Source organism: Drosophila suzukii, chromosome 3, assembly GCF_043229965.1.
Source record: "Drosophila suzukii chromosome 3, CBGP_Dsuzu_IsoJpt1.0, whole genome shotgun sequence".
Lineage (NCBI taxonomy): Eukaryota > Metazoa > Arthropoda > Insecta > Diptera > Drosophilidae > Drosophila > Drosophila suzukii.
The window spans coordinates 80669667-80730614 of record NC_092082.1 but is presented as its reverse complement, the minus strand read 5'-3'; the positions used below and the strand labels follow the sequence as shown (position 1 = coordinate 80730614).

At 40.6% G+C, this 60948-nt stretch overlaps 4 protein-coding genes across 8 annotated transcripts; 3 read left to right on the top strand and 1 right to left on the bottom strand.

Annotated features, from left to right (window-relative positions):
• Positions 1-347: 347 nt before the first annotated feature.
• On the bottom strand, positions 348-5958 carry Moca-cyp (nuclear cyclophilin protein Moca-cyp). The gene is made up of 8 exons (XM_065866271.2): positions 5553-5958; positions 4296-4383; positions 3552-3581; positions 3351-3490; positions 3147-3291; positions 2958-3084; positions 2602-2802; positions 348-2540 (listed from the first exon to the last, which is right to left on the bottom strand). Exons 1-8 carry the CDS (start codon positions 5854-5856, stop codon positions 507-509), a joined length of 3069 nt encoding a protein of 1022 aa, XP_065722343.2. The 5' UTR covers positions 5857-5958; the 3' UTR covers positions 348-506.
• A 1089-nt stretch (positions 5959-7047) lies between these two features.
• Gfat2 (Glutamine:fructose-6-phosphate aminotransferase 2) lies at positions 7048-9950 on the top strand. Its single transcript, XM_036817646.3, has 2 exons — positions 7048-8966; positions 9300-9950. Exons 1-2 carry the CDS (start codon positions 7287-7289, stop codon positions 9672-9674), a joined length of 2055 nt encoding a protein of 684 aa, XP_036673541.2. The 5' UTR covers positions 7048-7286; the 3' UTR covers positions 9675-9950.
• Positions 9951-10734: 784 nt separating this feature from the next.
• Positions 10735-30439, top strand: larp (La related protein). 5 transcript variants are annotated; one of them, XM_065866270.2, is made up of 7 exons: positions 10735-11196; positions 12736-13750; positions 23126-23471; positions 24188-24255; positions 24557-25557; positions 25831-26518; positions 26874-27147. In XM_065866270.2, exons 2-7 carry the CDS (start codon positions 12926-12928, stop codon positions 26916-26918), a joined length of 2973 nt encoding a protein of 990 aa, XP_065722342.2. In that variant the 5' UTR covers positions 10735-11196; positions 12736-12925; the 3' UTR covers positions 26919-27147. The 5 variants fall into 5 exon arrangements, with proteins under 5 accessions (XP_065722342.2, XP_065722339.2, XP_065722340.2 ...); XM_065866267.2 differs by adding an exon at positions 28044-30439 and having other exon boundaries at positions 10739-11196; positions 25831-27965; XM_065866268.2 differs by lacking the exon at positions 10735-11196 and adding exons at positions 11685-11979; positions 28044-30439 and having other exon boundaries at positions 25831-27965.
• Positions 30440-50321: 19882 nt separating this feature from the next.
• On the top strand, positions 50322-51332 carry LOC108014819 (uncharacterized). The gene has a single exon (XM_017081016.4). It carries the CDS (start codon positions 50407-50409, stop codon positions 51301-51303), a length of 897 nt encoding a protein of 298 aa, XP_016936505.4. The 5' UTR covers positions 50322-50406; the 3' UTR covers positions 51304-51332.
• The last annotated feature ends 9616 nt before the right edge of the window (positions 51333-60948 follow it).

Genomic DNA, 60948 nt, shown 5'->3' with positions numbered 1-60948 from the left:
AGTTCACTTGGCAATTAGAGAGTTCAAACAACTAAGAAAATTGCTATTACGATAAATCCTGTCGGAAATTAAAGATAGGTTTAGGCCAAGGCCTGCAAATAATAATTACACTATGTAAAATAAAAATATATACAAAATAGGATGGCAAAAAACATTGAAAAAGCCCAGCTAATAGGTCAGAAGAAACCCCTATATCATTAGAAATATATCGAAAAGTTGAAACTTCAAAAGAGGTTTTAGTTAGTTAATCCTCTTTAATATGTTATTTATTGTCACTAATATGGACAATATATTCCGAATATTAAAATTTATGGCCAACTGTGTTAAATAAATAAGAACTCCAAAAGTACAGTGACGTTTACCTTTATTAAACGGACTTCGTTACAAAAAAGTGGGGTCGCGATTTATACAATGGCCATTTTGTGTAAAAGTCTAAATTGGTGGAACAAAAATACGGTCAGCCGCTGTTTGGGATTCAACTACTGTCTAGGATTGGATTAGTTTGATTAATCGGAATCGGAGCGAGCCGAGGACTTCTTTGATTTTTTATGCTTGCGCTTCTTGTCGCGATGTCGATCCTCCGTGCTGGACTCGCGTTTGTTCCGGGTGGCGGTTGCCTCGGTTTTGGCCTCGCTTCCGGCTGCTGCATCGATTCCCGCTCCCGCCGAGCCCACTCGCTCCTCGTCCTGCAGCTTCTTGAGGGTTTCGGCCTTCAAGCGCTCCAGTTCGTTGAGCTCACGGGTGGTACGCTCCTTTTCCATGTCGTCCTGGCGCTGTTTCTCCAACCGCCGTTCCTCCTCTTTGGCAATCTCATTGCGCATGTGCTCCTTCATCAGCATGGCGGCCTCCGCACGCTTCTGCATCTTCTCACGGGCCGCCTTTTCGCGATCCTCGTCCATGGGCAGAGCGGAGGTGAGCTTAGGCAGCGGACTGCGTGAGCGGCGGCGGCGAGAGCGACTGGTTGAGGGACTGCGACTGCGCGACGAGCTATGCCGGCGTCCGCGGCTGCGGCTGCGTCTGTTTCCGGGCGAATCGCGGCGTCTTCTGCCATCCGACTCCTGTCGCCTTCTTCCAGAGGACTCCTGGCGCCTTCTAGCCGGCGAATCCTTGCGCCTTCTGTCTGGTGTTTCCTTGCGTTTTCTCTCAGGCGAGTCCTTACGGCGCCTGCCTGGTGAGTCTTGTCTTTTGGCCAGGGAATCCTGTTGCACTCTGTCGGCGGACTCCTGTCGCTTCCTGCCCGGTAAATCTAGTTTTTTGGCAGGAGAATCATGGCGGTTTTTGTCTTGTGAGTCCTGACGCTTTCTGCCTGGCGAATCTTGTCTTTTCACAGGAGAGTCCTGTCGCTTTTTGTCAGAGTCCTTACGCTTTCGGCTTGGGCTATCCTCTCGCTTTCGACTGGGAGAGTCATCGCGCTCTTTTCTGGTGGATTCCTGTGGCTTTTTGCCTTCGGAATCCTCTCTTTTTTTATTGCCAGAATCCTTGCGCTTCTTACCAGGGGAATCGTCGCGGCTCCTTTCGCGTGAGTCGTCACGCTTTTTGTTTGAAGAAGCCTCTCGCTTTCTGTCTTTTGAGTCTTCTCGCTTTCTTTCCACCGAATCTCGTCGCTTTCGTGGTGGCGAATCTTGACGCCTTCTTTCCGGCGAATCCTGACGCCTCCTGCTCTGCGAATCCTGACGTTTCCTGCCCGGCGACACCTGACGCTTGTGATTGGGCGAATCCTGCCTGCGTCCCTGACTGCGGGAACGCTGTTGACGGCGGCGATCTCCACCAGGAGAGCCCCTGCCCCTGATTGGTGACAAGGGAAAACGATTCCGGTATTCGTTATCCTGTGAGCGCGAACGGCGGCGTCGATCTCTGTCAGCAAACGGATTTCGGCGATTGCCGCGGTTGAACTGATTTTGATTCTGATTCTGGTTGGAATTTTGGCCTGGACGCCTAGCGGGCGAACGCTGTTGGCGACGAGGAGGAGAATGGCGACGCGGGCTTCGAGAACGACTGCGCTTTAGTTTGGCTTTCTCATCGGGCTTGCGATCGTCGCGTTTTGAATTTCGATCCCTGCTAGTCGATGGCTCTACTTTGCTCTCCTGCTTGGTGGGTGGTTTCACCTGTAGCTCCTCGTCCTCGGACTCGGTTTCTGTCTGCTGCTCATAGTCCAAAGCATTCATGTCCATCGATTTGCGGCGCTTAAGAGGAGTCACTTCCTTCTCGCTGGCCTTCTCCTTCTCTCTCTCCTTGGGTTTGCCGCGATCTGATGTTTCCTTCGACTTGTTTTTGTGTTCCGGAGAGAATTTCTCTGGCGTCATTTTGCCGCCGTAAGTGCTGGCATGGGTTAGCTCAAAAAAGGACTGCTTGGGGTTCTTGGTGGCCTCTTCGTGGCGACGTTTTCTCTCGTGCTCGCGACGCTTTACCTCCTCTTCGCGCATCTTGCTCTCCTCCTCAATGCGCTCCAAGTCAGACAACTTAATGGTGCGCTTCTGGGCATGCTTCCAGTGGGGTGGCGTAGTGCTGCGCGATCGGCTGCGCGACGGTGTGCGGAAACGCTGGAAAAAGTATTTTATTTTTTAGTTTTATGTTGGGACATTACGGGGGCTATACACTTACAAATACTCCGCGACCTTTGACAATACGTCCGCTGCGCGATGTGGGCGGTGCCTGCTTCTTTGACCAACCAAAGTTATTGCGATTGCGATCTCTATCCTGATCCTTGCCGCGATCGCGATCGCGATCTTGTCCCCGACCTCCACGATCTTCACGATCGCGGGATCGCGATCTCTCACCGCGCATTAGGAATTTGTTTGATACCTAGATAAGTATAAGATAATAGTATTTATCGTGGCAAATTAAGTAGTTATGTAAATGCAGATGCAGATAGCGGAATCGGCATAAGTTTGCAGATTAGAAAATTAGAATGTGCTTTATAAGACACTCTAAGCCTTTAGTTAAGGTTTATACCGAACCTCTGGTATCTCGTTAGGATCTATCTTGGTTATTGTGACCAGTGGATGGAGCTCCCCTTCCTCGCGCTCCCCGTCATCTTCCTGAGGATTCTGATCATGCTTTCCATTACCGCGTCTTTTATCATTGCTATGAGAAATGACAAACAATTATAATACATAATATTCATAAGGTTATCGATCAAGGCATACTCTTCGCTATCGCTGGCCTTTGACTCCTTCCGATTGCGCTTTTTCTTTTTATCCTTTCGCTCAGCCTTGACCTCAGCCTCACTTTCTTCACTGTTTGAGTCATCTGAGACCGTAGAGCGCCTCTTTCGCTTCTTTTCCTTTTTGGCTAAGAGATACAATACATGATAATTACAAAAAGTAAACCAAAGTAGACTCCTCTCGTACCCTTGGTCTGCCTAACCAGTTCACCGCAGTTGGCTATAGCGGCATCCTGTAGCGGCCGCGAGTTCCGATCGATGGGCAGATCCTCCAATTGACGCACCAACTCCTGACCGGATATAACTTGCCCGAATACAACATGGATACTGCAACAAGGAAACAAGAAATTAACACTCGGATCTATGGGTTTAATATTGGCCAACTTACTTGTCCAAATGTGGCGCAGGCTGTGTTGTACTACAATGAGAAACAGAAGAAGAGAAAAATATTCTTTACACTTTGGCTAACTGGTTGTTGGGCTGCAGTAGGCAGTTGTAGTTGTAATCGATGTTGTTGGCTGTTCAGTTGTTCTTGTTGTTGTTGTAGAATGGTGGTTGGTGGAGGCAATGTGATGTGCAACAAAGTTAAAAGGTTTCAAGGTGTAGCAGAGGTGGCACACTGGATTTGGGCAAGCCACCAACCACAAGAGCCGCTGCAGTTGGCCATGACCAACACGGAGCGATCATCGTCATCTGGCAGATCCAGCTAGAGACGCCGATCCCGGCAAAGATCCAGGATGAGAGCCGAGAGAGATAGAGACACACACAGAGACCGAGGACCAAGGACCAAGGACCAAAGACCAGGGAGGAGAAAGACCAGATCCTTCTTTCACTTGGTATTTGGACCCACGGGCCGAATGCATTTGGGCTGGTGGATGGCGATGCATCAGCCGGTGGTGGACAGATGGATCTGTCCGCTGGTCAGTGGGACGCAGGCACACTTTACTGCCCACGGGCTACGGCTAAATGGCAATAGATTAATGAACAACAACAGACGTTTAAATATAGATAAAATAGAAGACGAATAGAGTTTATCGGAATTGTCGGTGCCTGAAACAGAACTGGAACTAAATTTACGAAGGGGTTAGTCCGGACTCAGCCGGTTACGGCCCTCGATGGAGAGAGCACTTACATAAAGAACTGCGAGCCATTGGTGTTCTTGCCCCGGTTGGCCATCGACAGCAGAAAAGGACGATCGTGCTTCTTCTCAAAGCACTCATCTGAAATGAGAAGAAAGGACATTTTTATCATACAATAATAACAAAGTCTATTGCCTAAAAATTGCATATTACAAAGTTGAAGATCTAAAATTGAACTTTAAAATCATAAACATGTAAAATAAAGAAACAATTCCCATTTTTGTAACAATTTATTCCCATAAAGCCGTTTCTAATTGCATTTTGGACCTATTTTATTCTTAGCTTTAGCATATAAGTATATTTAGATAAACATAGACAAATCCTCACTTGTTCTAGATGGAATTTATAAATGGAACATATGCAAAAATGTAAATATAAATTGTGTCACTATAAAATATGAGAACTTATTTTTATCTTTTATATTCAACGTGTTTGTTCTTTAGCACATGTGCTTGTAAATAAATGATTGTACATAAATGCCAATCTAAACTTTTTCCCCAAATGTTACCTTTCTAGCCTCGTTAAATTTAAGTGGATGATGGATAGAATGAGTGAAATTGGATGGAAAGTTTTAAAATTTTCATAGAGGGGGATGAACTTCTGTATGGTTATGGACACTAACTTTGATAAGTGCCCTATCAAGCAGTGGGACCCTACATACAATTGGTTTATGGAATTTAATGGATAAAAACATGTTTGCTTTATTTACATATGTACATATATTTACACATTTCTTGGTTGATAAATGACAGTGTTGTTTTGTATGAATAACTGGTTTTAATAAGCAGGATATGCCAAGGAACTTTCTCAATCACCTTTCCTTATATGTATGTACGAAGATCAAATTCCACAAAGGATTTAGAACCAGTTTCCAAATTGGCTTGAAATTTTTAATATATTTTTTCGTACATGAAAATAGGGATATAATAGTTTTACAAGATTTGGGGAGGTATATGTAAGAACTACTAAATATGACATCTATTATCATAACGTCGTCGTATTACAACGGAACTTTTAAAGCTTTTTCCTATAGCTGTCAAATAAGTACAGTCGTACTTGCCAAAAAAAAGACATTTTCCCTTTACCTAGAAGGGTATATAAACTTCTGCTAGCCAGATTTTATTTTGATTTCGTCTTATCAGATACCCACTGTATTGATTTTTTCCCCCACCACAAATGTCGGCCAAAATGTATGTATGTACCGCTGTATTATATGTATGTACATGCAGTTTTGGGCACCCGGAACTCACCCTCGAATGTTCCGCCGTAGATGGACTCGCCGCCGGTGCCGTTGCCCGCGGAGAAGTCGCCCGCCTGGACCATGAAGTCCTTGACCACCCGGTGGAAGATGACCCCCTTGTAGTGGAGCTTCTTGCCGGTGACCAGGCCAAGTCCCTTTTCGCCCGTGCACAGGGCCCGGAAGTTCTCGGCCGTCTTCGGCGCCACATCGCCGAAGAGCTCGAAAACAATGCGGCCCACGCCCAGGCCGCCCAGCGAAATGTCGAAAAAGCATCGCGATCGCGTGGCACTCGCGTCGCGCTTGTTCACCGTCATTGTTTCCGCCGCTTTTTCCCACTAAATGCAATTTAAATACGTATTTATTCTCTTCCCGTTTTCGCGTTGCACAATGTTGGCGTTGCCAACTCGCTTCGAAATGCCAAGGGTGTGCAGTGGGGTCGTGCGTGGCGCGAAAAAAAAAAACCAAGCCTGGCAAAAAATACTGACAAGCTGTTCCTGGTGTTACCTCAACAGTTTGAATTTCAGAAAATCAGAGTTGTTACCATATTTCATTTCAAAGCCATGACACCGTTTACACAGAGGGGATTTCCGCTTCAGCGACTTTTTCTTCCATAAGAAATACACGTGCTAGAAAGGGAAGAGGAAAAAGTCGCTACAACTCGCTTAATCGATCCTGTATCCAGTGCTTTTATTCAGTATTTTTAAGAGCTTAGGTAACTTTTGTACTTGGCGTTTCGTAAATTTTTTATGAGGTCTTCATGAACCTCATACATGACGAGATACAAGTCAAAGGAGGAGATAGTTAACCGCCTACCACTTCCTTTGTGACTCGAGGGCTTTTAAATTCTATACGGATCTACGTTCTGTAGGTGTGAACACACGACAATTTTTTTTCCAATGTAATTTTGTTGGTATCTTTAAGACACGAGAGCATAGATAAATAAAGTAAAGTCCTTAAAAATAGACGGTATATTATTATCTTGTTTTTATAGAGTCGAACAACCGAACATAATAGTGCGTTAATGTTAAAAAAATTTTAAAATCGAAGAGCAACCGATTTAAATCAGTGGAGCTGCTGAATACTTGTGGAGAGAATGAAAAATAATGTCAAAAAATTTCCAAGAATTTCAGATTTTTACGTTGCTGACTGAACTGCTGCAGTTGCGGTGTCAACCGATTTAGTTTTTTCAACCGCCTATTTAACAAGAAAGCATTTTCTTATTAAGTGACTATCAAAGAACTTTTTTTTACTTTAACAACGACTTAATGTATTATGATCTCTAGATCAGTGATTGCTGCTCTATTGGCAACCAGATATCATGTTGTACTGCTGAAAGCTTTTTTTTTGTTTTGAATGTTTAAATTTTAAAAAACACATTCCTAGACAAATAAGAATGTGTGATGCATCCCTCGCTCGAACACGGTCACACCAAAGCCAATGTTTACATGGAGACTCGTGTGTGGATGTAACTGCGTGTGCGTGTGAGTGAGAGCGGGGGCGGCGCGTGTGTGAGTGCGAGCGGGAGAGCAAGACGAAGACGTGTTCTTTTCGGCCAAGCAGAAAGCAAATAATTTGTTTTATCAGAGAAAAACAAAAAAATTCCCAGTAAGTGTCGCGATAAAAACACGACAATCGCATTGCAGCCGTCGCAGAAGCGAAGAATCGGCCTCAACTGACCGAAAAGTTAACGTTGCGACGTGGAAAATCACGAAATCACTCAGCGAATCAACAGAATTTCAACAGAATGTGTGGCATATTCGCTTACCTAAACTACTTGACGCCGAAGTCGCGACAGGAAGTCTTGGATTTCCTGCTGCAGGGCTTGAAGAGATTGGAGTACCGCGGCTACGACTCCACGGGCATAGCCATCGATGCCCTGAATGCCGGGGAGGGGGAGTCCTCCATTCTGCTGGTCAAGCGGACCGGGAAGGTGAAGGTCCTGGAAGATGCGGTGGCGGAGGTGTGCCTGGGCCAGGACTATTCCATGCCCATAGACACTCACATTGGCATTGCCCACACGCGCTGGGCCACCCACGGTGTGCCCTCTGAGGTCAACTCACATCCCCAGCGATCCGACGAGGATAACAGCTTCGTTGTGGTCCACAATGGCATTATCACGAACTACAAGGATGTCAAGACGCTGCTGGAGAAGAGGGGCTATGTCTTTGAATCCGACACGGACACGGAGGTGATAGCCAAGCTCGTCCACCACCTGTGGCAGCAGCATCCTGGCTACACCTTCGGCGAGCTTGTGGAGCAGGCCATCCAACAGCTGGAGGGCGCCTTTGCCATTGCCTTCAAGTCCAAGCACTTCCCGGGGGAGTGTGTTGCCTCCAGAAGAGGTTCCCCACTCCTGGTGGGCATCAAGGCCAAGACCAAGTTGGCCACGGATCACATACCCATCCTGTATGCCAAGGCCCACCGGCCACATGGCCAGCCGCAGCAGCAGGCCTTCCAAGTACTGCCCGCCGGCGACTGCAAAGCGGAGTTTCAGCCTCTGGAGCGCAAGGAAGTGGAGTACTTCTTCGCCTCGGATGCCTCGGCCGTGATAGAGCACACAAATCGGGTGATTTACCTGGAGGACGACGATGTCGCGGCCGTGAAAAACGATGGCACGCTCAGTATTCATCGCCTTAACAAATCCTCTGACGATCCACATGCCAGGGAGATCCTCACCTTAAAGATGGAGATCCAGCAGATCATGAAGGGTAACTACGACTACTTCATGCTCAAGGAGATCTTCGAGCAGCCGGAATCGGTGGTCAATACCATGCGTGGCAGGATGAGGTTTGATACGCAGACCGTGGTCCTGGGTGGCATTAAGGAGTACATACTGGAGATCAAGCGTTGTCGCCGCTTGATGCTGATAGCCTGTGGCACTTCCTATCACAGTGCAGTGGCCACCAGACAGCTGCTGGAGGAGCTCACGGAACTCCCGGTAATGGTGGAGCTTGCTTCCGACTTTCTGGACAGGAATACGCCCATCTTCAGGGATGATGTGTGCTTCTTTATCTCCCAGTCGGGAGAGACTGCGGATACGCTGATGGCCCTGAGGTACTGCAAACAGCGAGGAGCCCTCATCGTGGGCGTGACCAACACGGTGGGCAGCAGCATCTGCCGGGAGTCGCACTGTGGCGTCCACATCAACGCTGGACCCGAGATCGGTGTGGCCTCCACGAAGGCCTACACTTCTCAGTTCATTTCGCTGGTTATGTTTGCTCTGGTCATGTCGGAGGATCGTCTGTCGCTGCAGCAGCGGCGTCTGGAGATCATCGATGGCCTGTCGCAGCTGGACAAGCACATCAGGACCGTCTTGGAGCTGAACTCGCAGGTGCAGGAGCTGGCCAAGGAGCTGTACCAGCACAAGTCGCTGCTCATCATGGGCAGGGGCTTTAATTTCGCCACCTGTTTGGAGGGAGCACTGGTAAGGATTTGGATTTAAGGAGCTGGCATGGGTTAAACATCTATAAACTTTTGTTTCCATTTTTAATTGCAAGAAAACAAATATTACTCACTTCTTAATAATTTGATAACATCTTAATGATAGCTAGGTGGAAAATACCCAGTGTCAACAATTTAATTAACTTGTTTACTTCAGCATAATAATTGAGGTTTCTCTGTATAATGCTGAATTTATTGAAGTGTGAGATTATATGGGCAGTCAGCAATTTATCTAAACTATCTATTTTTTTCCCATGCTAGCTGTGTAAAAAACTTAAATATACATTCAAACTAATAACTACATTTTGCCTTACAGAAAGTCAAAGAGCTGACCTATATGCACAGCGAGGGAATCCTGGCTGGAGAATTGAAGCATGGACCCCTGGCCCTCGTGGACGACGAGATGCCGGTGCTGATGATCGTCCTGCGCGATCCGGTGTACACCAAGTGCATGAATGCCCTGCAGCAAGTCACATCCCGCAAGGGCAGACCGATCCTGATCTGCGAGGAGGGCGACAACGAGACGATGTCCTTCTCCACACGATCACTGCAGATCCCCCGGACCGTGGACTGCCTTCAGGGCGTGCTCACGGTCATTCCGCTCCAGCTGCTGTCCTATCACATCGCCGTGCTACGCGGCTGCGACGTGGACTGCCCCAGGAATCTGGCCAAGTCGGTGACGGTGGAGTAGGCAACCACAAATGTCTGGCTGCGGCCGCATCAAGAATTCCATTTTAGTATCTGCCTGAAAATAACAAACCCTTAGGATTTAAGTTGAAATCATTTGGTATTTTCGCGGTTTGAAAACAGAAAACAATTACAATTAACCCGCTATGCCCCTTCCGGTGGAAGCCGGTTCTGTTAACCCCCCGCATTTTATAGTCTGTACTGACCCCTTGTGTTGTGAAACTATTACTTTTTGTGAATGTGCAATTGAAATATAAATATTTCCAGATTTTCTCTAAAAGTTTATTTTATACATTAACCATTGGGATATTTTGGGTGAATATTACGATTTACTTGTGTATTTGAAAATTTAAAAGGGGAAATATACTTAAAGATTAAAATGCAGATCTGTATATTTTTGCACACATTTTATTTAAGATTATACAAATTACACTTAATCTTCAATTAACGAAATCTCTTATCTTTAATTATGGATAATATATGTATGTATATATATTTTTGATATATTAAAATCTACAATCTATATATAAATATATTTTACAAAAAAACGAGTTAATTGAATAATTAAATATATATTTAAATAGTTAATAAATTTATATTTTTAAATTTAAAACATACGTGGTCTGGAAATCCACGTCACGTTACCGCTGTAATACGTAAGATCCCGGGTCTTACGTTAAGTTGAACACGTTGTAATAACTACCGAAATATCAAAATTAAAAACCGAAATTTATGATTTTCTCAATTATTTTAACTCTATAGAATAATTTTAAACTAAATTTACGTTAAAAACAAATAAAAGGCTTAAGACCCTAAACGACTGTAATCGATATATCACATAAAACATAGATTATATTATATATATATATTTAAGCGAGTAAATGAAATAATATAAATTATTTTTTAGCTAACCCTTTGCCATTAAAAAAATCTTAAAAACCTTAAGAATAAGAATATAATTGGCAAAATCAGTTGCGTTACGAATTCGCCAGCCCTGAGAATCGCAGCCATCGCCACAGGCGATATATATCGCAGCGCAACGCGAACGAAATGAACAACAACCCTGCTCTTTTTCTTTTGGACCCGTAGAACCACATGTCTGGTAACCGATTTTGATTTTCTTTTCGGCGGTATAATGCTCCAATTAATTGATTAATTACGGTTAATTGACAACACCAGTGAACGGCGAAAGATCGGTGCGACCAGAAACGAGTCGAGTGTGTGTGCGATTGGCAAAAAATCGAGATCAATAATATTCGTAACGTTCTGCCCACCAGCGCGTGAGTGAGTGCGAGCGAGAGGCAACGAGTTCAGTGCGAGTGCGAGCAGTGCGAAAGTGTGTGTGCGAGGAAACCCGCAAAAGCAAAAGGAAAGCAACAATAACAACACACGCACGCACACACACACCCACAGATATATTCACACGCGGAGCGGAAAGTGCGTAGTGAACATACATACGAAAAAAAGTGGGAGAGAGAGATCAGAATTAAATCAAATTCTGATTCTGGCGTTCAGTTCATTTTCTGGTGCGTATTTAAATCAAAACCTATGCTGGTGTGTGTGACCGCGTGCATCTTTTTGAAATTCGAGGCGAGTGCAGGCTAAATCAGCTGTTTTGTAGTCCAAAACCAGGGCGGCACTAACAATAATGCAGGCCGTTGGGAGAATGCATTTGTTATTGCATAATATTTGGCACAGGGAAACATCAAATTTGTTGTTGCACCGCAGAGTATAGCAACAACAAGTGTTGTTTATTCTACATTGTTTACTATATCTGGCCTTTTACACCCCTTAATTTCCTGTCACAGACGGCTAACGCTAAACGTAATGTGCTAAACGTAAGGCCTGGCCTGACAAGTGGCCAGCACCGTTTAGCCATCCCTGGTCGCTTAGCGTTGTGTGTAGCCTCTTCTTCTTCCTGTTCGTTCCTACTCTTCTTCCTCTTCCTCTTGTGGTGGGGCAAAAATCTAACCTCACTTCTTCTTCTTCTTTTGAACACTGCTGTGTGGCTGCTGCATAATAATATAATACCTCTCGATTCTCAACGATTGGTCGTGCCCTCGCTACGGATTTTCTCCGCTCCTCTATAGTATATAATCGTGCAAAATCGGTGGCAGTAAATTCAATTCGCCAAAGCAGCGTGACAGCCACACAAGAAATCAAGAAAATCAGGAAAAAAGGCCGCTGGGGAGAGGCTTTTTCCGATGGCCAGTTCTTAAAAAATCGCCGCACTCCTCGGGAGGCTTTTCTGCAGTCCCCAGAAAAATAGAATCCCCATTGAGAATATTATCACAAGTTCAAAGTGCAGTGTATGTGGGTGTGTTTGTGTGTTGTAATAGTTGCATTAAGATTGAGTATATAAATATTATTGCGAGATGGACGAACTTGAGATTAATCGCCGTAATTGAGCAACAAACACCTCGAGTTCGCTAAACTCGCAATCTTATAGAAAAACCACTAGTAAATACAGTAGAGTCAGGCTTGAAGGGAATTTCCGAAGTTTAAAGATAGTAGTTCACTTACTTAAAGTTCCATAACGTGAGATACATGTACACTATTTATGGATTTTTATTCAAGCTGTGCTTTCAACTATTAATACTACTAGTATTATCATATTTATTATCTCTCAAGAAAATTTAAAATATATGCACATGTTTTATAATATGAAATATTTCTCATTAACGATATAACTAAGTATTAAAACGTGTTATAATGAAGTTCTCGGAAATACAGTCAGTAAACTGAACTCTCCCCTGAAACACTGCCATTTCCAACAATTAGTTTAATATGTCTAAAGTCAAGCCATAAAGAAAATTTCTTAAAAAGTTTATTACCCTTTAATGGACTCATCTTTATATTATTATTATTATAAGACTTATTCATTAAGACAGAAGGTTTTATTGATTTATGTTTGTATTTTCCTCATAAAATTGTGAGGATTGTGTAAATAGATGACCTAATTTAATCGATTATGCCCACAGAATTATTCATTATGCTGATAGGACTAACAAAACTTTGTATCTAACGACAAGACTAACCGGATTTATCTTTCTTAACCCCTGCAGTTCGGAAGCCGATCTCTCGAGCAACCGCATCCCGTTGAGCAGGCAAGGAAGCAGCCAAGAGTTTCCCCTGACCCGACAACGAGGATCAGCCGCTGACGAAACCGGAGCAGGAGCAGCGGATTTGCTGCCCACTCTGGAGAGGAAACCGGAGTCGAAGACACCGCAGGAGTAGCAGCCACAAGTGAGGAGCATGTCCGGCAAGGAGGAGACGCCGTCCACGGGAGGAGCCGCTCCTGTGGCCACTGTCACCGCTTCGGGCAGCGCCGCCACCACCTCGTACGCCAATGTGGTGCAGAACCTGGACACCAAGAAGACCACCACCGGCAGCAGCACCACCACCACGGTGGACAACAAAGAGAACCAGCCCAATCTGAAGAGCTTCAAGTCGTGGAGCGAGGAGGCCGCCGCCGCCGAGGCAGCCGCCGTTGGGGAATCCCCGCTGGCCAGCAGTGTCAGTCTGGCCCAAACGGGGGAAAAACGCGCCGCCGCCTCGGGAGGCGATAACACCGCCGAGAACTCTTCGGAACTGGACGATAACAATGACTTTGTGCCGGTGCTATCGCACCATCGACGCGATCGCAAAAAGGCGCGCAAGGAGAAGCCGCGCGATCAACAGCCGACCGGAGGACGTGGCGATGGTCAGAAATCCCAGCAGGCTGGTGGTGGCAGACGCATCCCCGGCACCTCCGATCCCGATCGCAAGCAGACGGTGAGGTCGCGTGCCCCACGCGGCGGAAGTCCCCGCAAGGCTGCCACGGGAGCTGTTGCTGCTGCAGCATCCAATGCTGGAGGAGCTGCAGCCGCTGGTGCTGCCCCGGGGGGACCGAAGGTACACAAGGATCGCAAGGACACCTCGCCGAGTGCCAGCATCGAGGGAGCCGGGAGCAATGGCAGCGGCAACGAGGCCAAGTCCGGCGACGGGGACCAGCAGGTGGGCGAGAAGGGGGCAGCCGGAGCAGCTCCGCCGCCCAAGCGATTCATTGCCGCACCGCCGCCCAAGGTCAACGCCTGGAAGGTAAGTTATTAAATAATATTCTATTGATTTTACATTGAATCCTTAAGGGAGTGGGTTCTATTTGAGAATATTGATTGTATTTGTCGCTATCAGAAAGTTTTATTAGGTTGAAACTTACGACTTTTGTATTAATAGGCATTAAAAAGAATATGTAAATTCGATTGATGAGATCATAGTATCAGAAATTATTATAGGTTTACAGTGTACACTTCATTATGACTTGGGATTGACAGATTGTATTTCATATGGCATGTAACATGGTATAGTAACCAGTTTAAAAAGTGTCATCTAGAACAATGAACCAGATTAGAAGCGAAGACATTTGCATTTGCAAAAAAAGGGTAAGCCTAAACCAAATATTGCGAAATACAAATAGAAAGCTCTGTAAAAATGGATTGTTCTAGAAACTACAGCAAAAAAGGTTTCAACCCTTTATTGCATTCAGTGAAGTGGAAATGTTTATAAAAACTTGCTTTCTAAGAAAAATTGACAGAATACATTAGAAATCTGGGAAATGTAACAAATACATAAAGCTCAAGATAAGGCTAGTCTCATAATCTGAAAAACTATGATATGATATGGTAAATTCAGCTTATAATAAGCGAATATGCATATAGCTATAAGGTATTGTTTCTTAGGGAACCCAAAAATGAAGTGCACGCTTTTTGTTGTTACTCGTATTTCGGTCTCCCCTTCAATTTGTTTTTTGTCCAAATTGCGTCTTAAAAATGATGACCATGTATGTATGTATGCATGTCCACTATTTCAATGTACATACGTGTGTATGTGTGTTTGGTTGTTGGTAAACAAATATGCGTAGAATGGCGGAGACGAAGAGAGGCAGCAAAGCGGGGCGGCTGATAAACGAGAGTGCGAGGCGTAATGACAACAAACACGAGGCGCAATGGAAACACGTTTTCCGCTTTTTGTTGTGGTTTTTCCTGCCGTTATCAACGTTATGCTAATAATACCAACAACAGAAGCAGAGATTACAAAATTGTATCTCATAGATACACAATTGCAGGTTGCATAATATCTGGCAAGCAGTGTGTGTCATCGGAAGCAAAACAAAGCGAAACACGAGAATCGCAAAGCGAGGGGAAAAAACAAACATTTAATTGCATTTATTTTTATTTATTCCTGGCTGTTTAATATTACGCAATGTCAGCGAAAATTGCTGCCGGCGTTTTTGCGCTTTCTTAAAAAACGAAAAGGTTCTTTTTTGTTTTGCAAAAACAAACGTTATTTGGGCTTACAGTAAAACCTCTACAGAGTAAATGAATGCGAAATGAATAGTAATCTGATTTTCGTTTTTTGGTTTTCTTATAATATTTTGATTATTTATATAATTTAAGGTTTGGGAAAAATTTGTATGACATATCATACTTTAAATTAAATATTAAAAATATACTAACAGATATTTATTTATATCTAAATAATTATTTAATTCAATTTTATTCAGTCCACATAATATAGGGATGGGATTGCTTAGTTTGTTTGTTTGGTATTATAAAATGTTTGTTGCCAAGATAAAGCCAAAGCCAAAAAGTCTGTCTATTTCGTTGTTCTCATACCATTTGTTTTATTTATGCCCATGTTCTGTATTTCCAATTATTTTTTCTATATCTATAATGGCACATCTGTTTTGGGTGTCGCAACAAACGAGAGAAAAAGTTAAATATTTCACAACTAAAAATAAATGTCAAGGTCAGCCGCTTGTCGTCTATCTATCCAAACACCCCTTCTCCTAACCCCCACCACCCACTTCCCGCCCCCCGTGAATTTAACGAAAGTGGTTGCAAAAGGGAGACGGCAAAATCAACAGAGAATGAGTGTCAAAAGATAGAAAGAAGAAAAGCAGACACACAAACACACGCCAAAAAGGTGTGGCTAATTTTCTTTCTGTGGAAAAAGCTAAAAGCCAAAAGTTTACACGTTTTAACTTTTTTTTGTATTTTGTTGTCAAGCGGGAGTTTGAAATTCGCTTTGCTTTCGAAAGCGTTTTGTGCTACTTAAATGGATATGCAAAGACATATCTCTCACTTTTGACATTCTTTGCATATGCAAATCGAACTAATTAGGAAGTTTAGACCCGTGTTTGTGCAAAAATGTATAACTTCTATGGAACAAGCAGAGTATTTGGTTATAATGTTAGGGAATATTAACATCTACTGCTATATGGTGGAAAATTATAATTATTATAAAATGATAGCATTAGTTACAATTGTGTCATCAAACTGTTTAGTATGGTATTTAGCCATTTTCAGCGAGCAATTTTTGTTGCTCGCTGAAAATGGCTAAATACCATACTAAACAGTTTGATTTAAAAAAAAATTAAAAATATGTTGTTACTCTTTTCGATGATTATATGTGGGTATTATGCTCATTTCAACCGTTTCTAATTCGATTTTCCAGTTCTGATTGCATTTAAGGGTGGAGTCTAGGTAAACTCTAATAGGTACACATACATAGATATGAACATCAAAAATCCAATTAATTTAGTACTTTTTTTTAAAGTAATTTATTTACAATGGTACCTTAAATTTATTTAAATGCCTATTTAAATGGTTAAAATATAAAAGGGGATTCTCTTTAGAAATGCAATTTCATTGATCAGATGGAGATTTGGACAACAATTAAATTAATTTAATTAATAGCTGGGTTTCGTTCATGCAATGTATTTATGACTGGGTATTCCCATAAATTACTGATATTTACTTATCTAATATGGTTTACAATTAAATAACGGCTTAAAATTGGTTAAAACCAATTTGGAAAAGTTAAAGATTAATCTACTAAGTGGGTTAGCATATGGGTAGATATATTTTTAGTCAGTTATAGTTTTTTTAAATCAAACAAATAATTTCAAGAGAATTAGTGTTTACAATTTTAAGTTTGTTTATGGGTTAAAGGTTTTTTTTATGAACAAGTACAGGTTAAGAAAACAGTCCCATTACTTATGTATGCTTGGCTACCAAGGGGTTAACATGCATGCCAAGATTGATTGGAGGGTTAAAATGGTGTGTCTTGAAATTGGTTAGCTTCGATTCTTGTTTTTTAACTCAGAGCGGCGACGTCGGCAGAGTTGCAGCTGCGCAGCGGCAGCGTTGCAGGGCAGCAATTCAAATTTATTTGCCCATTTATTTTTCCACGCCAGTTGCCGTTGACGTGTGCCCTGGAAGAGTTCGCGGTTGGAATAAAGCACACTCCCATTATTTTTAACCAGTTTCCATTATTGAACCACACGATCGTGAAAAGATAAATTCATAAAGTTATAACGTAATCAGCTGGGACGGCACGTGTTTGCAAATTCACCACGTGGTGAAATTGGCAGGGTGGCTCTGTTGCGAGGCGTTTTAAAAGAACAAATAACGAAATTATAATAATATACACATACAGCTGGAAGGCTGGAAATCGCGTGTGCCGTCGACGTGGAAGTTAGAACTTGATATACTTGTTGATACTTCTACGTTTAACGTCGCGAGTGGAAAGCACCCAATCGCTCTCTTCCATTAACGTTACGCCGCGTTACGTAGCGTAAAGCCAATTCGCAAAGAGAGTGATAAGAGCCGCCCCTCTCTCGCGCTTGCTCCCCCCTCCCTTCTCTCACGTTTCGTCGGAACAAAACAATAACAAACATGAAAACGAAAGTAAATATGCAATCATCTTAACTACTTAATTAAAGTTTATGGTTTAAATAAAAGAAGAGACCTCCATGCTCAATTGAGGAATGAATGTGAAATGTGTGCCATTTTGAGTACAGTGAATATTCGCTATAAAGAAAAGAGATTTTTTAAGTTCAAGAAACAAACTAATTTGTTTAGATGAAATGCTGAAAACTTTTTAAACATATTCAATCAATCTTATTAGGAAATGCTATGCTTAATCATTTAATAAAGAAAAATATACAAAAAAAAGAACCATTTCAAATTATTTTTATACAATTTAAACAATAAGAGGAACCATTCTTTATAATCTACTTTTTTAATGTTGACATTTCAAGTACAAAAACAATTACCATACCTACTAAAAATAGATATTCCCAGTAATGATTTTATTATAACCCTTTGTAAATAAGGTGTCTAATGCATTGTGAATAATGTTGTTGACCCAAGGGACGAACAGCCATTGTAAATTAACGATCTATTTTTAGGCATTCACTTGCAACCGGAGATTAATAACATTAATTTGTCTCAATTACTTTGACGTTTCGTTGTGGGTTAGCATTTTTCCCCTCTAGTCAGATATTACGTTGCAGAAATATTCATATTTCAAACAGAAGCGACATGGGAAATTGAGGCTTCGTAAGTCTCTTATCAGAGTATTCGATTTCGTTTAACTTTGTAATTTTCCATTCACATTGTTTTCGGAAAATCCCAAGGTACAATTATAATTATTTTCCAATATTTCCCTTGTTGCTGTCATCTTTGTTGATGATATCAATGGGATCGGTCGGAATAAGCACGTATACAGGCATATGATATTTGCCTTTTATATCAGATATTTATACGTTCTTTCTTTGCCAGAAAAATACTTACGCTTCCCATTTCTTTGTGCATGGGATCAAGATTTTTCCCTTGTCGTCAAGAGGAAAATGACAAAATATTTACTTATACACTTATTTTATTTACAAAGAACGAGCCTCTTTATTCTGGTTCTCGTTTTAAAAGTGTCACAACAAACTCGATATAAAAAATTGTAACATATCTAGGGACCAATGTATCGCTAAAAGTCGAATATCTTCTTATATTATTAAACCAACATATATTCCATATATGTTATACCCAACAAATATCTTACAAGTCGATAGATAAAATGATGTACTTCCAAACTCATTGGATATCATCTTGCAATAACTTGCATCACTGATACCTTATGATTCAATAGTTGGATTTGGTTTTGGAATTGGTTATGCGTAATACCCGATTTGAGGTATATTACATTTGTTATTTATCTTGGCAGTAGAGAAGCGCCACCTTATTTCCTTATCGGCTGTTTACTTTTAGATCTTTCGAGTAATTATTTGCACTAAAAAAAGTGACCCCACTAATTATTTGCGCAACTATAGCAGATTATAAGAAAGTACAGTGAAGGTCACAGTGCAAACTTTTAGAACTATAAGTTCCATTCAGTCATTCAAACTGCTGATAGAAGCAATCTATGGGATTTGCTCAATATATTTTAGCGATAATGGGACGTGACCAATGCGATTGATTATAAAACCATGAGGTGATCGAGTCTACATCAAATATTTATTTGAGAATTATAGAAAACCCTCAACACGGCATCTGTTTCACTTTCACAAATAAATGTCAAATATAGAATTTATACGGCATTTTTGTGCAAATTTGTTCTTGGCTTGTTTACCTCTCTCTGGGGACTGGAACCTCGATAAGAGTTATGTTCCTAAGCGTGCTACGCATTTAGTAAAGTTGGTCGACTCTGTTGAGCGTAAACAACTTTTCGCACACACCCCCATATAAAGTCGGAGTATTATTATCGGTGTTTGTGCGATGGGTGCAGTTTTGAGTTCGTCGCCACGGATCCGAACAACCTGACTCTCCTCACCTCTCCTCATAAAGCCTCCTAGTCTAATCGCTCAATTTAATCACAAATAAAACTATAAATAGAAAAAAAGTAAAATGAATAATAGTCATTAAATTGTTTGTGCTTAAAGCTGGACGGCCTTTTCTGTACCCATTAGTCTTAGAGTGCAAAAGGGGTATGATATGTTCCTGAAAATGTATTATTCTCTGGGTTTTTTCAAGTTTTTTTTCTAATACTTAAAAGCATTCATTATATCCTATGATGTTATTAATGTTTAATTTTTAATTTAATATTTTTTCGGTCTTTACAAGTAATACTAAAGAATTCTTTGAATTGAATTGAATTGAACTCTTTTTTCTGATCTTAAAGTTAAATATAATTAACTGAGTACTATGTAGTCTATCATCTGGATTTTCGTATTGTACTAGTATATTTCTTATTATTCATGTAAGCTGAGCTGATTGTGGGTACTTGTTCTCCATATATATAAATTTTTTTTGTTGCCCACGTATAGCTATCTTTTTTTTTTAGCTCACTCGATTGGCTGAGCACGTTTTCTGGTTTTATTTTCGCATTTTTTTTTACAATATTTTACATAACGTCTTTTGCGGCCGGCATTATTGACTGGTTTTTGCATTCTGCTCGTATTTTCAATTTGCTGAGACGCAGAAAGACCCGGCGACCGTCTCGCAACCTCAAAAGGGGGTATGTATACTATATACCACCCGATCCCTCCTGCACTATAACCTCAAACTGATTACGAGCGATTCGATTGTTGACTTAGAGAACGCAGAGAATGCCAGAATCGCTGAATGTGGGTCTTTTTGCACGTTTACCCGGCTCTCGGTCATTGTTTGCCTTTATTTTTACTTCTCTTTGTCGTATTTTTATACGATTTCAGTTGTTGCTATCGTGCTAGACCGATTCTAATGCCATTTAAAATAGTCATATTGCATTGTAAGCGCCTCAGTTGTCTTTTAGCGATCGCTCGATGTAGTGCATTTACAGAGATCCCAGAGATATACTTAAAAAGTGTTGTTAAAAAACAAGACAAACTGAAAAAGTTGGGATACTTCAAACTTTATTTATAGGCAAGTTCAAGTTTGTTTTGTATACTTAACAATTGCAAGTACTTAATGAATCACTGAATAAAGTTAAAGCGAAATCAAGACACATGTTTATACTATCAATGACCTTGAATCATCCATCTTAATGAATGTACCTAATCTTTGTTTGAAAAACATTACCTAAAGGTATTATAGTATTCAAAATTTAATGACAAACACCCAAGTACGTCAGCAATTATGTGGGGGTTCAAAATGTCTGATAGTGATAAGAAACATGCTTGTATAAATATAGAAATCGAAACATGTGCTTGACAAGTGGCACACGTTAATCAAATGTTTATGGGAAAGCGTTTCCTATAAGTAAGCACAATGGAAAATTACAAAACCTAGTATTTACCTTGTGACTCATAGGAAAATGTCCTTCTCCGATGTAAAACTACTCGACTATGACTCACAAAGAACGAAAAATTCCCTGTCCTTGCAATTTAGTAGAGTCATGGTCATTCTCCATATACATTTCATAGAATTTTATTCGAAATGATAGCAATCGTTACTAGTTTATTGGCACACATCATGCCTTCATCCTTGGAAATTAAGATGAATACGTGATCAACTGCATGGAAAGTGTTTAAACATTTTTAGAATAAAGAATTTTAGTTAATTGGTGTAATTAATATCTATTTGTATGAAACTGGGTAGAAGTAGAGGGTTAATAATCATGGTGAAGGAATTACATTTGAAAACAGTATAATTTTTTCGTATCTTGTTTATCATAGGTAAGTCATTTCAGCTTTGTGATATGATATATGGGGTTGATAATGGTATAAGGTCAAAATAAAGCTTAAGGTCAATATCATTCAAGTTCCAAATGATATGGTAAACAAGCCTTATTATAAGGTAAATAAAATGTAGATCATACCAACATTTATAAGGGGGAAAATGCTTTTGTACAAAATATTTTTGCTTAAGAGTATTTTTTTCAAGGAGTACTTAAAAAAAGTTGTTTTATCTGTACATTTTCCATGTACAATATTTTTTTATTTTATATTTTAGACCACATCTCGATTTAATCTCTCTCCTTGCATTCTCTCTCTTTGTTTTGAAGTTTTCCCACCACGTTTCTCCACTTTTCGACTCTCCTTCGCATGGCCTACGTGCCGAAAATCACATGTTGTTTTGTTTTGCCTCTTTTTTATGCTTCGTAAAAGTTACATACCTCCTGTGCGAGCGAGATGGCCAATGTTTACGTTTATAACAGTTAGGTTTTTGCTTAATTTGGAGATATGCGTATCACCTGTTTTCGATGCATAACCTATGGGTAGTGGGTGTGTGAACTTTTGAAGCCGATCAAAACAACATTTAGAAAATGCGTACAAAAACAAAACTATAAAATAAACGCACGTACGCACACTGAGCGAAAACCTGTATCCATTGAATACATATAAAAATTGAGATACAGATACGAGTACAGGGTGCCCTGCGCTAACTCTCTCGCCGGCTACGTCTCTCCTTCTCTCTCTTACTCTCACGCATCCATGAACCGGCGCATCGGCTGTTTTTTCGTTTTGTTTTTGTTTTGGATCTGGGGAATACAGTGGTACTTCTTAAGATACAAAAAGAAACGTGAAGTCTTTTAGCTTATTAAAAGCTTTTAAGTGCTGAGTTAGGAATCTGGAATGAATTATATCTTTTCAGATAATATGTAGACTATAAAAATATATATACAATGGTACTTCTTCAGATACAAAACAATCTAATCAAAAGTGCTACTTAGGAATCTTGAATCACTTAGACTAAAAAATTCCAATTATATCTTTCCAAAAATATTTTCGAATGTTAGTGGTATTTATTTACCAAAATTAGAATTTTTCTAAACTAAATCTAGTTCCCTAGGTAAAAAGTCCAATTTCATATTTTATACGTCAAAATATAGCATGCATGATACAATAGTACATTTTTATATGACTAAAATCAAATGAAAAGGAAATGTAGGGTCTAATATCAATATATTGGGTTTCTTGGGTTTCTTAAAAAATTTTACAGATTTACAGAAGCTTCACTGTACGCTTTTTATGTTGCTCTGTAAAACCAGTTGTTGTTGCCGTGCTTTATGCCTCCGCCCTGCCTTTGTTGTTATGCTATCGTGGTCTTCGTTTTTGCTCACGTAGCCAACGCGTGGACAGCAAAAAGTAGAGGGGGAGAGAGAGAAAGAAAGAGACGAGGAGAGAGAGGCGAGGCGATAAAGAGGCGGAGGCATGTTCGAATCGAAAAACTGTCGCTATCGCACAGAACTCATCCAACGTTTCGAGAGAACGGACGCGTTTCAGAATTACCAGGCAATTGTTTAAATAAACCCAAGAGGCCCAATAAAAATTAAAAGCGGCAACAACAACTGTGCTAATTGCTCATTCTAGCAAAGGTGTTGTATGAAAAACAAAACAAACAAAGATAAGAGAAAAACCCACAGCGCCAAGTGATTAAAAGTGAACTTAAGCAAAGAAACTAAAAGTTCTTGTACGAAAAACGAGGTAATTTTCCAGTGCCAGAACGAGAAATAAACCGCTCTCTAAAATATATACATATATATTATGCGATATAGTAGATAGCCACCCTTGTCTTGAACTAAATCTGGGTTAGGGACACTGCGCATAGGGAGTTCAGTCGGAGTTGCATTGATTTTTAACCATTTTTCGGAGTTACCTACTCTGTATACAGCCTTTGCAACTTAACTCACATCCGTCAAATGTGTTTCTACTTACAGATATCGGCTAAACAATCCGGCAGCCCAAAGGCAGGAACTTCTCCATTGGACAAACGTGTTTTGCAGCCCAAGGCACAGCAGCAACAACAAGCCAAGCAGATTGCCAGCCAAAACAACAACGCACAGAACACCGCCAGCAACAAAAAGACACAACAGCAACAGCAACAACCGCAGCAGCAACAGCAACCTCAACAGGGCGCAACACCAGCAGCAACAACAACTGTACAGACAACAACTACAACAGCAGCAGCAAGCACAGCAGCAGCAGCAACACCAACATCCGCAACAGCAACAACATCAGCAGCAGCAGCAGCAACCACTGAACCAACAGCAACAACAACTACTGGTGAGTGCCGTGGTCGATGGAAAATTTTCCATACACAATTCAATTAATCTTAAGTGAACTAGGAAAAAAAAGAGCTACAAAAAACCATATCTTTTATTAGCTCTCAGTCAAAAAATATGGTGAATGTGTAGCTATAATTTTTAATATCAATCTATCTATTTATTGGTGGTATTATTTTTAGATGTTTTTGAATTTGCATAACTTTTTAGTAAAAGGACGGTTAAATATGTGGTATTTTGTGAATACCTCATGAGTTCAACGACCTCCAATTAGGGTTAGGAACCGAGAATTGCATAGGTTCAATTTAACACGTTCACACGTTTTTCTTCAATCTAGCTAATAAGCAACTATTATTATTTTTAAGAAACTATAGAATTTACGATTATTTATTGTACAATTTAAAAGGATTTCTAAGAGTTTGCGTTTGTAAATTCCAATATATTTTGCTACCCCCCATAGAGTTGTTTTGATGCAAGAGCTGAGAATGGGAGAACCTGACCACCATGTGACGGTCCCTCGCGCACTTGTTCTCATTCTCGTCTCACGTGTCGCCGACTCTCGGGCTTTTCACTCGGGTTCTCTGTTGACCTGATGCTCCGAGAGAGGGCCTCAATTTTTGGCGACGCATATGGCGTGGCATGGCCTGATTTCTTATTTTTAAAACACTGTTCTTGTACTTCAATATGCTTACCACAGAACTGCTTGTTTCATTACAGTTGATGCCAGTCAGGCAGATGTGCTTGCCAAAGTCGTGGTAAAGGACAAAAAGAAGGTCAATCAGAAGGTGAGAAATCAATTAATTAAGCTCTTAACTATAGCCGATGAAATGGTAAACACAACAATTATATCTTATGGAAAATAACTTGTTATAAAGCACATTTGTATCTATATTCTGATATTTTATATATATTGTAAAATGTAAACAACTTATAATGATAATGTTATTCTTAAATGAATTCTAATCAAAACAATGCAATTGTTCTCATAAGATAGAAATATCTGACTTTACGTTAATCACTTTATCATGGCTAATCGATCACATTACTAAGTCCCTAATACTAAATATTTAACGCGCTATTTTACAGGCCAGCGACTTTAGCAACGTTGGTGACTGGCCCACACTTATTGGCGGAACTTCTGGCAGTGGCAAAGCCACCAGCAACGAACCCAAGCGCAATCCAACGAAAAAACAACAGCCAGCCAAAACAGCAGCCGCAGTAGCAGCCAGCAATACCACTTCAAGTGAAGTTGCCACAGAGTCTAACGTCGCACCCTCGAGCAGCGGCAGCAGCAACAGCAATCCCAGCAGCAGCACCACCACTGCCAGCGCCACCACCAACAGCCAATCCACAACTGCATCTGTTGCAAGCACGAGTCATGATGCCAAAGCCCAGCGAGACGCTGAACCAGCGGCCAATGCTGCTGCAGGAGCTTCTGGCACCGCTGCCGGGCCTGCCCTCACCAAGAAGCTACCCAAGCACAAGTGGCGTCCGCTGCCCATCGATCTGGCTAAGTCCAGTCGCCCCAAGCCGATTGGCGGCCGGCCAAATCGGCGTCTCAGCGATGATGGCGCCGACCAGCGCCGCCCACCGCGCGTCTACCATGACCGCCAGCCGGGCGCTGGAGGAACGGGAGGCGAGTCGCGGCACCCACACGCTGGCCGGCATCCGTACGGGTCACGCCCAGCGGCTTCTACGTCCGAGCGCGTGGATTCCTGGCGTAGCAGCAGCAGCACCACCGCCGCAGCGCTCGATGAGCAGCGCTCTGGAGCAGCGGGTGGTGCCGGGTCAGCAGCAGCAGCTGGCTCAGCACCGCGCGGGCCGCGTCGCTACCGGACGCCGTACCGCGGCGGGCGGCAAGGCCGGGGCGGATTCTCCCGACAGGGACCAGGTCGCCCGACTCATCGCATACCACGCCATCTGCTAGCTTCGGGCGAGTATGCCAACTATCTGCCGGCGGACGCCGCCGGCGCCGACTCCTCGCAGTCGTCGTATGTGCTTATGGGCACCCACTATTTTGGCAACGTGCCCGCCGCCTACATCGAAATGGACGCCACTAGCGTCAAGGAGGCCATCAAGAAGCAAGTGTAAGTAGATCAGTACAATATATGCCTAATGCCTTTTGCTTGATGTATGCTGGTTTGGGAAATAATTAAAAATGTCAAGATTATACTAATTTAAAATAATTGTAAATTTTAAAGACCTAAGAAGTTTCATGTAAATTCCTCGAATTGTCAAACCCTAAGCTAAATGTTTTCCCAGAACCCATTACTGAACTCTCTGCAGCCAAAGGCATTATATCCGTTGTATCTAAGAACCTTCTTGTTGACCCCCACATTCTCTCCTTTCGATCCCCTTAGTGAATACTATTTCAGCGCCGACAATCTTACCGGCGACTTCTTTTTGCGCCGCAAAATGGACCCCGAGGGCTATATCCCAGTCACCCTGATCGCCTCGTTCCATCGCGTTCTCGCACTGACCACCGATGTGGCTTTGATAGTGAACGCCATCAAGGAATCGGATAAACTGGAGCTCTTCGAGGGCTACAAGGTGCGCACCAAGACGACACCGACCACTTGGCCCATCACAGATGTGCCGGAGGCTCAGGAAGGGGAACTTAAGGTTGGCGCCCAGCTAGTGGAGGAGAATAAGCCGGAGAAGCAGCAGGAGGATGAGGAGAAACTGGAGGAGCAGACTGAGGTCGGTTCGCCGCCGCCCGTTCTCACAGCGGCGATGGCCACGAAGCCGCTGAGCAGCATTCCGCCGCCGCCGGTGCCAAGGAACTCGCAGAATCTGGTGCCCAAGATGTTGCAGGAAAAGCAGCAGCAGAGATCAACTCTCAACTCTGTTAATGCGATCAGTGTGCTGACCCAACAGGTGGAGGGTGGTGCCGCCGAGCTGGCTGGTCATTTGAGTGGACTGGCGGAGAGTGTGAAGCCCAAGTCGACATCGACGCCGGACAAGAGGTCTGCGGCTGCTGCAGCGGGCAAGGGAGCTGGTGCGGCGGCAGCTGCTTTGGTAGCGGAGCCGGAGGGCATGTGGAAAGAGGTAAAGAGACGCTCCAAAACAAATGCTATCAAAGAAAACGCTACTACACCACCACAACAACAACAGCCACCGCTTTCACAAACGCTCAACAACAATAATAACGATAATGTCAAAACGAACAACACCTCGTCCACGTCCAAGTCCAAGTCCACGTCCAACAACGCCCCATCCAACGCCTCATCATCAGCCACTGTGTGTGTAACCACCAACAACGCTTCCTCAGCCACCAAAGCAACCACCAATAATGCCACCAAAACCACAACCACCTCCACCGCCACTACCACCACGAACAACAACATTAAATCTGGCAATGCTGCTTACTCCAAAACCCACTCCAAATCCTCATCCAAAACAGCTGCTCCGCCATCCGCTCAGTGCCATGCCGAAAAGGAAGAACTAGACTTCCAGTTTGACGAGGAGCTAATGGACCCCCTTCCCCCCGGCACCGGACGCATCAACAACTTCACCGAGAACTTCTCCGACGACGACGAGTCCGATTACGAGTTTGCCGATCGTGACATTAACAAGCTGCTGATTGTGGCCCAAGTGGGTCGGGCACCCAAACACGAAGGCTACGATCGCACCGCCGACTTTACATCGCGCACGAAAATCACCCAGGATCTGGAGAACATCATCAACGACGGCCTGGTCAACTATGAAGAGGATCTGTGGACCACCACCAATGTGGTAACCGATTACAAGACTGTCAATGTGATTTCCCAGGCGGACTTTGAAAAGCTGGCCGGAGGTCGAATCAAATCAGTGGTTCCGCAGCAGGTGGTGCCCCCACCGCCACCAATTGAAGAGGATTTGGATGAGACCCTTGTGGGTGATACTACCCTCAACTCCACGCTGAACAACACCCTCAAATCCCGACGTGCCCGCTTTTATGCTGCTCCTAACTCGCACTCGATTGATCCCCGGACGCCAAGGAAGAGGAAACTCCGCCACACCGCCAATCCGCCAGTGGAGGCCCACGTTGGTTGGCTGCTCGACACAGTGGAGCACCGACCACGCACCACCTCGATGGGATCCTCGGCGGGAACTTCGCCCACTGCCTCATCGTACGGATCGTTTGGATCGTCGGTGCCGCAGTCGCTGCCCATTTTCCAGCATCCGTCGCATGCACTGCTCAAGGAGAACAACTTCACCCAACAGGCCTACCACAAGTACCATTCGCGGTGCCTCAAGGAGCGCCGACGATTGGGCTACGGACAGTCGCAGGAGATGAACACCTTGTACCGCTTCTGGTCGTTCTTCTTGCGCGAGAACTTCAACAAGAGCATGTACAACGAGTTCCGCTCGCTGGCGCTGGAGGATGCCGGCAATGGCTTCCGCTACGGACTCGAATGCCTCTTCCGGTTCTTCTCGTACGGCTTGGAGAAGAAGTTCAGACCAAATGTCTATCAGGATTTCCAGGACGAGACGGTTGCCGATTATGAAACAGGTAAGAATTGTTTGGAATTGCATAAAATTAAGAACACTCAAATTTAGATCCGTTACTTATTATGTTTCCTTCTACCAGGTCAACTGTACGGACTCGAGAAGTTCTGGGCCTTCCTGAAGTACTACAAGAACGGCGAGAAGTTGGAGGTGCAGCCCAAATTGGCAGAGTACCTGAAGAGCTTCAAGAACATTGAAGACTTCCGCGTGGTGGAGCCGGAGATCAACGAGATGCTGCAGGGAGTGGGCAGCCTTAATCCCGGCCGTCAGCTCAACCGTCACCGCAGTGTGTCCGAAAGCGATGGCACGGCTGTTATTACGGCCGGCGGACGTCGCCTCAACACCACCATCACCAATCGCAGTGACTATGTGGGCAGGTTGCTGCAGCAGCAGCAGCAACAACAGCAGCAACAGCAATACCACCAGCATCAGCAGGGCTACGGGGGCTACAATCAGCAGCAAAACCGCAGACGCACAGGCTCCTTCGGCAGCAGCACAGTGCGCATTCGCAGCGGATCCCTGGGCAACAAGCCGCAGGTGGCCAATCGCAATCAGGGATCGCAGCACGAGTTGCGACGCGGCGGCAGCAATACAGGCCTGGCGCCACACAAGCGACAACAGCAGCAACAGAAACCGAAGCCTGGAGCAGGATCACAGACAAACTCAGCACGTGCCACAACATCAGCGGCAGCAGCAGCTTCAGCCTCCTCGGCAGCAGCAACATCATCTGCAGCGGCAACAGCAGCAGCAACGCCAGCGGTAACGGTATCGGGCTCGTCATCGTCACAGAAGTAGTTACACAATAATGCAGAGACACTTTTTGAATTAGGTGTAAGTTAATATCTATGACTTAGTTTTCAGGGGCACGCGCATCCGATGCTCCGCACTCTTTTGTTTATTCATTCTTATTATTCTTTTGTAGTATTCAAGTCAAGCGTAAAGTGGGAACAGTCGTTAGCGTTTAGCATAATTAAGTGAAATTTTTGAAATTTGTTTATTGCAATTTGCCTAGCGCTCGTTGGTTTAGTAGTTACGATTCTAATTGTTTGTTTCTCGCATACCCTCGACAAAAAACTAAAAAATGGTTGCTTACGAAATGCTCAATGCTCACACAAAACACACACCACTCACACACACCAATTACACACAGCGGGGTCTGTCTGCTTTGTACCAGTGCCAACCAGCCATGATCTTGGAAAAAAAAAATAACGAAACGATTGCCCTTACATTTTTTTGTTCTGTTGATTATTCTCCTTATTTTTTTTTAATGCGATGCAAAAATCAAGGCAAATTTTCCTACTTAGAGCAGCGTTAATAGTTGACGTAATGCCATGAACTGTTGTACTATACGATTAAAGATAATAACCATAACGATAACGATATAACCTATGCATATACTACCTAACGAAAACTGAAAACAAATCAAACGAAATTGATACACAACAAAAACCAAATGATCTTAATGCAAATAAATTTTGTAAATTACAAAAGAATATATATATACATATATAACTCTATATGAAGCCAGAAAACGCGTATATATGATTACTATTATTATGATTATTTTTTTGTGTGTGACCTAAGCGCAAATGTAAAATGTAATTGTTTAAGAGGCAGCGAGAACTTGTAATCCTTAAACCCAATTGAGGCAAGCGGGGCTCAAGTGCCAGCGAATTTTAGTTGTTTAAGCATTTACCACAAGCCAGTCCAGCGCAATCGCCAGCGGTATAGCAATAGGAATCCGACTTGGACTCGGGTCCACAGCTTCCCCTGTCGCAGTGCACTGCCCCCAGTCTATAACGATCCGATCTATCTATCGAATTGGTCAACCCCCGAAAACCTCAGAACTTCGTACCCCGCCAAGCATTTAGAAGCATGTCAAAAACCATTTATTTTTTACCTTTAGTTTTTGCACTTGTTAATTTTTAATTCGAGAAAACTACGACTATAAAAAATGCTAGAAAAAAAGAACAAAAAAAAATTTTAAAAACAAAAATTGTCAAGTCCAAAAAAAGTTTAAAACTTTATAAAAACAACAAAGGCAAATCATGCAAACGAAAAAAAAGCATTAAGAGATAATGAAGTTTGTTTCGCATAGTGAATAGATCTAAATTTAAAACATATGTGAGAAATCAAATGTAAGCTTAATACGGATAACAACTATATATATCTGCATATATCCAAACACACATATAGAGAGACTTTAAAGCGTGACTGCAATTTGAGAATACTATAACTAAATAAGAGGCGAACGGTGAAGTTGTCCGATGCCGCCAGACGGTGAGCAGTTTGCAAAACTCTCTCAAGGTCCTTCAGCCCCTCGATTTTGCTTAGCTCATCTAGCCTAAGCAAGCATACACACAGCACACACCACACACCACACCACGCAAATACGAGAAGTGCAAAGAACGTTTCATTAAATATTATTTTGTAATCATTAGATATCTGTAAATATACTTCCCTGCTTCTTTTTTAAAATGTCGCCTTATCAATTTTATCCACACATAAACACAATCACATCCATATTGGCCAGACGCTTCTGTATGAGCTTAACGATCTATCAATATTATAGATATTATAAAATGAGAGAGATGTCCGACGACAATTCAATCGGCTGTTGCGTAATTATACATAGTTCTGCCACAACTATTTTGTTTTTCACATGAAGTGTTGACTTTAGTTTATGATAACACACAACCACACATTTGCTTATTGACTTTTATGTGCCCTTTAAGTTTGCAACTTTTATATAAATAATTTAAAATTAACTATACGAATATGATACGATACACACACACACACACACAGACCTACGAAATGAACATAATGGAACTCTATTAAAAGTAATTTTGTAAGCTACTTAAATATGGAAAATGCGAGAGGAATACTAAGCAAAACGAAAGAAATGATTATTGTGAAAAACGTGATAGTTTAAACCATAAAGAGTAATATTTACTTCTATTATTATATTAATAATTAATTATACGATGCATATATATGGATATGTATATGTAAAACGGAAAACCACAAAAATTTCTAAACTAACGTAAACAAAAAAAGTAAAAAATTTTTTTAAAATTACCAACACAAAAAAATGTTAAAAACAATGAGTAGAAAAACTAAAACAAAAAAATGAATAAAAAAAACTTGAAAAAACCAAAACTTGGGCTTTTACTATGGGTTGAAAAAATGTGAAAAGCGCATCTGTTTCCGCTTTTCACCAGCAGATGGCGATGAAAAAAATACAAGTATTTTATACCTCCGCGAATTCTTTAGCACTGGCTTGGTGCATTTATAAAATTGTATACATTTTTATTCAGAACAGCTTTTTTCAAACAAGGGAACCAAAATCAAAAGGGCTTGGAACACGCCCCATCGATTGACCCCTTGAGTAATTAACCCTTTCGAGTGTGAGTGCCATTTTTCACCCGGCGACAAAATGCAGGGGTCCGCACTACAAACATCTTCCCAAACAACAGCTGTGATCTCCATCCCCGACACATGTTGTTGGCTTTGCAGAGCATTGGGTGTCACAGATTAACGCCTTACTTGAATTATGGCCTGGCTCCTGGCTCCTGGCTCCCGGCTCCGAAGCAAACTACTCCACAATCCGGGCGAGCGCGTGGAAAAATCATGTATAAAACATAAGAGCGACATACAGGCATTCTGCAGGGGTGGTACACTATAAAAAAGATTGCTAACTTTTTACAAAAATTAAATTTTCTTTGAGTATACTTATCTTAATACTTATCAAAACTTGATAGGAAATATTTTTTCTTGTATGTCATTTAAAAAATACGTTTTTATGTGACTTTCTAGATTATTAAATGTATTAAAAATATTCTTAATTTGTTTTTTATTGAGAACAGAAATGTGTAACTCCCAGTGTACCTAGTGGGGTGGTTGTGTGGCCTTTTGTCGACAAAGGACAAGACGCAAAGGCACGCAAGGACCTGAACCGGAGGACGAAGGACCTAGGACCTGGTACCTCGCAGCCGATAGCCTGGAGAGGCGTTTAAAAATTGAAAACCAATTTGGTAGCGATTTAAAACAGACGATTGGAGGGGGCCAAAGTTGGGGTCTTGCGGGGCTTACGAAATGAGTGGCGGTGCGGGCCGGCAGATGGCGTGTGTGTGCGCCGGCTGCCGACTGGCAGTGCGACTTTTCGCACCTCAAGCGCAAGTCCTGACCCCGACAGAGCTTAGATTGTGTTACCAATATTTATGGCTCAATGGGGATAAGGGCTTTCGGCTGGCGTGACCGCGACCAGGTCTAATCACACGTGACCCCTTCTTCGGGGAGGGGGAGGAGGCAGAACCGAGTTCACATATCGCATTCATATCGAAGCTAAATTTAATGGGCGTTTAACGTGTGACTCGCCTTTGAACTTTACCCGCACTTAGCTCACGCACATGCTTCCGGCGAAAAAGTGGGTTGTACACATACCCTTTGGGTGTCTTGGAGTCCGGGGATTGGGATACACGTCAATGTTGCAATTTATTGGCGTTTCCTCTAATAATCAGCGACTGCTGCTCCATTGAACGGCAGCAGTTTTCCCCTACGGCCTGACAAGACATTAATTGGATGGACTTGATCAAGAAATACAAGGCGGAACAAAGGCTTTTCGAACTTTGGTGTACATTTTAGGCATGGGGTTAGCCATGTTGATTTACTACCGAAAAGGGGTATTGATTCCCTAAGTCCTGAGGAGGCTTTACATGAAGTATGAGTAATGGAATACATCTTTAATATCGAAGGTCTTAGTCTATAAATTAAATTGGTATGCAGATCTTTCATAATGGGTCTTTTTAATAAATATATTGGTTCTATCGAAGATACATTAATTTTTTGTGTGGAGGATGTCCATTGATCCATTCTTTATATCCTTGCAGTTCTATTACCGGACAACCCACACAACCTGTCAAAAGCTGTCATTATCCAGACCCCCCACCCGCATCTAAATATTCTATATCATGATTCAGATTACATATCGAGGCCTCGCCACCTACCTGCCCACTTTCCAAAAGCTGAACAAACATTCCACATGTGATGGGTTCGGTGGAAAACCACAGGCATAACAATTTGCACATTGGCTTAGCGTAATTATTGCCGCGATCCAAAAATATAATTTGGAGCTTTCAACAATTTTAATACCAAAATTTTCGCTTTGGTGCGCCGTCTAATTAGTTCGACCCCCGGACGGGGAATTCCGGAATTTGGATCGAGGGGGCGTGGCAAAAGGCCGACAAACCTGTGTCAAAATTTTATCACCGCAACAGAAATGGCCGGAACCCTGAATAAAACTGGACCATCCCCTTGGGAGATGACTGGCAGGGCAAAAAATTATCCCAATATTCGCAATAATTAAATAAAATATTTCATAAAATGGTTTCCGGTTGCACCATAGCGGCGTTTCAGCGAAAAACTAATTATACTTATTTTAGGGTCTTTCATGACTGGTGGAATCGGAATCAACCAATGGTAAATACAATATATATGCAATAAATATATAGAATTCGCAGTCTGGCAATGAATTCCAACTGTTTTCCTATGGCATTGCATCCTTTGAACTCAATGACATTTGAGCATGCATGAACTGTTCATAAATAAATGTTTCTCTGCACAAAGTACGTCATCGAAATGGAATATTTACTCGGGTTACATTTTTATCAAAAATCTAAATTACATTCATTCTGATATCTGTCTCGACTGCATAAATAAATGCTAAAATGAAAATGAAAGTATTTTTTTAAATTACTCTCATTTATGAGTGGTATTCAATATATTTTTGGCAATACTTCGTATGCAAATATGTGTATACTTTTAATGAAGAAATATTAAGCGTACGTTTGCAGAGTTTATATTAAAATGAAACCTAAAAAGCTGAAGATTTCTTTTGCTAATGCCCATCATTTTAATATCCAAAGAAACCTCTTTTCCTTGCACCGATACGTTTTCATGTTTCACATGCCCAATTAGCTGAGTTGTCCGCTTAGGAATCGGCCGCAAATTCGAGGATCTGTGCCGGAATGCAATTCCATTAATTCCGACTCGGCTCCGCTCTGTTTTGGTCTACTCAAACTATTTGCATTGCCATTATGTAGCCCACGCACTTGCCAGAACCTTAATGGGTAGGGCTTACACAGCAATTACATTTCATTTGAAATGCACTACACAAGTACCCCGCACACACTCCGGACTTGACAAATTGTCACAGAGCTAGCCGAGGGCCCAACAGGGAGACAAAATCAAATTAATGATATGAATTTCTTATTTAAGGACATTAACGCAAGGTCTGCCTCCTGGGCGAACATGCTGCGTTGAGATCCGATTAGTGTTGCCAATTTGGGTGCCAAAAGCGGCTGAGTTCTGTGTTTTCAGCGGCCTGTTCTATATGAATACGAAGCGTATAGATTTAATAGACAAAGAATTTTAAAATAGGAAATTATTTAAGGCAGAATTTTTTATACATTGAGTTTTCTTTTGGCCTTATCTTAATTTTAGATATATTAAACCTCTAAATATCCAGTTTTTAAAGACACAGAATTGCTTTTTACACTTAAGTCAGTGTTGAAAAATATATTGTACATCGGTATAAAAATATTTAATTTCAATTACAAAAATATAGATTATAGATTAAATTGCAGATTAGAAATCAAAATAAGAAAATAACTGAATAGACAACACTGTTTCCCATCAATGTCACATAATTTGGGTATAGAAACTGTCGTCTATTGAGTTTTGGGTCAATAAACAGGAAGCGGAAGTGCGTCAGCGGTACGCGCCACTGTTTGGATATTTATTAAACGTCAGGATGGCCAGGATCAATTGTCCTCAGACACACACAAATACGCTACATGCAATTAGACTCATACAAACGCCGCATTAGATTCGCATTTTTATGAACGCACAAACATTTATCTAGCAGAGGAATTGAGCAGGCTAAAAATGTCCTTAAAGAGATTGCCAGCTTGGTGTGTGTGTGTGGGTGAAGGACAATTAGATAAATACCAAGACACGCACAGCCACTGAAGCTCCTGTCGTCTGCTGTTTTTTTTCCTTGCTCTTCCTTTTGTTTTTTTTGCCCCGTTGGCATTTTTGTACACTCCATGACCCCTGACCCCCAGGTCCTTTCTTTCTTTCCTGCTTTCTTGGCCAGTCAGTTAAGCTGGCATTGTGGCCATCCTTTGTGTGTCCTGTCAGAGGAGCACTGTTGTTGTCCGATAGTTGTAATTGGCCAACTAAAATCATGTGACAAATTAACAGCGCAAAATTTATTGCCTGCCCGCCGCCTTAAGCTGTTGATGAAGAAATATTGTGTGCGTTCGTTTGGTTTGGAATGGGTTTCGGTTAGGGTATGGCCTTGGGTTTGGGTCGGTCTTATCCTGCGACTTTGCTCCGCAGGCATGAGACAGCATTTTGCGATTGCAATCGAGGGGATTGGGGGGATTGGGGACCGCTTCGATAGGAGCAGGAGCCACCACAAGGACCTGACTGAGTGTCGAAGACATTGGCAGCAACTCCAATCGGTTGCCTTGCTTACCTGTGGCAATTAAATTGAAAGCCGCCCGTTGTGTGCGATGTGCGAGTGTGTTTGTGGGGTGTGTGTATAATGTATCTAATGGAAATCGCCCCGGTGAGTTGTGGCCACTTCCTTGCCCCAGCTAAGCTGGCAATTAGGATGCGATGTGTGGTCCTTTGACTTGCGCTCAATGGGATTCCAAAACCTTTTATTCGCAGTTTGAACCGTTGAAATGCATCAAGTATTTCAAGATTCCAACTGTCTAGCTGAAAATTGAACAGGAATTTATGATGATCGGGTTACGGAAGCAATTGAGTTGTGCATCGAATTTTTAAAGACTTTGTAAGCTAATAAGTTCCTAATAGAACTTTAAAAAAGCCCTGTAAAGTTCAGAATGGTACTACTAACATTTTTTTGATTAATTTAAATCAAATATAATATTGCTGTGATAATGATTTCGAGAATGTTTGACTCCTTATGCATTTTTTATTATTTTATATTTCCAAAATTAAAGAATTCTTATGCATTTTTAATGTATACCAAAATACTTCTTTAGTTGATTAAAAGAAAAAGGTACGGCAATTTCTGTGATAATGATTTATAAATTGTGGAATACTATGGCATAAATAGACTATTTTAGAATATTATGGAATGTCCAATTTGTGTTTTATTATTAAAAAAAATTAATTTTCATAAACTAGTAATTTAAATATATTTTTTATTGTAAAAAGTTAATCCTTTCAGTATTCGTTAAAGTCCAATCTAAATTGATAAAGCAATATTTTTAGAGAGAAAACATTTTTTATAAAGGCGCACAACCAAATCTATCTTGTTTGTATTATTTGATTGAACTGGCCTTAAGAAAATTAAAAAATAAATTATTTAATGTATGTCTGTTTCTTTTAGTGTATTTGTGCACTGGCGTTGCGTTTAAATTGTTATCCCGACCCGGCGATGTTGTTGTTTGCCGATGCTGATGTTGTTGCGGCTCAAAACATTAATTAATGCGCCTGCAGCCAAATGACGCCATTTTGTATGAGTCGTTGGGCAAAGACACACACACACACACACGATAACACATGGCCTGAATACAACAAAAGTACAACAGACTCCGGCCAAAAAGGGGCGGTGGGCGGTGGGCAATGGAGGGGCGGGGCCGGAAAGACACCTGCAGGCGACACGGGAATGCGTTGGGCCATGCAAAATGCGTTCATGTCTTATGAACAATGAATTTTAGATGTGCCGCCTCTCTATGTGTGTGTGCATGTGTGTTTGGCCAAAAAACATGCCGCCATTGCACACACACACTCACACACATTTGCACCTGTGCAAGCAAACATGTTTTCCTCGGATGCCAAATGCCGCTGGCCAGTGGAAAAGAGATGGGTGCCGGCTGACCAGCGGCCAAAACGAGAGCAAACAACAAGGACACGGCAGGACCAAAACTAAAAGCGACATGTTTTTCCACGCTCGAATGCGAATTTCGGCAAAACAACAACAGCAGCAGCAGGAGAAGCAAAAGCAGCAGGATAAAGAAAGCAGCTAGGGGTTCTGGAATCCTCTTGAAGATGGCAGCGTGACAGGATCAAGAAATCACTATTTTCTAGGTGATAGAAATGGAAATGTATATCACCAATATAACATCATTTTTTTTTAAAATAAAAATTATATATGCAGATTTTTAGTCTTTCTTATATACGTATATTTATCTATCAAAATATCATCAATAAAACTTTAACTTTGAAAATAAATTAAAAAAAAATTCTTTTATAATTTTCTAGTCATATTGAAATATGTCTTAAAATATGTACAAACTTAAATAAATGTGTGTAGATTTTTTTCGTAAAGATAAATATATTATATATCAAAATTAGAGTGCTCAACAAGATTTTTATAATTTTTAAGCATCTAAAACGACGTGTAATCTCAAAGAATAATTAAGTTATCTCATGTTCTATCAAAACTCCAAAAGAATTTGTTTACGGTTATTTTATAGTCTATATATATTATCATATATTAATGTTATTTATCATTCAAGTTAGCCTAAAAGACTTAAACTAATTAAAAATCTCATATGGAATTGGGTAATATGTAGTTCTGATAACTTTTATTTGGTCAACAGGTTCTATGATAATTTTCCTTTGTTTAAGTAACTTGAAGATCTTAATGAAGTAGACTGCTCATCCCTAATTTGGGCTTGAGTAAGAGCAACAGCCGCCGCAATCAAATACACAAAAGCTGCACCGCTGCGAGCACATCCGGTTGGACCCCTTCGCCTCCCCCGCCACGCACACTTCCGCTGTCGGCTTGCAATTAAATTAAAATGGCCGGCGGACAAGGGTTTAACCCGTACACCTGGCCAAACACTCCATAAATATGATAAAACGAAGTTCGCAGAAGGATTTCTGTGGACAGCAAATTGAAGGCGCTAATGGCGCTGATTTGGCGCATTTTAATTAACCCTTGGCCTTGGCTGAAGGACATTGTCACGCCCGCTCGGCTGATTTGCAAATAGCCAGCCAGCCAGCCAGCCAGCCCGCCAGCTCCTTGAATATCCTTCAGCAAATAGCAATCGCAATAGCAACAACGACAACGTTGCATTTGTAATGAGAGTGGTGCTTGAGCAAAATGGAAAATTTATTGCGCTGACAGTTATGGGCCCATAACAATAATAAAAACAGCAGCTGCATCGGCAGGGCACAGAGGCACAGGGTCGGTGGCAGCAACAACAAGGATCCATCTGCAGCCCAGCTTGCCCTTTGCCCTTCGCCACGGCGACAGCGGCTTCGTCCTGGCGTTGATGATGATGGCAATGATGGCGTTGATAGCCCAACGAGATGCTACTTCAAACTCGACTTCAATTGCTATGCCAGCAAGCCATCCGGCCATCCTGCCACGCTGCCATCTCGCCAACCAGCCAGCCAGCCAGCAAAGGACACTCATTGGTTTGCCTGCCATCCAGCCGTGCAGCCATCCTAGTTGTCCTTCCATCGCCGGTTATGGTCCTCTTGCACCGCCAGAAAATGTCAAAAAAAATTTGTGGTAATTATAATATACTTATTTTAGCTTATTATGAAAATATTACATGATTATTTTATCAGAAACATTTTTTAAAAGGTATTGTAAATGTATTTAAAACGGGATGAATATTGTTTTATTTAAAATAATTAATAAGCTTTATAAGCATTTGGTAAAATATAAAATTCAACTAATTTTGAATATATTAAATTATTTGTAAATCAGAAGCCCATTTTTGGAATGTTTAAAAAGGTATTGTAAACATGCAAAATACAGTTTTAGTTAACATTAATTATAAGCTTTATAAATATGAAACAATATTGGAAACCTTATGAAAAGGCATTTTTATCCAGCACTCTTACTGAACCACCGTTAACTGATTAATCTCTATTTCTCCCAGTGTACTTTCACTAAGTGCGCTGCCTCCAAGTGCAGTGTTTCTGTGTATTTTTTTCCTGTTGTGCCCTGCTCATCAGCGTCGCATTTGGTTAATGGCAAAAAAAGAGCCGCCTGTCATAAATGTGTAGCTGCGATGGCAGGCTTTCAACGACGGCGCGTCTATATTGACGGCCATGCAAAATAGATGTCCTGATTTGACCCCCTGGTCGCCTGGTCGCGTGTTGAGTATACGCAGTGTGGCCGCGTTAAAGCCTTTCGACCTGACTCGGCAGCTTGAGGCGAGCTTTAAGCCGGGGAGGCATGCCACAAGACACGTACCGGGCGTCTAAAAGTGCAAACAGTCTGGCTATTTATGCACAACAAAATGCCACGAATTGCCGGCAACAAAAGGTGGAATTTGGGTATACTTGACTGGCGGTTACCCTATAATCGATTGGCCAGGATCAAGGGTAATATGTAATTGCTATGTAGATATGTATTTATTTAGAAAGGCAAGACAAGTTTTCTTAGAAAACCCATTAATACTTATTTATCAACGGAAAAATATGTTTCTTAGGTTTTTTTGTTGAAAAAAAAGTAAACATATACATTGTTATTTTTTTAATTCCTTGCAAGATGATTTTAAAATGTGAGTAAAAATCAGTTACAAGTTTATTTTAATTGCTAAATATACCCATATTATTTAAAGTCAAAGGGAATTCTGATAAAATGGCCCTTCAACATCATTATTTTTTTAATGTTTTATGGCTAATTTATGGGTTCATACCTCATCCTTGAAATCAATTAATGACAGAACATTTTCAATTCGTCTTTACCATTCTACCTTAAGCTCAACATGGTTTCGTTTTCCCCACACAAACAGAATTCCGCACACACATATACTATTTTAAACATTTTTATTGTGCAACCTAATGGCCGTTTTGTTGTTTGCGTCTGGTGCCTCGATACGAGGACCTCAAACACACATATGTGGAGGGAGCTTTCTTTATGCCACAAAACTGTTTCGCTAATGCACGATTCTCGTCTGATGCCGTTGAAGAGGTAAACTAGCCCAGCTTAGCTCCACCAATTGAATCCTTGAGTGCTGCATTCCTGGCCCAAGCCCACAAACCCACAAACCCACACACCCATCCAACATCTAAAGTCGGATACTTTAAGATTTTCAAACATGCTTGGGCTTACAATAAGCATATTTACACATTTTACCTCTTGATATTCGCACCTGCGGGGGCGTATGAGTGTATTTATTTATTGGGAAATGTTTATTGCCAGCAGATCTTAAGAATCCTTTCGTGAATCTTTGCCACGTCCCGGCAATTGCTCATAAATAGCCAACAGCAAAAGCCATGACTGCCATGGGGCAGCAAATTATGAATTATAGTTTCCTTTAAATAAATTTCTTGTGCTCCGCTTTTTCCGTTAGCTGTTCTTTAATTTTATTTATTTTCCTGTGCGTTGCGACAGTCTCTGAGAATTTACGAGTTCGCCTAATTGCATGCGACAATAAATTGTCCAACTGCTAAAAATTATGTGCACAATTTTTCGCACTGTATTTTCGGTGGATCGCTGGCTCCTTTTAATTTTTTTCTCTGTGAGGTCAGTCCGTGTCGACATCCGACATTTTTGGCCTCTTGCTGTGATTTTATTTATGCCCCATAATGCTGAATAAAGTGCAGCCTCGTCGGAATTGAAACGGATATTAAGCACAGTAGCCTCATCGGAGAATCACGGCTAAAAAATATTAAATTTGCATTCGAGCACATTCAATCATATTTCGCCATATCCTTTTGCTGTTGAGCGTTGAATATTATTATATTTTTCGCAATTAACAAATTATACCCATTTTCCTTCACATGCAAATATTTTCATCACCGCTTCGCTTGGTAACTTATTAATTTTGAATATAGTTTACAGAATCCAGGAAACGGCATTAAGTTGCCAAATGGTGTGGAAAGTCAATAAACGTCTATCTGATATGTAAATTCAACAAACGAAAGTCGGCTCTATGGATTTATTGCGAGTTTTATTAAGCTCTTCCATTGGAAATGCAATTAAAATGAGTTAACCAATCATTAGCAAAAATTTTTTGGTATATGAGAAAAGTTAATTAATGCTTATTGATCAAAACCGACGTGACACCTTCAATGAATATTTGTTATTAAATTAAGTTGTTCCATTTATTTGCATTTTTAAGTAACAGAAAAAAATTGGACCCATTTTCATGTTCAAATTTTACGCAATTCCAATGGGTTTCAGATTAGGGACCCAAAATTGCACTTCTGAACTTCATAACTTGAGTAATTGGATCCCGATTTATACGTGGGATACCTCTATGAATTTTTGGTTAAGTTTCCTATTATTCTACATTCAAATATTTATTTTAAAAGGAGGTCCAAATTTTGACCCGTTTTCATTTTTGAATTTTACTTAATTTCAATAGGTTTCAGAATGGGGACCCAAAATTGCACTTCTAAATTTCATAACTTGAGTAATTGCATCCCGATTTATACGTGGGATACCTCTATGAATTTGTGGTTAAGTTCCCTATTATTCTACATTCAAATATTTATTTTAAAAGGAGGTCCAAATTTTAACCCATTTTCATGTTTGAATTTTACTTGGGTTTCAGAATGGGGACCCAAAATTGCACTTCTAAATTTCATAACTTGAGTAATTGGATTCCGATGTATACGTGGGATACCTCTATGAATTTGTGGTTGAAATCCCTATTATTCTACATTTAAGTCTTTCTTTTTAAACGGGGTCAAAATTTGGACCCATTTTCATGTTCGAATTTTACGTAATTCCAATGGGTTTCAGATTGGGGACCCAATATTGCACTTTTAAGCTTCATAACTTGAGTAATTGGATCCCGCTTTAGATGTGGGATACCTCTAAGAGTTTGTGGTTGAATTCCCTATTTTTCTACATTTAAATCTTTCTTTTAAAAGGGGGTCAAAATTTTGACCCATTTTCATGTTCGAATTTTACGAAATTCCAGTGGGTTTCAGAATGACCATCCAAAATTGCACTTCTAAATTTCATAACTTGAGTAATTGGATCCCGATTTATGCGTGGAATACCTCTATGAATTTGTGGTTGAATTCCCTATTATTCTACATTCACATATTTCTTTTAAAAGGAGGTCCAAGTTTTGACCCATTTTCATGTTCAAATTTTACGTTATTCCAATGGGTTTCAGATTGGGACCCAAAATTGCACTTCTAAGTTTCATAACTTAAGTAATTGGATCCCGATTTATACGTGGGATACCTCTATGAATTTGTGGTTAAATTCCCTATTATTCTACATTCAAATATTTCTTTTAATAGGAGGTCCAAGTTTTGACCCATTTTCATGTTCGAATTTTACGTAATTCCAATAAGTTTCAGAATGGGGGCCCAAAATTGCACTTCTAAATTTCATAACTTAAGTAATTGGATCCCGATTTATACGTGGGATACCTCTATGAATTTGTGGTTGAATTTCGTATTATTCTACATTCAAATATTTCTTTTAAAAGGAGGTCCAAATTTTGACCCATTTTCATGTTCGAATTTTACTTAATTCCAATGGGTTTCAGAATGGGGACCCAAAATTGCACTTCGAATTTTCATAACTTGGCTAATATGATCCCGATTAATACGTGGGATACCTCTATGAATTTGTGATTGAATTCCCTTTCATTCTACATTCAAATATTTCTTTTAAAAGGAGGTCCAAATTTTAACCCATTTTCATGTTTGAATTTTACTTAATTCCAATGGGTTTCAGAATGGGGACCCAAAATTGCACTTCTAAATTTCATAACTTGAGTAATTGGATCCTGATTTTTACGTGGGATACCACTATGAATTTGTGGCTGAATTTCCTATTATTTTACATTCAAATCTTTCTTTTAAAAGGAGGTCCAAGTTTTGACCCATTTTCATGTTCGAATTTTACGTAATTCCAATGGGTTTCAGAATGACGACCCAAAATTGCACTTCTAAATTTCATAACTTAAGTAATTGGATCCCGATTTATACGTGGGATACCTCTATGAATTTGTGATTGAATTCCCTATCATTATACATTCAAATATTTCTTTTAAAAGGAGGTCCAAATTTTAACCCATTTTCATGTTTGAATTTTACTTAATTCCAATGAGTTTCAGAATGGGGACCCAAAATTGCACTTCTAAATTTCATAACTTGAGTAATTGGATTCCGATTTATACGTGGGATACCTCTATGAATTTGTGGTTGAATTCCCTACCATTCTACATTCAAATATTTCTTTTAAAAGGAGGTCCAAATGTTGACCCATTTTCATGTTCGAATTTTACGTAATTTCATTGGCTTTTTGATTGGGAGCTCCAAATTTCCCTTCCAAAACCTAACCATTGTTAAACACAGTTTATTAAACGAGGACAAAGTCCCGGAGGGGAAGGCTAGTTTTAAAATAAAATGCAATTAAAGTTTATTTTTGAAAGCTTTATCTTCCTGCATTCAAAGTCGCATAATCTTTTACTAGTTGTTTTCTAACTTGTAAGTCAAAAACTTGGGAAATACATTGTTTGATCAACTCATTCCGAACACGTTCTTCATTTCCGTGGATGTCTCCGCTAAATATTCCGAGAGCTCTCACGCTTCGCTTCCGTCCACCACATGCTCCAGTGCATCTCAAACTGTCACTGCGTATTTGCATTTACAAATACAAAAGTTTGCGTTGCCTTCAATCCCCTGCCCTCTGACCTCCCGATTTCCGAACCTAGATAAACTTGTCCCCCAGAAATGTTTGTCACACGTTTAAATGTCAAGTACGCGAAAGCTAAAGACAATTTCTAAGCAAATCGCACGAAATGCAATGCAAACCACATAAAAATGTCAAAGTTTTTGGGATACGCTGGGTGGCGGGGTAAGTCGCCCTCCAAAGAATCCTTCCTTTTGTGAGAAATGTAAATTTTATCATTCGCTGGAACTAACTTTTACAATTTCATTATGTTTCATTTGCATCGCGGCGTTGAATGCAAAATGTGCCACGCCTTTCAGTGCGTTTAACCAAGTCGAAACTACATATCCGTAATAATATGCAGGTTGAAGGTTTCTTCAAGATGCAAGTTCCAACTTGTGATTACCCGTAAATGCATCGGTTTACGTTCACAGATTTATTATGAAAAATCATAAGAAAAGGTTTAAAAATATATTTTTTTTCATATTTTCTCGAGACTTTCCCTTATTCAACTGCGGGCAGGTGCTGAAAAAGTAAGCTCCCCTTTATTTGTTCTCACTGGAACCTTCGGCAGCAAGATCGTTATAAAAGGCTGAACAGTTTTAACCAGCCCAAGGCTGCTTTAGCTCTATGCTTACGTGTGTGTTAAGTAAGGGCTAGAGCGAAATGTAATATAATTAACATTAACAGTTGTTACGATTTGTTGGAGCGGCAATGCACATTTACCTAATGGCAAACTTTGTCCCAGTGCCAGGCCCGTTTTCTACGGAGATTACTCACACGCCGGGATTAAAAATTCCCTTTCAAGTGTCGTGGCAAGGGCATCCTAATGAGCCCCAGGACCTTATCGCCCCCACCTACCATACCATACCATACTATACCATACCGAAACCCAAGGCAACCCCAACCCTCTGGCTGCAAATTAACATATGCTTTTTGCGTGGCGCTGGCAGAAAGAAGATTTCTTATTCTATTAGCCGACAGCAGTGGCAATAATTTAATTGGACCATGCGCACTGCGTGTATCCACAAGATACGAAATGAAAAAGGTGGCCAAAAGGGAGAGTCTAGAGCAATTTTTCTTCGTTTCACCTAGCGCCTAATGAGAATGTAGTGGCAGGACAGCCAGTCAGCTAGTCAGTTAGTCCTGGCAAAGGGACACTAAAAACGCATAAGCTACAGAACTTTTTGAGCTCCGACTTTCGTCCGGAACGGCACATTATTATTGTTGTTGTATGGGCGGTGTTAATTAAAAGGCAAAACTCATGACACAAACGGAATGTGCGGCCCTCGTGGCACTGCTGCTGCAAATGAATTGTAGATATGCAGATGAACGAATCCTGGGCGAGTTCAGATAGCGTTTGTCGCGTAATGTGCATGAATAATAATTTCCATTAAGATTGTCCTCGAAAACTAGCGGTGACTTCTGATGGGGCTGATGGCTTTGAAGCCCTCACATTGCCACTGAAAAATAGTGGTCTTTCAAATGATAAGTATTACCAAACTAGTGATTTTTATAATATCTTTAGCTTAAAAATTAAGTTAGTAAGGTAAAAAAAATATGCTTATTTCTTAAAAACCTCTTTAAAATCCAGCATTTGACAATAACTATTGTGACACTTGACTTTAGGAATCCCTTTTCGCTCCGTGCAGCTTTGCCAAAGAAATGCGACAACTTGAAGTTAATTTGTGTAGCTGCTGGAAACCTCTCAAGCTCTTTCGAGCACTATCTCCATTGTAAATTCCGTCTTTCACACCTGTTACACGCAATTATCTCAACCACGGGCCAAGAAGAAACTTCGGGCGGACTGCACTTTGGGCCCTCTCAGAACTCCCAGTTCCTGTCCCTCCGATAGAGTTTCGTTTCCGTTTCGTGGGGTGGGAAATGAGTTTCGGATTAGAGCACGACCCCCCGTATCACCCTATCATCCCGTTGATGCCGCCACCCCTTCGCCAGTCATCAGGCAGTCAAAGCGCAGTGTAAGTAGCTTGGGCTAAGTGCCACCAGCAGCACCGCCATCGCCACCCGGGGCTTGGCACCACCAATACCAGCTGTACACTCAGAGAAATTCTTTGGTTTTAAAATAGAATAAAAAATATTCATTTTACTCAGGTGTCTACTGATTTTTGCATGCAGAACTCATTATATGTATTGGATATATTCATGTATGTAATTTACTTGGAGCTTATTAGAGTAAATTAAATAAAAATGTGTTTTTAGGGTGAACCTTATAGACAGTACAAATATTTAGGGAAAATTTAAGCACATAAGCCTTACACTTTTGATCGCAGCGTTGATTTTTTAAATATTAACAACACGTTTATATATAGAAAATGCATTGGCTAGTCTTACCTTCATAAATAATATTAAATATTATAGTAATAGCCTTAAAAATGTATACCTATATGCTAAACCTTATGCGTTTGATATTTGAAAGGTCATTTTGAAAAGGTAGATGACATCCGCTTTCCAGCATTTTCTCTCCGTGTAGCATTACCCGTTGAGTGGAGCACGCACTGATTGCCAGTGAAATGCATGTGAAATTAACCTCGTGCGCTGCTCGGTTTAATTTGCACTCGATGGCTTGCAGTGGGAGAGCGGAAAAAACTTGTGCATTGGCGCTGCATGCCAATGGAGGCGACACGCCGGCGTCCCAAATGTAATTTTCCCTTTGCTCATTTGCTGCCTGACTGGCTGATGGCTGACGACCGAGGACCGAAGACATGGCCATGGCCAAGCCAACTGCACCACTCAACCACTCACTGCACCACTCACTCAGCCCGTCAAAGTCACCCACTCAGTTGCCCACGCGTCAAGTTGCGTAGTTGCGACGGAAAGTGTTGAGCAAGTTGTCAAATGGTCTGTGATGGCTGATGGAACAGCGAAAGGGTCTGGTTGACTAATAATTGCGGAAGGGTGTATCACTCTATGCCGGAAGGTCGCTAGGAATTTTGCAAATTAGCAAAAGTTACCCTTTAATGGTTAAACATTTGGAACTTACTATGGAATTGAAAATTATTTAAATTTAAGGTCTTCTGACACTGGTTAGATTTATGGTTAACTAACCGGATTTATTTTTAAAAAGGTTATGACCAGATAAACATGATATAGCATACAAATTTATAAAATGTTTTTAAGCTGTAAACCATGTTTTCTCTAGGTTGCCATGATTTTTAAAAATATTTAATGATAGTCTAAAAATCAAGCTAGTGTCATAAGGTTTGTTCAAAATATAAATCGGTTTATTAGCCCCACAAAATTGATCTTCTCAAAAACTGATTAATACGATATAAGGATGACAAATGCCAAAACTTAATCAAGGCCAGTTTTAATTCTTTATAGGTTGACATGGATTTGAAGCGGATTTAACAGCACTCAATTACCATGGGCAACACATCTGCAAACATTGATAAGCCGCTTAACTGGCCATACTTTTCTCACAATTTATGGCTCCAATGCGCGTGCACACATAAAAGTGCGGTTCGTTTATAATGAATGCTTAATAAGCATTTGTCGAATACATAAGCAATGTCCATTAAAATTGATTTCATTTGCTATGCAATTTACAATTCATCTTCGTTATAAAACGCAGCCAGGCAGGGAATTTCGCGGCACTTATCCAAACCGAAAACCCAACCCATCCAAAACCCACCTATCCATCCGTCCACAACCCACAAGTGCGGACTCTACATAAACTATTCATTTCAGTTCAATAACAAAGCCGGTGCCAAAGCCCCAAGCAGGGCCCATATGTGTTCATTCCATTGAGTTATTCGCCGCATTAACGAAATCAACATTTAAATTGCAAATTGTGTGTATTTTGATTGAAAAATGCCGCGTTGACGACCCATCCGCGGATCACAGATAAACTGACTGACTGGCTAAAAAGAGGTGGAGAATCGCCATATAACAATGGTTCTGGTTTGGTTTGTTTTACTGTACTCGTTGGCAGCTGCTGTCTTCACACATTCGCCCGCATGCAATTTGCTGCTCTTTTGTGCAATAAAAATAACGCACAACAACGAAAATTTCATGCGCATTAATGTGCGACATTTGAGAAATGGGGCCTGGACTCTCGAGCTCAGCTTGATTTTCATCAGAATGCAGTATTTATGTTGTCGTTTTTTAATGCACGGTAGTTGTTAAATACTTAGATATATTATCTTTGCTAGGAGTTAAGGATAAGAGTCCTAAGTAGTGGGTATCGAATAAATTGATAACTTCTAAATTTATGTGTTCGTTTCCTAACCAAGTACATCTTCTATAAAACAAAATAGTTCCATAAAAAAAATTAATTACGAATCTTTTTAAACTGTTGAAGAAATCATTTAAATTAAAAAAAATGTATAAGTGTACAAAAGTATGCAACAATACATTTTTTATTTTTTTTATTTACAGTATACTTTTAGACACCTTTATAGTGATTTCAATATTTAAGGCATACAAGACACACCGATTTAAATAGCGGGTATCCTATAGTCGTATAAATCTTATTCGCATTTTGGAATACCGGCAAAGTGCAATAAAAATGCAAAAGCGAATTCGAATTGATTGAACAGAACCGGACAGGACACATACTTACATCCAGTCACGCACAATGGTTAACACAGGGGGGCGTGGTCGGGGCAAGGCCCAAGCAACGGGGAAAACGAGAAAATTATTCATTAACACATGCGTAAAATGCAAAAGGAACATTGCCATAAATAAATAATTGATAAATTGCAGATGAATTTTCATATTTAATGATGTTTAAGTGAGTGGGGATGGGCTGGATGTGCAAATGCCAGTTTTGTTCGCATCTGGGTGTGCAATAATATTATGTTAAAATATACGATTACAATTCGGTCGCCTTTCCTTTTTACGACTCCAGTTCCAGTTGCGTGCGATGTCGCACAAGAGTGCGTATGAAAATTGATTGTTGCTTTATTTATGGCCTCGCACTGGCAAAGTAGACATAAAAAATTAAGACAAACATAAAATGCAATCATGCAGCGCGGTCTGGATAAAAATCTACTAGCTTTGGCAACCCCACAAAATACGTTTTCTCCATTCGCCTGATTTGGTTTTACGTGCGTCGGGAGACTTAGGAGGTCCTGCTCAGTGCTGTCAAAAAATGTCAAATGTCTTACAAGCAATAACAAAAATGTTTTTTGTATAATTAAATTTATGTTTTAACTTTTAGAATGAAAACAAATAAATTAAGATATAATTTTGTAAGACCTTGTTAATTTTTTTTGATTTAAAAAAAAATGTTTAGATATATTGAACCAACTTGAAATAGCCTATTTATCAACACTGAATCTGCTTTCAAAACGCGTTATTTAGGTTACTACATGGTCGCGTAAAAAAGGCCTAAATATTTGCCTTTAATGAGCCTCGGTTTTACTATACCACTAAAATTAGCTATTCATTTTTAAAACCCATGTTCAATTTATCAATAAACATTTTTATTACTAGAAATAATTTGAAAAAAAACATTTTCTAAAAAATATAGCGTGCTTTCGCTATAAAAATTAGCCAACTTGTCAACACTAAACCTGCTTTTGAGGTCGCTACATGGCATCCCGGGTCGTGTAATAAAAAGCCTAAAACTTTGCCTCTAACGAGCATCGTTTTTACGATCCTACGGCCCGACATCGAACCAAAAAATTGTATGCTGATGGGGGAAATGTAAGGAGCACTGGTTCCCTTTGGGAATCTTTTGAGTTGGCCAAATGTTAAGCAAAATTGACGCATAATGACATGTTTCTGTTTAAAGGGTGAAACAGACAATCGATCATTTTAAACATAATTAAGGCTGTCATACGTAATCAAATAATTATGCCGAATAATTTATGGATTTCAATGACTTCGACGAAGACAAATCCAAGGAACGTAATATCGTTAATAAAAATGGTTAATTTTATAATGGTATAAGAAGATAAAAAACTTAAATAAAATGTAGTTCAGAACTTACCAGAGATTCTTACATTTTGACACTTGAATAATTACGATTTAAATTTACTGGTACAATGTCTTTTTATTTTTATTTCCTAACAAAGTGTTCATGCCCTTCTGTAAAAGTGTAAAGGGTTGATTAAGTTTTGAATATAGTCAGACACAAAGGGAGCTCCATTGTTCCACTCAACTGAGATAATCTTCATCCATCTGCAGGCACTTGAGCCTCGAATGCCCAAACCGGCCCTGTAAAATATGTAATTAAACTTAATGAGTGTAAAATGCTCATGTCCTGGCTCGGGCTCAAGCTCATCCCGTTCTCAGTTTTAGGACCTGGGCTGCGATTTTCGGCAGCAGCATCGAATCAAATGCTGTCAAGCAAATCAAGTCATTCATTTGTCAATTAGTTGACAATGGGTCAACTTGAGCTTAACTGCTCCTGCAGCCCAAAACCAAAAGGCAGATCGGACAAATGATGAACGTAATTGCATTTAAGATTTTGTGAAGTCCGGCCAAGAATTAACTTGGCCTTAGGTCTGCTCCGAGTGGAGTCACATTTTGTAATTTGGTATCGCTGATGAAATGCATTTCATTAATATTTATTTGCCTGAGGCCCCTAAGTTAAGTCATACAGGTGAGCTTAGCAAGCGATTTGTTTACTGACGAAGGCTTGTTATTTTCGAAAAATCGCAAATTCATGTGCCAAAAAACGTAGGTCTCAGGCAAACTCTCTTGATAATTGAGTTTCATTTTTCCTTATTTCATTGCGTGAAAAATCTACACTAGTATTCCTTTGTGTTCTTGTCACAATTTATTTAAAAATTATTTATGAAAATAGCAAAATATCTGTAAAATTATGGCTGACTATCAAGTAGTAGTTAAACCGTTTATTACTCGAGAAATGGTGCAAGTCTTACCAAGCGTAATAACCGACAAGATAACATTGCCCGATGTTGTAGAGGATATTAAAAATCCTGAAGGCGATAGTAAAGCAGAAGAAGATAATGCAGAGAAATCGGAAGCGGAAACTGAAACGGAGCAGGAGGATGAGGATGAGGAACCGGAGGATTCTAAGAAAGGAGAAGTAAAGTACGCCTGGAATGCTCCCTGCATGATGGTTCTTTTCGAGGATGGCGATCTCAATTGTGCCCTTCATCATCTCGTCGAATCTCTGCAGGATCCCTTTGCCTTGGATGCGGTAGCCGTACTTTTGGTACAGGAAAGTCTTGTAGAAGAACTAGAGGGTAGAGTGGTGACTCTCATGAAACCATTGGATTCCCGGGTGGCCAATCACCCTTGCTATAAGCGCACCCTTCTTAAGATTGCCGAACTGAAACCAAAAACTGTCGTTGGTCCTCCTGGTTTTGTACTGCCCGATGCCACGCCCATGTTGGTGCGGGATATTCCCCACAAATTCTTGGGCGAAGGACCCACGGGTATTATCACAATGCATATTTTTCGTACCCCTTTTGAGGCTACTCGAATCTATCGCAAGGAATATCCCCTGCCCATCGCATCGGTTAGCATCTGGAACGAACGCGTATCCAGCGTCTTTGAAGTCGTTGGCTTGATGAATGCCTTGGATACCTTTAAGATCAACTGTTTCAGGGTGAATATGGAGCCCATCAAACGTGCCTTTGAGCTGCGAAAGTATAGCGCCTGCATGCATCGGGGTTATCACTATGAAACGCTGCAAATCAATGGCGAGCGCAAGATTATCATATTTCCTGTGGGAACTATAATTGGTAACTGAAGTGTGTACTAAATAAAGGAGGTGTTTAAAGCATACTTTGAGATTGAATTGTTTAATATAGGAGAGGTTGTGTTGTCTTCAAATATCTTTTGTCTTTAAATATCTAGAGAGTCAATATTATTTTTGTTTTCTAACGTTTAATAAATATTTAATTCTTTCAAAATTGTTCTAGATATACCTTTAAAATGTGAACAGGCTATCATAACCCTTTTAAATATTTCCGTTCTATATATTTAACGCACAACTACATTAAATCTTATCTCCACTTATTCAAATGTTGTTTGCAAATTAATGGTAACCTTAACTATTAGGGAACAATTCAGTCCGCACCTTTATGGGGGTGTTTCCCCAGATATCTAATGCATGCAATCTAATTCAATGGGCTTGGGCCTTTCAATAACTATTTACACACAGAAAGCCTGTTGAGAACATTCAGATCGCACTTTTCGTTCGCTAATCTAAATTAATGCCTCTTACTGCGAATCAGAATGGGCTGTGTGCAGCGATGTTTTATCATTCAATTAAAAAAAGGGAGGAAAGCAACAGAAAACGCGTGCATGGAAAATACGCGAAATAAACCAGAGGATTTTCGCACATTTCCCCCGTTCGTAAAAGGGGGGGAGTATTGGAAGCAATTTGCACCACCCTCCGGACGGAATAATGAAGTGCTTAGTTGATTATCTAAACGCACGGCTCCGTATCCGGATCCGAATCCGGGCGCACTAGGCCTAGTAGTCCTGGTTCCTGGAATTGCTTGGGTTTTTCGGGTAGCGGTTGAGTCAATAATGCGCCAAATAAACAGCTAACAAGTTGGTAATAAAAGAACTCTAAAATTGCCCGAGGTCCGACCGATTCGCTGGAATGCCAGAGCCCCAAAGCACCGCGCCCATCTCATTTATTCACCTACACGCAACTGCAGGTAGTTGGCAGGTAACACCGGGCCTGAAAAGTTCCAAACAAAAGCACAGCCATTGGCCATGGAGATATATAGTCGTTGCCATATATATCTACGGCCGATGAATGCCGCGGGGGCGTGGCACGCATTGTCTGCAGGTAAGCCTTTTTGCGGTGGTGCCCACTTTTTGGCGCTGAACACCAACGCAACGCATTTGCATTGATAACCGAAAATGTTTGGACTTGAAACGAGTTTAGTTTGGCCTGCTTTCGTGTACAAAGACCATATTTCACCGGTAAATCAAACAGACAATGGGCTTCGAGCCCCCGTAGATTGTTTGGGAACAGTTGCGGTCAAAATGTTATAAATAGGAGCAGATACTTTGCACGTGGTGAAATTTAAAAATTACTTTTTGGTGCCTACTTTTAGGCACAACTAAACATTGTGTATACGCCATGTGGGCCTCAGGCAAAAATGTGACATTTATGTGGCATACTTTTTGGCAAAATTGTACATTGAGTATACGCCGTGTTACAAGAGGCCTTTAATCAATATTTTATTTTGCATACTTTTAGGCAGAAATTAACATTATGTTAACACCGTGATCGCCATTTTTAAATGTTGTATTCTTTACAGCATACTTTTATGCTGAATTAAACATTAAGTATACGCCATGTTATCAAGTAATTAAAATTTATTTGTATTAAAAATATTTAATATAACATAATAAAGTAGACACCATTCATAATACAAAATATAAAACAAATTCTGAATACCTTTCTAATTCAAAATAAATATATTTTCTTCGTATAACATTTATGTTGTATTCTTATTTTAAATTGGTATTTCAGGAGCTGCCACTAATTACACCACCTCAATTGTTCCCAGGTAAAAGGAGGCGTATGCGTAAAGCCTTTGGTTCTCGGCTCGCCACGATGTTTGCTGGATGTCTTAATTAAATTTGATTAGCTGTGTGCGCAAATTAGTTAGTATTGCATGGGAATTGATGAGCGTGATGAGTTTGCCGACTAATTGGCTAATTGATTGATTGTTGGAGTGGTTGTTGCGCTGCCTCTCCTCAAAACACACCGCCCAGAATGTTTGCCTAATTGCGCCTCAAATGCACTCGCTCGTTCCGAAGTTAGGGTATTCTTTGTGTGCATTTACTAATGAAAATCGAATGATAGCTCCGAAAGACCCCCAAAATCGCCCGGCAGTCCATCAAAAATGTATTAGCCAAGTCCATGGACTGCTGCTGTTTCTCCTGCCACTGCCACTGCCCCTGTTTGTTTTTAAATATTTTCTGTAACGCAGATTCCTTAGCTCGGGCAGCGCCTGCATAATACATATCGAAATAACCTTGGTCCGAAATTCGCCAAAAGAATAACTGCGCATTGTTTGCCAAGGAACAACTTTGCTTTCTGCCTTGCCATGGTAAGTAGTTGTTGTTTTTGGCTGTCAGAGTTTCCCGGGGGATGGAGATGCAGTTTTCCGGGCGGTGGGCGAAAGTGCTAAAGTTTCCACAGCGCGCATGAAATTTCCACTTTAGTTGTGTTGCGTAGTAAATTTTTGTTTTCGCTTTTTGTTTCTTATTTTATTTATTTTGTTCTTGTTTTTTTTTGTGTTGTTGAATTCCCTTCCCCCATCTCGAGATTTTCACCCTTCGCTCTCGGCGCGCGTGCTTATTTCAAGTAGTTGAAATTATTTTATAGTATAAAACTTTAGTTTTTTAACTTTGCCCGGTGCTCTCCGTGTTGTGTTGCCTTGTTTTGTTTTGTTTTCGCTGGGCGAAAGCCCTTCGTCCATTTGGCGTCCGCACGCGCTTTTTGTTTTAGCATATTTATATTTTAATAAGCGTTCTGGCAGCTGCGCTCCACCGCCTCTCATTCCCCAGTACCCCCCTTTCTCCGCCAATGTCCTGCGTAATTTTACTGCAATTTCTGACAGTTTTAGAAATCTTCGCGAGCAGAACTTATGAACCCAAATGCGCCTGTCAGTGGCAAATGGCAAACTCCAGTCGGGCTAGCTGGTTGGTTGGCAGGCAGGCGGGCAACGTGGCGTATGATTGTTATTAATTTCATATTATGTGTAAGCACCACTGCCACATCCTTTGTTGCCTTCGCTTCCGCCACCCCCTCCTGTTGGCAATAAGCAATAAGCGTCAGCCGGAATGATATTTAATGTCAGGAGGCCGAAGAAGTAAGGATGGCAGGGAGGCATCGCATCGAGAGGATGACTTCGAGGTGCAGTTCAAGTGGCTCCTTGGAGCACGAAAGTGTTGAGATTGCCAGAAGTGTTTGAGCATCCCATTTGCATAAAGTGCGGTTAATCTCGTGGATGTCGAAGGGTAAGTGAAAAATTAACAATGCACTGGGAAAAGGAAACGGGAATTGAATGGTAACAATGTCGGCGGAAATGAGAAATTATTGGATTTGAAAAATATGTGTCATGCCAGTTGTTTAAGTAAAAAATAAAATATTAATAAATTCATTTTTATAAACTTACATATGGTGCACTTTTTTTGGAAATGTTATACAAGGGTAGAAGAATTTTATTGGGCTATTTCTCGAATAAATAAGTCTTAGGAATTCACTGACATCTTGCAATTCAATTATTATAGCTATTTTTCATGAGCATCAGTTTGTCAAATAAAATTTCATAATTTCCTACTTGCTTATAGAATTAAGAACATAAAAATCGATAAAATTTCAATCAACTCACCTCGATTGCTTTGATTGATTTGGGATCGTGTGTTTCCTGCAGTGCAACCTTCTCTTGATTAAATTAAAATTCAATTAAGGCTTTTGTTTAGTTGGGCGCAGTGAACGTTTAATAGGAAAATCCATCACAAACATGCATCAATGGCGCATTGTTGTTGTTCCCGCCGCAATTGTTAACCATTTTCACTTCAATACAATGTGACATGGCCCTCTTGATTGAGTGTGTGAGTGTGTGTGAGCCATTTGTTTATGACAGTGTAGATGTGTGCGTGTGTGCGATGGCATTGTGTTTGTAACAAAATATAATCATAAACGTAATTTAATCGCGCCAAACCGCGTCTGTCACGTACTTGCCAGCCACAGATACAGATACGAACAGAGATACAAACACAAAGATACATTATTGACGCGAGACCCCATAGATACACACGCACACCAACGCACCAACACGTTTGGCAGCGTTGACAACAGAAACTGTTATAATAATTCAATTCAATTCAGCCAGCCATTCCGTAATAATGTCGATTCAATGTTGTAAATACGTTGCGAATCGTTTGCGACTTGCCAAATCTAATGATCACCTGTTTGGCACACCCGCACACTCCGCCATTTGGTAGAAAATTGATTTTGCTATCCAGGCACGTCATGTTCCATAGGTATCCGTAAGCTCACAAAACTATTTCTATTGAATTAAATTGTTATCATTACAAATGGCAGGCCAAATGAGATTTGTATTTCGGCTGTTACAATGTTTGCAATGTTAAAATGATTGTTCCAACAATGTAATTAGCTTAGGTTGGGATAGCAAAGGGATATTTTAAGAAAGGTTGAACTGAATTTATGTTGCTGTAGAATAAACTATTAACAATTAACAATTACTCTTTACAAATTTTTATATTCAGTTTATATTTTAATTGTGAACAAAATTTGATATTTATGAAATGCTTTTTAAATTGATTGTTATTTTTTAAAATGTGTTATTGAATGGTTTAAATTTCACAAGAATCAGTAAACTAATTTTTATAAATTTGTAAATAACATTTCTGTTGATTGTTTCTATTCATAATAATATGAATAGAATTGTTTGCAGTTTTATAATTGTATATCAACGTATTAAATGCCTTGCTTTTCACATACGGAAAATTTAAATATACAGTTTACCTTTTGAACAGGTTGCCTTGGCCCTATCATTAAATAAGCAGAGCTGTGAAAACCCTTTCATCAACTATTTCAAACTGATTTCCTTCATTGTTCATCGACATCAATGACTCAAATCATTTGCAAATTCAAGTTTTCATTATTCGCATTCAAACGTCGTCGGCGGGCTTCATTTACAATATTCGCGCAACTTCAGCGCATCTTGGAGGTCCTGTCATATGGCATCATCCGCCTTTTAGGGGATTCCTTCGCCGGCAGCCGGTGAATCAGTCACGTGTGTGCGAAATCAAAACGATTTGCGGAGGCTGTCACCCTTCCGCGTCTTTTGTTTGCCATTTGCGAGCGGAGTGAGCGTGAATGCGCGTAAATTACGGCTGACAAGAGACGGCTTCCTCTGATGCGGATGCGGATGCCTTTGCCTGATTGATGCGCTTGCCCAGGTCACTTAAAAAAAGAGGATCATTTATCTTCATAATCATAATTTTCGCTATAAGAATGCAAATAAGAAATAAAGTAATTGCCATGCTAGAAACTAAAAGGAATAACATTAAATAAAGAAAAACTAGTTTATATTGTTGACCAACTATATCTTAAATGTAATAAATAAATAAATACAAATTAAATAAACTATTTTAAGTAAGGGCCATTGCCAATATATTTGACTCAAAAAGTAAATCCTTTAAAGCCTATTAAAATTATTTTCTGTGCATGCAGCGCTGCAACTTTTGCCACTTAGCCGTAAGTCGTGGATACAGGGCTTCAGAAATCGGAGCCATTCCATTGCACGCATGACAGCTGCCATGTGCTGGCATTCTAGTATCCTACCATCCTACCAACCTACTATCCCAGCATCCTGGCAGCCTCGCATCCTGGCAGTTAACCACAGCAGCGCAGGGAGCGCTTTGTCCTTGTCACCTTTTTAGTTTTCGGTGTGTTGACAGCCGAGCACTCAGTTGACAACGCTGCGCTGGCAGCTCTTCTAGTTAAGGTTTCACACTGAGCGAAATTTTGAGTAGATATATAAATATGAAAGACCCTGTATGGCAAAAGAAAAATTGTTATAGATCCAGCAGCAAATGCATATGATTTATTTATAATTTTCTGCTTGGTGTAGGCTTAAATTAAAAGTATCTCTTAGATTCGCGAAGCGAATTTGATTTTACAGATTAAAACATTATATAGGCTTACCAAAAATTAAAATTAAAACGGGTTTTATAAGTTTAAAGTTATTAACCTGTTAAGCTTTTGATTACAAATATTTTCTGGTAATATTGGTTAAGTGAGTTAAAATAAAAGTCAGCCAATGTTATGTAATCCTGTCATTGCCCCCCTTTATTTACTGTGCAACATCATCTCAGCTTTGGAGAGCGGCAAGTGCATTTATCTCGATCTGGAATGCCTTTTGAATAACTTGCCATATTAGCGTGTTTCCGTTTCCTTTCAGCTCAGCAGGCAGCAGTCAGCAGCGCCCAGCTTAGTTGTGTCTGGGCGTCCTTGTGTGCGTATTTGTCAAAAGGATTTGGCAGTGATTTAGCTGCTGGCCCAAATTTCATACGAAATTCCGAGTGTATCCCCTGGGTCTCACCCTTGCCGGCAAACGCTTGGCTGACTGACTGACAGCGTCCCTGTCTCCTGGCCAAAAAGACAGGATTAGGTCGCGCCCAGCCCTTTTAGCCGCTGCAAATTAGCTGCCTAATTGTTTGCCAAAGCCGCAACTTTGGCCATTTCTTCTTCTCGACCAAGAGAATTGCGGGAGAGGGAGGGCCATGTGCGTAACATTTGCCGAATGACAGCTGAATAATGTGCGCCCCATAAGCAATTAACGCGACTGTGGGGCTTACACACGTTCGTCCCTCGAGTGTGCGAGTGTGAGTACAGAGGCGGACGAAAAAATAGCACTAGATATTCAAGTGTTTTGAAAAATCTTATGGATGTGTCAAAAAGTAGGCAATAAAAAATCTTGACTCACGAAGTTCGTTTCATTTTTTTATTGCATACTTTTAGACACCTTTGAGAACCATTTTAAAACTCAGAAGTTTCTAAAGAACATTTTTATTAAAAAGTAAATGAATATGAATATCGAAAACTTACTGCTTTATAAAGTGCAAAATAGAGAAGATATAGGTATACCTATTTCTATTATTTGGACCCCAGTTGTTTGTGTGTAGGTGAATTGCTATCTTAGTGTGTTTCTCTGCCAGCTTACAAATTGAGTCAATAATTTTGCTCGGCCCTTGACTGGGCGGGAAATTATCCTGCTGCTCCCTTCCTGGTGGCACTTTGTGCATAATAAATAAACGCCATGAAATACGCGACTTAACACGCAATGTACAGCAAAGTCGCATGTCTCCATCGTGTGTGTGTGCGTGTGTGTGAGTGAGTGTGTTTGGGTGTGGGTAAGCACCATATGACACCACCTTGACTCATTAATTACGCACTGGCATTTTTATTTTCATTGCATACTTTTATGCAATTTATTATTACAGCATTGCGGGGCAGCGCTGAAAAAAAGCACACGCTGAAATACAAATTGCCTTTTTTTACATACACACAAGGATATATTTAAGTATATATGCATACACTTGTGACTTATTTACAGAGGGGGGCTCACACAGATACTCTGGCCAACACACACTCACACACTCAAGCGAAGTTGTGGCGAACACGACAAGCCGCAAATGAAATGTGCGCTGGATTTTTGAGCTGCCTTTCATCTTGGCTTGGCCAGGAGTTGCCTGATTGCCGATGTCCTTTGGGCATTCCTTTAAATACATTTATATGCAGTACGTTTGAGATCTATCAAAAATTAAGTAGCTATAATCTATTATTTATAAAAAATCTAAGATAATCTAATCTAAGATTCAATGCACAATCAAAAACCAGTCCAATGAGGCTCTCAAACTTTCTTACCATTTAAATATAGTGTATAACAAAAGGATAAAAGGTAACTAAACAGCATTTAAGAAAACAATTCTTTGAGAAAAATATGTATGCTTATATTATCCTACACACATGATTTTTTTTTAAATTTCTTACATAATATGTTATGTTCTTTATGATTTCCCTTTGTGAAACGCACTGTAGATACGTTACCGTAGATCTCATCTTTCCCCTTTTCACCCCTTTTAAAGGTAATTGCAGAACAGTAAACTGAAAATACGTTTCTTTAATCAAAGGGCAGCTAAACTTAATTTTCCCCAGAGCGAGAAGGCTTTAATCTTAATGCCAGATCGCAGAGCATTGCAGTTTCGTTTATGTTGGCTGGCGTAACCCTCGCAAAAACCGAATAAATATTCACTTTTTACTTCACTTGTTGTTGTGGTTGCATTATTATTGTCGTAGTTGTTGCTGTTGTTGTAGGTACTTTCAGCGGTGATGGCGATGCTGCTTCTGTGGTTGTCCTGGTCGAAAATTCCCCAAAGAATCTGACGCACTTATCGCAAATTACTTTGGCAGTTGCAGCGCAGCGTTGCTTTTGTGTATAAATTTAACAATTTACCCATACACGTGCAGGCATGTGTACATTGCATGCACGGGGGATTGTAAATTACCATACACACACACACTCACACACACACACACGCATATACTGGAGACTAAATGTGTCCAAAGAACGTGCAATGTCCATGTCCCTGAGAAGGAAAAGGATAGTAGGGGTAAGGACAGGGACAGTACAGGATTTGTAAAACTTTTGGCCAACATGGCGTATGCATAATATTTCTCCCTGCCGCATGTCGGCCGACAAACTTCATTAACAAACACAGTGGCCAGAAATGCAGCAAGCCCACGAACTTGCCGCAATAACAATGCAAATGTAACAGCTCGAGATGTTGCAGGTTGCAGCTGCAACTTCTGCTGTTGCCGCTGCAGTTGCATTCCCCCCAATTAGCCGCACAACTCATTATGCTTTCCCGGCGACTTACCGCCATATTTTTTTTTCTGTATTTTTAAAGCACACTTTCTGGCACTCGTCAATTAGCATTTGTTTCGGGGCGTTTAATGGCCAGCCAGATGTTGCTGCAATAATTTATTGTTGCCATTGCCGGCTTCATAAGATGTTAACGCGCACTTAATGCCACTTAAAAATACGCATAAATCGCAGAAAGAGTTTCGGCCGAAAGGGATAAAATGGGGAAAAGCGAACGAGGACGGTTGGCCACTTGTCCACTTACATGGCTACTTACAACGCTGCTCAAGCATATGCATGCAGATGACCATGTTGCAGTTACCACCCCATCCCATACAATTTTATACCATACCATGCCACATCAGTAGCAGCTGCATAAAAACAAGGTCGAACAGGGGACAGAGCTGAAAATGTACACAAAAATAAGGCAACAAAAATAAATAAGAATGAAAACCGAGCAGCAACAGTGCAACAGCAACTGCGCCACGCAATTAAGTGCATTTAATTAATTATTGTTGATAAAATAATATTTTTGCAATTTATTGTACAAGCGGCAGTTGGGCATTGGTGGGTGGGTCAGACTGCCGCCCACCACCCGTTATTTATGCATATGTGAGCGCAAATAAATAACGCCAACGATGGCAGGAAAAGAGAAAAGATGGAATGATAATAAAAGGATTAGACTAGAAAATACCCTGGAACAGCAAATCAAATTTACAAATGAACCTAACCAAAAAAGCACTTGGGAATTATAAGCTTAGAGTTAAGAATATTTTATTTTTCTTTGCATTAAAATGAAAGCTTTCTTCGAATAAGACATGAGAATTACAAGCTCACTGTTGAGAAATGTATATATTTTTTAATTTAAAGCAAAAACAATTTTCTAAATTTATTTTTCTGAAAAGGAAATTTAGAGAACATAGTAGTTATTATAACATAACAACTAAAAAAGTGTAATTCATTTT

Bases quoted from the DNA above. Each gene is read 5' to 3' on its own strand.
- LOC108014819 (XM_017081016.4), top strand. From the start codon at position 50,407: ATGGCTGACTATCAAGTAGTAGTTAAACCGTTTATTACTCGAGAAATG.
- larp (XM_065866267.2), top strand. From the start codon at position 12,926: ATGTCCGGCAAGGAGGAGACGCCGTCCACGGGAGGAGCCGCTCCTGTG. The intron at 13,751-23,125 runs GTAAGTTATTAA...TTCTACTTACAG, and splicing joins CCAAGGTCAACGCCTGGAAG to ATATCGGCTAAACAATCCGG. The intron at 25,558-25,830 runs GTAAGTAGATCA...CGATCCCCTTAG, and splicing joins GAGGCCATCAAGAAGCAAGT to TGAATACTATTTCAGCGCCG.
- Moca-cyp (XM_065866271.2), bottom strand. From the start codon at position 5,856: ATGACGGTGAACAAGCGCGACGCGAGTGCCACGCGATCGCGATGCTTT. The intron at 3,491-3,551 runs GTAAGTTGGCCA...TCCTTGTTGCAG, and splicing joins CCTGCGCCACATTTGGACAA to TATCCATGTTGTATTCGGGC. The intron at 3,292-3,350 runs GTACGAGAGGAG...TGTATCTCTTAG, and splicing joins ACTGGTTAGGCAGACCAAGG to CCAAAAAGGAAAAGAAGCGA.
- Gfat2 (XM_036817646.3), top strand. From the start codon at position 7,287: ATGTGTGGCATATTCGCTTACCTAAACTACTTGACGCCGAAGTCGCGA. The intron at 8,967-9,299 runs GTAAGGATTTGG...TTTGCCTTACAG, and splicing joins CCTGTTTGGAGGGAGCACTG to AAAGTCAAAGAGCTGACCTA.